Genomic DNA, 72,089 nt, shown 5'->3' on the forward strand with positions numbered 1-72,089 from the left:
GTTTCCTGTTCATGACTCCCTAGTTACTTCTTTTATTTAACACCAGTTAATCTTTAAGTAACTGCCTGCCTGTTTCTTTATTGTCTTTTTGTGTGTTGAATCGTGTAAACAGCAGCCCAGTGCTACTGTTGACCTGGGGGCCTGTAAAGGTCAAGAGGGCCGCATGCGGAACCCCGGGCCGTACTTTGAGTATCAATGGGTTAGAGAAAGGTGAAAGCAGGATTGGGCGAACCTTGCACACAGGAAGGGACCCTAGAGCCGCCTTATGCATCACGTCTCCAGAAGTCATCGAAACAATTCTTCACAGTGGCACCAAGAGCCCTTCTGTTTTATGTAGAAAACAATTAAAACCTCTGCAACAAATGTCAACATTACCACAAAAAATCTACTCACAGCTTTCCATGGTGCACCACTCTGGCAGGTCAAATATCACCAAAGTAAAATGCATATGGGTGTATTAAGATTTAAGAGGACAGTGCAGCCAGGAGACACGAGTCAACACTCCTTCCCCATACAGAGGTTCTCAAGCTGCTGAAATCCACAGAGAGTGAGCACGAGCATCCCCAAGAGATGCTGAATTCCAGAACTGTCTGCAGTTAAAAACAAGTATTTGCAATGCAACGGGTCTCGCATTTGCTCAAGTTACAGCTATTAGCGTTCTAAACTCCTAACCGGACTTTTCTTGCCACAAGAATTACAAGAAAAAAAGACAGCGCGATCGCGCTATGTAAAATGCAGCGTAATCGCGGTGAAATTGAAAACGGAAAAAACAAACGCGATCGCGCTATGTAAACCCCAGCGCTATCTCACTGCGTGGAAAATAAAAAGATAAAGTAGTCCAGAAATCATGCTGAAAACATTGAGCCTCAAATGATTTCAGTAGTTTACCGGAGCTGTGTAGGATGGGCTAAACACCAGAAAAGGCATGACGTATGCATGCCTTTCACAAATGAAAGCAAGCGGATTTTAAAAGGCAAACCCACGAACCAATGAAAGTGACTGATGTGACATGGGCGTGGTTAGAAGCCCAAAGAGAGATTACAGCAAGGGACGGCGCGCTTTGCGCTCACCCATAAACAAGCATTTGCAATGCAATTGATCTCATTTTTCTTGAGTTAGAGCTATTGGCATTATAAATTCATACCTGGACTTTCTCTTGCCACATACATTGGTCAACCCTGCCCCATAATTTCATCTTTTCCTGACATATTATTCCAGTGGCCCAGCATTTAACTAAAACACTTCCATTTACTTTCCTCCTTACTAAAACCTATGCAATTATCATATAAACCTTTATCAGAAATGAACTTTTGGCATTAGAGTGTAATGCTTAAAACACCATAACAAAAATATAATTTGGGATGGGTTGGAGGGTGAAAGGAAAGAGGGAGTCAGGAGTAAAGATGGAGAGGACAAGTGGCTTAGTAACGGTGTCATGGGCCCTGGAGTAAGAAAGGAAAATGGTTTACTGGAATTTTGGTAGGAAAATACAGCAGTAATAAGAGTTGAGTGAGGTCCGTAGGTGTCTGGGCCCCAATGCCACTGCACCTGTTGCTACATTGATAACTAGGCCTCATGAGAGAAAGCGAATGGGGCAGGAAAAGAGAAGGGAAAGGAATACAACAGACAAAAGGAAGAAAGAGAAGTGGGTGAAAAGAAATAAAAGAGAAGGGAAAGAAAGATCGAGAAAATGAACACACAACTAAGAGAAGAAATGGAGCAACAATATGAGACAAAAGTAGGAAGGGAAGGAAGCTTACGAATGAAAGATAAAGATAAAGATAAAGATAAAGAAATAATTAAAGAAGTGTGAAAAGAAGAGAAAAATAAACATAAGAGAAAAAAGAGATGGTGAGAGACACAAGCAGCGAAAGAACTAGAGCATGTATGTACCGACACATTTACCACAGAATGGGAAAACCACTTTGACACTTCAGGTCCCGACAAGTAACATGTGGTTTTCACATACAGACGGGAAATAGAGGGATTTATAGTCAAATGTGAATTGACAGATAAAGATAAGAAAAATACCAGAGAAAGGAAGGAAGAACTATCTACAAAAAAAGTGAAAGGACGCATAGCGAGTCAAAGGAAAGAGCAAATAAAAAAGACAAAGAAAGAATGAAGGGAAGAGAAAAAAGAGTGAAAGAATGAACACCTGATGAAGAAAAAAGAGAGGAACGAAACAAGGAAAGAAATAACCAAGTTATTGCGAGTTTGAAAGAGGAGGTATAAAGAAGAAGAGGGAAATAAAAAAAGGAGAGAGGAGTAGAAATAAACAGTTGAAAGAAAGAGTGAAACTGTTAACATGTGGATTTTAAGAGCTGGAAAAGTGGTGGAGAAAGAAAACATTGAGAGAAAACAGAGTAAAGGAAAGAATGGAGTGAAATAGGTGAAACAGATGGCAGCTAAGAATAGATGTAATTGGCTGCCCCATGTCCGCAAACAGAAGTCAGAGTGTGAAACAGCAGGGGCCACTGCAGAATAGCAGTAGGTGCATTAGTAGAGTTGTATCTGAACCCCAATACAGCAATATTGGGGGGCTTCAGATCAGGATTGGAGGTATAGACAGGATGGTGTCCTGGCCCAGTGCTGGAATAACAGAAAGGCAGCGGGTGAGAAATGAGAAACGGAGCACTGTGTAATTACTGGTGTTGAAATAATGGGGTGCTGCAGGGTAGGGCTGAGCTGCACTGACAGTGTTGTATGTTGGCTGCAGTACAGGAATAGTAACTAGCACACAAGGTCAGAAGTGAGGTATGTTAATGGAGCTATGTATGGAACCTAGGCCCATATTTATACTTTTTGACGCTAAACTGCGCTAACGCAGTTTAGCGTCAAAAAGTTTTGCGCCGTCTAACGCCATTCTGAAGCGCCATGCGGGCGCCGTATTTATGGAATGGCGTTAGACGGCGCAATCAGACCGGCGCTGCCTGGTTTGCGTGGGAAAAAACCACGTAGACCAGACAGCGCCGGCGTAGGGGGAAAATGGCGCATGGGCGTCTTAAAATGGGGCAAGTCAGGTTACGTCGAAAAAATCGTCTTAACCCGACTTGCGCCATTTATTTTCGACGCCCATCCCCCATCAACATGACTCCTATCATTGTAAAGATAGGAGTCATGCCCCCTTGCCCAATGGCCATGCCCAGGGGACTTCTGTCCCCTGGGCATGGTCATTGGGCATAGTGGCATGTAGGGGGGCACAAATAAGGCCCCCCTATGCCACCCAAAAAAAATATAAAAAATAAAAAATTATACTTACCTGAACTTACCTGAATGTCCCTGGGGTGGGTCCCTCCATCCTTGGGGGTCCTCCTGGGGTGGGCAAGGGTGGCAGGGGGGGTCCCTGGGGGCATGGGAGGGCACCTGTGGGCTCATTTTGAGCCCACAGGCCCCTTAACGCCTGCCCTGAGCAGGCGTTAAAAAGTGGCGCAAATGCACCGTTTTTAGCCACGCCAACTCCCGGGCGTCTCTTTTGCCCGGGAGTATAAATACCACGTAAAGGCCTGGGAGTCATTTTTTAGACGGGAACGCCTCCCTTGCATATCATTAACGCAAGGAAGGGGTTCACGCTAAAAAATGACGCACATTCCGGGAACTTTGGCGCTATTCGCCTCTAACGCCATAGTATAAATATGGCGTTAGTTGGCGTTAGTTTTGCGTCGAAATTGCGTAAAAAAAAACGACGCAATTTCGGCGCAAACGGAGTATAAATATGGCCCCTAGTATTGGCGAGCCAGTGTTGCCGAGTGTTAGCCTGGAGGTGCCCAGGTGAAGCTGTGAGTGGGGCCTAGCATTGGCGTGGCTTTGTCTCTGAACCACAGAAGTGTGGGGCGTCTTTGTGAGCCTTAATACTGAGAAGAAACACGCACTGAATGTTAGAATTGATGGATTCTGACGGAACTGGGGTGCATCTCCTCAACAGTGGAGTTGGATGTCAGACTTGAGGTACACTGAGTGAGCTGTGTTTTGCTCTTTTGGGTCCAGTATTAGCTTGGCAGTGGGACTAAATATTAGAATTGAGCTGCTGTAATGAAAATGTATGTGAGCGGGGTCCCAGTATAGGAAAGGAAGTGACGTCGCCGGGGTAGAACTGAGGTGCACTGATGGACCTGCGCCCGAAGTCCCAGTACTGGAACAGCAGTGTGTACTGGCTGTAAGAACTGAGGTGCTCTGGCTGACAGCGTGTGTGGGGTTCTGGCACGGTCATAGCTGATCGGCTTGGAGTGTGTGAACTGAGGTGCACTGATGGAGCTACGCCTGAGGTCCCATTACTGGAACAGCAGTGTGTACTGACTGTAAGAACTGAGGTGCTCTGGCTGACAATGTGTGTGGGGTTTTGGCACAGCTGAGCGGCTTGGAGTGTGTGAACTGAGGTGCACTGATGGAGCTGCGCCCAAGATCCCAGTACTGGAGCAGCAGTGTGTACTGACTGCAAGAATTGAAGCCCTCTGGTAGAGAGTGTGTGGGGTTCTGGCATGGGCACAGCTGAGCAGCTTGGAGTGTGTGAACTGAGGTGCACTGACGGAGCTGCGCCTGAGGTCCCAGTACTGGAACAGCAGTGCGTACTGACTGTAAGAACTGAGGTGCTCTGGCAGTGGCACAGCTGAGGGCTTGGAGTGTGTTAACAGAGGTGCAATGATGGAGCTGTGAATGGGATCCCAGTATGGAGCAGAAATTGGCACTGTCTCTAAGGATTGCGGAGCCCTGGTAGAGCTAGCTGCCTAGGCTTTAAGCAATCATAAGGAACCCTTCGCCCTGGGGAACACATGCAGGCACACTTGGTAAAGAAAGCCCAAGCCAAGGAAGGACGGGAGACAGGCAGCTGAGAGATTGTGCAGAGAGCCCACAAAGATCAAATGTGACCAAGATAACAGCCTGGTATACAACCTTGTTTACAGCTAAGCTCAGAGCAAGAATGCTCTGCAAATGAAAAGGGAAGCTTCCCTGGACAGGAACAGGAAGCAAAGGAAAGAAAAGTCCCCTACAGACCAGATAAACAGAACAAAGCGTAATTATACAGTAGTTGGTTCATGCTCCCAAACAGAAGAAGGAGGGAGAAAAAGGCATGACTGACCACTAGCATGCAAGTACTTTTAAATGACACTGAAACTAACAAATGAAATAGCTGGAAGCCCACAGAAGACATATACTTGAAAGTATACAAGAGGTTGTATTCTTATGCTCGACCTAATTAGCGATGGGGAGGCAATGGGGCAGGAGGTACGGGCAGAGGAACAAACAACTGAGAGGGAAGAGTAAGGGACGAGGGCAACAAGTAAAGGGGCAACAATCAACAGAGAGTGTGGGAAGGAAGGCAGCAACAATCAACAATGCGGGAGTGACAGTGCAACAAGCAACATTAGGATAAACAAGGAGGCCACAGCGATGGGAAGCAAGCAATAAGTCCCTGAATTGGAGTACAAGTAGTGGAAGGACACCAATAAAAAACTAATCAGGAATTCGTCCATGTTCTATGGAGAAGACAGAAGCATGAAGAAGAAGAAAGTCAAAGTGACCCACTGACCAATCTGAAGCAAGAAACTGAGGCTGCCAACAGAACCAACCAAAGACAAGTAATGGGCGCGCTCAAACCACCAAGTGGGCAGGCTAAAAGCCACTTTGTAGAGTTTTTTTTTTAGTTACACTAGATCGTCACTATGGCAACAGAGCATGTGTGCTGACTGCAGGACCTAAAAATGAATTTTGAGAATGTAAAATTGGTACCTTTTATCAGCCGCTGCCAATATGTGTCTTTGACTGTGTGAATCGGCTATATGTGAGCACCACGGATCCTACTGTGTGGGTAATGACTCAATCTAGGATGATCCTGAAGTCCCAGTTTCTATCAGTAGGAAGTGCAGGGTATTTATAAATGTATACAGGATGGCCTCACACACCCCCTGGATATCATGCTTCATCATCGGGCACCCCGCGCTCGCCAGAGGATTCTCTAATGACGGACGCCCTTGCAGTACACTAACCTAAAGGCGTTTTCTACTTTATTGGTAGGGTGGTGAGGAGATGATTAAAATGAGCAGTAGGACAAATGAGGCTTTATCATGCAACTCTTGCCCTTAGGCGTCAACATATTTCAGCCCTAATAAGGCCCCACATGGGGTCTGGGACTTTCCTCAGGACCGGAATCCTATTTTTCCCCTATACTATGCCCCTGTCTATGTCATCACATACATACGGTGCACATGCAAACATACAATACCAGTTCCTATATCCTGGCATCTGCGAAAGTAATGCTTTTACTTGCTGATATGGTCCTGGAAAGAAATAGAAACACATCAATGAAACCAAATTAAAATACAATAAGTCAGACATCAAATACATATCAATAAAAGAAAATGGGACATGCGTCAAATCGAAAGCCAGACAGCAGTTCTAGGTCTTTAATTGCACATTGTAACACTTGTGTCCACTGCAAGTACATGTGAACACTGCAAACAGTTCACACTGTGCACACGGAATCTCAAACAAACACATGACGTGCGTTGAACATGCTGGAGAGCTCATGGAGGTCTTCTTCCTGCCTCAGGTTCAGAAACCGCATGCTCTCTGATGAGACACCACAACCTATCCCACCTACACTAGAGGTCGACCAGCTCTATGGACTCAGTGAGAAGTATGGTAATCAGATTCACTTAACACAGATCAATAACATAGGAAACATAAACAAATTTAAACACCATGACCAATGTGACCACAAAATCAAACTCCAAACTGGCTGACTAAAATGTCCAAAGGGATTTAGCCTACTAAACATCAGTGCTGTTATACACTTCAAGAGAATAACACAAATTAACTAAACAATAATATGCACAACACAATCAGATTTCAAAGCAGATGATGGTGACTGGTAAATCTTCAAACTTCAATTAATAACAGCAAACAGGAAAAATGTATTGAACAAGAGCATTCACAGCTTCTCAGCATCAGTAGACAGTACCATCAGGAGTATTGCAGAATACGAGCTGCACATAGGGCAAGTCAGCAGTTCAGAATTTACTGGGCATATTAGTACAGAACAGCATGAGTAATGGGGCATATAAACTAAAGGAACACTCATAACATAAAGGCTAAATGTGACAGAAGACTTGGAGAGGAGCAGGAGGTGACAGCATGAACTCCCAATGGGAACTCCTAGGAATTAATCCAGGTCAAAGGAAGCAGAATTAATTAGTACTTTTCTTCTACTGTTGCAAAAATGAAACTTCAGACCTAGTCCAGGTAAGAAAGCCTAAATACATATTAATGCAATTAATACACATAAATCCTATTGTGCACCTTGCCATTTGAATCACACATCCAAAGCAAATGATTGAATTGCAATCATTATCGATGACATTAGAAACAGTTCAAATGTGCATTTATTTTCAGCACACATGGAAACTCATGTTAATAAGTTCAATCAAATCAATATAAGTACGATTTATTCATATTCATTTAATACTTATAATAATATACTTCATTTTTATCATTGTCTTAAAATAATACTTTTAATATTAATTCATGTCAGTAGTTCACTCAAACATGAATGCACAACATCTTTCATGGCAAAACACAATGTCAAATACAAATGGAAGTCACAATGTCTGCCATGTTTCAAACGTACACGTGTTTACATTTTGTGTAAATTTCTCTGTTAGGCTTTTAAATGAAGGTTTATAAGTCACCATATGCTACCTTCTATGCCACTAATGTATTAGTAAAATTTGATCTCCATGAGTCCCTCCTCTGTCGGCAATTTGTGCCATCACAAAAGGACATTCTCATTTACAATGAGGCAATTCAAATCCTTGTAGTCTGATAACACATAGGTCTAGGTCTGCGGTAATTTTCAATTCTCTTCATGGTCTTGGAATATCTGTTTCTCACATTCTCCATTTCAATCTCTTCCCTCCTCTGTTTATTCTTTGCTGTTTTGTATCTTCCACAAATTGTAAGTCTTGTAAAATCCAAGTGCATAAATTATGAACATTATTATTATCAATAAAGGTGTAAGGTCATTCTCACAAATCCATTTCCCAAATCTCCAGCCCAAGATCCTACTTTAGAGAATCCTTCACCTACTGTTTCCTACAGATTTGTTGGTTTCAGGTAATTCAAGTCATTTTTCAAACTCGTCAAATTAGGAAGGTATCTCCTTATCTCTTTACTGTTGTAAGGTATGTAAGTACAGCAGTGTTGCGTCTTTAAAACTCAACAGACTCCACCTTCTTTTGGTAAAAGGTTGTCTAATGCAAGACAATTCTGCAAAACTATTGATCCTACAGCAACCATTTTTGTGTCCATTAGGAGTATTGCACCTGCAAAATCATTTGACATCTTATCTACAATTGTTGATAACGTCTTTATCTTAACTTAATTTAGGATCACACCTAATGATGGAATAAAAGTTTCAAAAATATCTCTGGTAATTTCTGAGCTAATTGCTCCTCTTTTAATCCTTATTTTAAATCTATCATTCTCTGCGGAGTTGTCAATATTGTCTACTTGGTAGATTTTTGCAACAAGCACTCCTAAATACCATGTGCTACACCAACCTTTTGGTAATCTGTAATAAGCATTCTTCCCACAAATATAATATACACCAGGCACAGTGGGGTCTTATCCATTAAACATAAAATCCCATACATTCTTAAACAAAAACATATGTCTGCATTCACTCATTACTACAAACTTATTGTCAGTTTTTGATTGTGGCCTATATATACAAAGCTTCCCTATGTGTTGTCAATCTAAAGCTAAGCTAAGCGTCCTTGTGCATCAGGCATATTATGAGCTGATTTCTTTTTGTAATCGTGTCAAACTATGCCCTTACCTATCTTTGATTTAGTTGCTTTCCTCCTATCATAAACTTGATTAATAAATTATTTTTCTACTTGTGCGAGAATAAGTTAGATTATTTCTATGTGTGTATGTTGTTCCAAACGTTAATATAGGTTCTAAGAACCCACTTACTATATCTATATTCTTAGCCTTTGCAATACCGTTCAAATGCTGATTAAGGGGAACAAAGGGGAAAACAAGGTTGAAGTTTGAATAAACATACTGAATGTACTCTTGAGTGTATAAACATGTTAACAGTAAGCTGCAACTAATGTCAAAATTCCGTGGTCAGCTGTGATATGTGATCCCTTCTTGTACTGACGAAGGAATCTGTGTCCACCATAACAGTCACGCACATTCATTGTATCCACATACTCATAAAGCAAACTATAATAAACCTGAGAAAATAAATCTCCCTTTGCGTCCTCTAAATGAAGCAATCCCTTATCCTTCTGAAACTTATTGTGCTTAGACGGTGTTATTCCCTGCATTGGAGTTGCTGTGCTTTGCATATTTTCTTTCACTGAAACACTCATTCCTGCAATAAAAAAAATGCACACAATCAGACATACTATAGGTAAACCAATGGACACATATTTACATTTACTACATTTACCCTGTTCTGGGTTCATGGCGTCTCTAGAATCAGAGAGGGAAGAGAAAAAGAAAAATTCAAAAGCAAAAGCGGGCATAAATCAAATCCAAAGGGGCTATTCAAAAAGTTTCTCTGCACTTATTTACAACAGTCCTCGATCTTCTAGAAGGTTCATCAAATATCAACTGAAAAAGTAAAGTTCTCAAAATAGTTAAAAACTGTTTGCCTTTAATAAATCACAGTCTGATGATCACTTTCAGTGTGTAATGTCTCTGTTGGTCAATTGGCAAGGTTATTTCAAAACTCAGTTCAAATGCGATTTCAAGTTCTAGAATGTTTAACCAAATTCTCACGATCAAAACAAACAGCCATAAACTCCTTATCCCATTTATTTACAGCAAGATGGATCCATTCAGGTGAAGAGTATTTGAAGCTTGGCACTCTTTTCCTTTTTGTTCTCCTCACAGCACAAATTTCGTCTTCACTTTGATTAGGCTCTTCAACTGCTTCTGTTATAGTTGGATGTTTATCAGCAACCAGGTCAGGTGTGGGTGAAGGTCATTGATCTCCTTTTACAATACTCTTTTCGGTTACAACTGGACTCACAATGTTTTCTGTGTTCGCAGGATTCAGTTGGCTTTGACTTTGCTCTCCTGCCTATTTATCTGCATTTGGAATGCTTGCATTTTCACCCTCTTGCACAGGTTCTGTTTCAGTCATGTGTCTTCACAAGTTGGTTAATCTGAACATCTCCTTCTGCTCCATTCAGTCTTAGGGGATAATACCCTGCATTATCTTCAAGAGGACATAGAACTTTGCATGTGTGGCTTGCATGAATCCAGTTTGGAAGACCAGCATACTTCACAGCTGTTGTCGTCACCAAGATGACTTCATACGGTCCTTTCCATCTTGGTTCTAGGCAAGTCTTCCACACATATTTTTGGATAAGTACCCGTTCACCACCCTTCAAGCTGTGACACTGTTCTTGAGCCATTTGAACTGTTGCTGCTTCAACTTGATGAGATAAAGAGTGAACCACGTCAACCAGACCTTTGCAATAATTCAGCAGAGAGTCATCTGTTATGCTCACAAGTGCATTGGCAGGTACTGCTGGTAACCTCATTGCACGTCTGTAAGGATTTCATGCAGAGACAATCTTGTCTTCCTCTTAGGGGTGCTGTGCATGCTCATCTGGACAGGTGGTAATGCATCAGGCCATTTTAATGTTGTAGAGGCACAAACGTTTGCCAATCGAGCTTTCAGTGTTACATTCATTTGTTCCACCAATCAAGATGCTTCTGGTCTGTAACTGCAGTGCAATTTTTGCTCAATGTTCAGTGCTTCACACAACAATTTTATGATCTCATTATTAAGATGAGTTCCTCTCTCTGATTCCAAAGAAGCGGGAAGACAACCTAGGTATCTGTTCAGTGAGAAGCAGCTTGGCTACAGTAAGACTGTCATTCCTATATGTTGGATAGGCTTCTATCCACTGTGAAAACATGCACACAATTACCAGAATGTGCTTCAATCCATTAAAAGCAGGCACTTCAACAAAATCAAGTTGCATTCTGTTAAATGGACCTCCCAATCTGCCTATATGGCTCAAATTGACTACAGTGCATTTTCCCACATTCACTTGTTGACATGTAACACATCTGTGACATACTGATTCTGATATTAACCTAAATCTGGGGTTGTACCATGTCTGTTTAAATGTGTGAATTATTGCATCTCTACAGAGATGAACTTGACCATGGTAATATCTTACTATAGAGGTCAATAGACAATCTGACAACACTACTTTCCTTTAATTTCAAATCCAGACATCATCTTATTCTCTTTGTACACACCCTGCTGTACTCCAAATTCTGCATTCTTCCTCTGTTGCCTCTCTTAATTTCATCCCAGGTATCAACCACTGACAATAGGAAGCTTTGATTTGTCTCACCAGTGTCACTTCACCCACCTCACTATTCATGGAAGATGACACAATGTAGTGCACAATATCTGGCAATTTGGTCAGCATATGGTTTGCCCAACAAGACATAATCATTGGATCTCTGATGTGCAGTACACTTTACAACCTCATTTTCACATGTAATTGTAATGCATTTAATAAACTGTGTATTTTCACACCATTTCAAATGGGTGATCCTGAAAAGGTCAGAAAACCTCCCTGGTGCTATAACTGCTCAAAGTTGTGTACAACCCCAAAACTTTATTGGCCATCTGTGAATATTGTCACTTTGAGCTGTTCAGATACACAGCATGCTCTTGTAAGGGCAACTAATTCAGCTAATTGGGCATAAATGACTCTTTGAAGCCATGAAGCTTTGACTACTACTGAGATGGTGCAGACTTCATAGCCAGCTCTCAGAGTTCCCTCATTGCCTCTTAAACAGGAGACATTAACAAATACAACTTAATAATTTTCCTCTAAAGTAGTATCCTGAATATCAGGTCTGGCTTTGGTACATAGTTCTGTGACATTGAGGCAGTCATGTTCCATTTTAATAACATTGTTTGAAACATTAACAGTTAACAATGCAGCAGAATTTAAAGCTGATCATCTTCTGATAGTCACATTGCAAGATCCAAGAATTAATAACTCATGACGGGTAAGGTGGGCATTGGTCATATATTAGGTGTTGGTTCGGGTCAAAAGGAGCTCAACCGTACGTTTGACATGAACAGTTAAAGGATTTTCCATCACAATTCCTTCGCATTGACAAAGACTTACACCAGTGGCAGCCACATTCTTTAAGAAGCCGGGCAAAGCCTCAGCGACAGAATCCAATGTGCCAGAAAAATATGTCACAGGTCTGTTCATTCCTCCATGCAACTGATTCAAAACAGAAAGAACACAACCATCATGTTCATGACAAAACAGTGAAAAACGTTTCATGTAATCAGGGAATCCCAAAGCCGGAACTCTGCACAAGCTCTCTTTCAACTCAGTGAAAGCTTTCATGCATTCTTCCTCAAACTGAACTGGGTCAGTAATTCAGTAATTTCTTTGTGTGTTAATTTCTGCAGTGGTCTGGAAATTACTGAAAAATTTGGGATTCATTGGTGACAGTAGCTCACCATGCCCAAAAACATTCTGACATCTCTCTGTGTAACTAGGGGATTCATCTGCATAATAGTCACAACTCTCTCTCGGGACACTTTCCTTGCACCGTTCTCATTTTGGTGACCCAAATATTTTACTTCCTTCTGGCAATACTGTAATTTGGCAGGTGAAACCTTATGTCCGTTCTCGCCCAAATGATTCAACAATGCTATGGTGTCCTGTCTGCAAGCTTCATGTATATTGGATACAACCTTCAAATCATCAATGTATTGTACTAAAGCAGACTGAAATGTCATATTTAATGACTTTAAGTTATTTTTTTAGGATCTGATTAAAGATGGACAGTGATTATGAGAATCCCTGTGGAGTACGGCACCACAAATAGACATGGATGCAAATTTAAATGAGAAAAGAAACTGACTATCTTCTCGTAAGAGCACTGACAAAAAGGCTTGGGACAAATCAATAACGGAAAACCACTCTGCTTTGCATGGGATCTAGAATAAAATTACTGCTGGATTTGGCACCACTGGACAACAGGATACCACAGTTTCATTCACCTTTCTCAAATCCTGGACTATGCAGTATTTCCCACTTGGCTTTTGCAATCCCATAATTGGAGAATTACAAGGGCTACCCATCACTTCTTTTAGAACTCCCTGCTCAACAAAGTATGTAATTATTGGAGTAATTCCCTCAATTACTTCTGGAGTCATGTTATGCTGTGGCATTCTGGGAAAAACTGCATTTGGTTTCATGGTTACTTTGATTGGCTCAACACTCGTATGAGTCCAATATCATTTCTGGAGAGATCCCAAACTCTCAACTTTACTGTGTCTTGCAATTCATCAGGCAAGTCTCTGACTGTCATAGCAGGAAACAATGAAATGAGAGGATACATCTCATCAATCTGATTGGAAGTTTCATCATCAATATTCGTTTGAATGGCTATCTCTTCATGAGTACAAGGGATGGAGCATTTTAATTTACATAGCAAATCCCTTCCTAACAGACTTACAGGACTTGAATTGCAGACTACAAATTGGTACAAATCTGCAAAGGGTCCTATTTTAACTGGGATGTACTCCATAATGGGGTTTACCAAATGCTGGTTTGCTACTCCCACTACCTGAACTGCCCTTCCAGAAAGGGGCATACTAGGGACATCTGCAGATCTAACTGTGGAACTTGTTGCTCCAGTGTCAATCAGAAAGGAAACATTATGACCCATACCATTTGAATTCACATAAGGACCACACTGATTTACCTCCAGTGAGGCAACCAACACACATTCTTCCTCTTCTGAACTCTCACTCAGATATTCTTCACTCACTTCATCATCACTGAAATCCATTAATGGGTATTGTGTTATTAACTGATTTACATTTGAATTTGCTCTTTGGTTTGTGTTCTGCAGAGGAACCATTACCTGTTGCTGTGCCATCAGAGCTTGTCGAATCTGCATTTGCTGTGGAGCCTGAATTTGCTGTTGGAGAAATTGTGCTTGTTGTTGGGGAACTTGCATTTGTATTGCTCCAGTAGGAACATTCATATTTTGATTTTTAGGGCTTTTGAACTCTTTGATTTTGAAATCGACTGCTGTCGACCATCTACGCAACCCTACCACCTTGCACTAAATTAGTTACTCCATTATATGGACACTCCTGTTTCCAGTGTCAGACGTCGCCCCGTGCATGACACGAAAGCATTCTCTTCATGTTTTGAACATCTGCCACATTAATTAATCTACTCAAATTCCACGACCTCTACCTTTAAAATGAGAGACCATATTGCACTGCTACTGTACTCCCTGCATTTCCCCTGTGTTCACCATTCCTTGCGATCCCTGCATACCTGCTGCTTGGGCAGATTTAATTTGCATCACCATCACCTTTTCCTTTAATCTCTTTTTCTTCAATTCAATTTCATCAATACAGTATTCTGCATATTGCAGATTCCGAACCATATTGCTCATTTCAGGCTTCAATCCTTGAATAAATCTGAACACAAAATGAATCATATTTCTTGGTTCAATAATCTCTATATCACTGTATTGTTAAAATGCTTGCAACAATCTCTCACAATAGGTGTGAACAGATTCCTTTTACTCCTGAACTGTCCTGTCAATTCTCTGCCAATCAACATCTTTGAGGGAAACTCTAGTTTTCAAAAATTCAATCACCTTATAATAACTTTTCATCACCTCTTCAGATGGCATACCTGTTACTGTATCCCTTGGTAAGTTGGCCAATCAATATTCCACTTACATTTGACCCACAAATCTTCTGGAACTACAACTTTAAACAAAGGGGAATATTTAAGACACACTAGTGCCATTCCAACGGCACATTAGCGTAATTTGTTTAATCTACGGTGGCGTTAGAAGGCCAAAAGTACTGTGCCATATTTACAAAGTGGTGCAATGCATGCATTGCACCACTTTGTAACCCTTTGCACTACATTATGCCTGCGCCAGGCACAATGTATGCAAAGGGAGAGGTCCCCTGTAAGGGGGGCCAAAATAATGGCGCAAGGAAATCCAAGAGATTTCCTGCACCATTTGTTTCAGCACTTTTAATGCCTGCTCAGAGCAGGCGTAAAAAGGAGGCTTTCATTGCTTACAATGGGCCTCTGGGTGCTTTGCAGGATTAGCATCAGAATTTTCAACGCTAATTCTGCAAAGCGGCAGACTAGTGTCAAAAATTCAGACACTAGTCCCCTAGCTACCACCATGGTGCATCATATTTGAAATACAGAGCACACATGGTGGCAATAAGGGGGCGTTAAGAGGCGCAAGAAAAGAGGAGCTGCACTGTGTGCGCCACCACTTTTCTTAAATATGCCCGAAAGTGTTTAAATCTTCCCACAAACACTTTGCAAGCTTAACAAATCTTTCTGTTTGTTGGTACCATTCCACTGGTTTCTCCATCAACTTTCGGTAATCATTAGTAAATGACAATATGTAATTTCTGCTCAGTGGGACATGAATAAAATTCCCTCCTGGAATTTCTCTCATTGGCATAATTTTTACAGCTCCCTCAGCCTGCTGTACACCATGTGAAGGTGCAGCCAGCTTTTTCTTCTGATTTCTTTTCTTTGCTCATCTGCCTTCCCATTTATCCAATGCTGGATGCCCTGAATCAATTCCTTAATGTGAATTTCCACATCAGGTGATCTCATGTTTGCAATGACTCTAGAACTGAATTCTAATCTGTAACTTCTTTTCAACTGTTTGGTTTTATTCATTTCAAGTAAAGTTCAATTTCATATTTCATATTTCTCTGCCAAATCAACTAATTTCCCATAGATCTGTAATGTGTAACATCCTTGCACATAAAGCACAATTTGTTATCATTGTAAGAATCCAATCTATCCAATTCATGTGTTCCCTCAATCATTTCATTCAATTCAAATTTTAGTCTAGCCATATTCAATGTCTTTTCTCCTTCTGGTGTATTTCCCGAAGCTGATATTCCACTTAGACTATCTAACCAATCAGTTAATTGTTGTGCCGATAATCCTTGTAAACTTATATTGTTACAACTATCTCGAGGTGTAAGCTCTGGAATATTACATGGAGCTCTCATAGCTTGCTCCTGAACCAGCATAGATGAACCTATTGAGCATGAGGGACATGTCATATCAATCAGCGGACCTACTGTATCAAATGTCTGATTAGAACTAGAAGAATTCATTTGGATCATGGTCGGCACAGCAGTGCTCAGTCTTTTCATCTCTGCATTAGTTCCAAAAGGAGAATGTACTGCAGATGCCTAATTTGGAATCTGTGGACCACCCTCATTATTACCCTGGGCTTACAATGGAACAACTGGACTTATTGTCACAGGAACTATCAATGCATCTGGTCCTGACAAATTAGTTTGACTTGATGGGAACATTAGTCCTGTACCTTGGCCAGTTAATACTGTACCAAAGGTCTGACTTGATTGATTTGCGACAACATTTTGTGGTGTCATTACTGGGGAATACATTGGCATTGTCTGTCTCTGATTCCCAACTTTTACAGGTGTATCTACATTGGGAATAGACTCAAATTGAGTCATTCCTAGATTCTGAATTTCTGTGGCATAACTGGAACTGTGACATGCTGGGCTATATTAACAATTGGAACCGTCAGATAAACCTTTGACACCTGTGCTACAGTAGCAGTAGGTACATTTGGAATTTTTTGACCCTGGCTTTGCACAGTTGGAGCTGTGGCAATACTCGGGGCTACATTCTGATTTACTGATTCAGCCGCATTATACAAAGGGGGATGATTCTGCAAAAGCTGAGTTATGAATTCTTCATCTGAATCACTTTCAGTGGTTGTGTTCATCTAGCTTCTGCTCTCGATCTTCTGAAGGTTTCTTTTTGACTTTAGAGCTAACACTTACATCACCTTCCTGTGTTATTGCTGGAATAATTTCACTCCATGTAATGTATCTGCTCTCAACATTCTCTGCTCCTCCTCCCATCTAGCTTCTGCCAACGTCTTTTCTGCTTTCCTCATTCTCCTCTCGGATTTCTGAGCCTCTTTCTGCCTCACAACTAATTCCCATGTGGCAACTGCTTCAAATTGTGCTGGTCTAGGAAGGGGTTTGAATTTATTCAGCACCCTCCTCAGATTCTCTAATACCCTTACGTTGAAAGTTCTGCAACAGTGAAAAGCAAAGTTACCTTCATTGTCAGTTATTATTCATCTCTGGTTTTCCCAGAGACATGCTGAAACTCCTCTGTCCTCCATTACTTCAAATGCTGGTGTATCCTCAGGTGGATTAAGCTCACCCTCTGTAACTAGAATAAAAACATCTCCCCTGAACGCACTCCTTAAAGCTTTGAAAAACTTAATTTCTGCACATATTTAATCCACAAACACAAATTCTATGAAACCAGGAAGTACTTTTCAATCCCACAATCCTGTTCATGAGCTATCCTCAACCTATAACAGCACAGTCTTGTCCACCAATCCATGTGTGGCTTTTCTCACTAAACAACCAATCCCAGCGCTGCCCAAATGACATCACACTCACTTCACTCTGCAGCTGCGGCTCACTTCAGATCTGTCTCACCCTAAATGCAAATATTGTGAGCACAAAACTAAACCTGTCTTCTCACTACAGGTAGGACTCAAATGCTTTGAAAGTTGTACAGTTACACTTCCGACTGTGACTTTCACACATATGCAAATAAGACTTGACCCACAAATCTCACTCCGGTTGATACAGATTCTCCCTGTGCCCTCATGATTCACCTAATATCAACCAACAACAAATACACTCAAGGAATCCACTGGTATTGTCGACAGCTCTCAATCACCAACACCTCACTGCATACAATAAATTAACCAAGTGTCTCCAATCACTTGTGCAGTACTCCGGAGCCTTAGGCCACGCAGAACCCATAAACAACACCAACCACATGGACAATTATTAGCACAAAGTGCAACATTCACTTAGAGTACGCAAAGTCCCTGCTGTCTTACTTGGAGTACACAAATTCCCTTGTCAATTCACACATTACACTTCACTGCAATTTAGCCAAAAGAATTGTAAGCGCAAACCCCAATCAAAACACATACTGTACACTTGTAACACAACACTGGAACTTCATCTACCCCTACAATTTCACCAAGAACAACTCACAATGTGGGCAAAATCCAATTACCCTCCTCATGAGGCAAAATCATAAATGCTACAAAAACTGCTGGAGCACTCGTGGAGGTGTTCTTGCCTTCCTGGGTTCAGAAACCACATGTGCTCTGGTGAAATGCCACAACTTATCCCACCTACAGTAGAGATCGACCAGATCTTTGGTCTCAGTGAGGAGTGTGATAATCAAATTTATTTGACAAAGATCAGTAACATGGGAAACATACATTTAAACACCATGACCAATTTGACCACAAAATCAAACCCCAAACTGCATAAAGTTTCAAAGCTTTATTACAACCACAAAATCCATGTAACTCAAATGGTGTGCAAAACTAAGTTATAAACATACATTAAAGTCATAGGCTGACCAAAATGTCTAAAGAGATTTAGCCTACTAAACATCAATGCTAATAAACACTCCAAAAGATTAACACAAATTAACAAAACAATAACATGCACATCACAATCAGATTTCAAAGCAGATGAAGGTAACATTGGTAAATCATCAGAATTCAATTAATAACTATCAGTTTCAGGGCTGAGGCATCCATATCCCTAATACAAATTTGGACTTTTATGTATGGGGATGGACAATCACATGTGGGCAAAACAAAATAAGAGACAAATTAATTTGGAAAAATCATCTAACTAGGGCAGCTCACTAAAAAAATACACTGGTGTAATTATCTAAGCTGAAAAGGAAATAAGAAACCACATTATATATTATACCTCTCCTCATGGGACAGCAAACAGGAAAGATTAAAAAAAACAGAGCGTTCACAGCTTCTCAGCATCAGTAGACACCAGGGGTAGTGCTGGACACAAGCTGCACATACGGCAAGTCAGTTCAGAGTTTATTGGGCATATTAGTACTGAACAGCATAAGTAATGGGACATATAAACTAAAGGAAAACTCATAACATAAAGACTAAATATGACAGAAAACTTGGAGAGGAACAGGAGGTGACAGCACGAACGTCCAAAGAGAACTCTTTCAGGCCAACTACTAGTTTCCGAAGTCTTTCCGTAACTAGAAATGCCCACATGTTTCTGATTGGTCCTCCATGTGGGCTCATCTTGTGCAAATTTATCAATATCTAATAAAAACTGCTGACACCATCAAGTTTGCAACTATTCCAGATGTCCCCAGGGAAGATGCAAAGTCATCTCAATGAATTCATACAGTTCTGCCAAATTATAACACTTGTTTGTCGATTGCAACTTACCAATTCTTTCCCACAGCTCACAGGATGATTATAACAGTTCAAATGTGAAATTAATTAAGCTTCCTGTCTTGTTCGATGGCTAGAACAAATACTGTTATAGTTGTTCTTAACCACAACATGTGCTCTGTCTTGCTCTGTCTTTAATACACGAGGACATTGACCAACACATAAGCGACCTAGGAATTAATCCAGGTCAAAGGAAACAGAATGAATTAGTACTTTTCATCTACTGCTGCAAAAATAAAACTTAAGGCCTAGTCTAGCTAAGAAAGCCTAAATACATATTAATGCAATTAATACACATAAATCCTATTGCGAACCTTACCATTTCAATCAAATATACAAAGCAAATTATTGAATTGCAGTCATTATATATGACATTAGAAACAGTTTAAGCATGCATTTATTTTCTGCACACATGTAACTCATGTTAATAAATTCATTCAAATCAATATAAGTAAGATTTATTCATATTCATTTAGGGCCAGATGTATCATGAGGGCCTTTTGCGATTCCGAAATAGCAATTTTTAAGAAATCGCTATTTCCGACTCGCAAAATGCCATGTATCACATTTGCGAATCGGTAATATCGATTTCTTAAAAATCGCAAATGCTATTACCGAATCGCAAATTGCGATACCGGCCCATTCGCACCTATGGGCCTGTTGGCCCATACCTGCAAATTTTTTGCATTTCCAAAATAGCGATTTCTTAACTAGAAATCGCAATTTTGGAAATGCAAAACCCCAGGGTTCTGGGGGCCTAAGGTCCCCTCTGCTGCACCCCAAAATAATTTTTTTCACATAGTTCAACTTGGTGGTAAATAGTGATTCCTATCTGCCCAAATCACATTTAGGAATTGCTTCATACTTGTGCTAAGGAATCGCAAATAAGGAATCCTTATTTGTGATTTCTTATTTAGAGAGTCGCAATTTGAGACTCTCTAAACAGGGTCGCAATTTTAAGGAATCGCTATTTTAGTGATTACATAAAATTGCGTTCAGAATGTCTTTCATACATTCTGAAATTGTATTTTGCATTCGCAAACGTGCATTTGCACCGTTTACGAATGCAAAATGCTTTCATACATCTGGCCCTTAATACTTATAATATACTTCATTTTTATTATTCTCTTAAAATAATACTTTTGCTATTAATTCATGTCAGTGGTTCACTCAAATATAAATGCACAACATCGTTTATGGCAAAACATGATGTCGAATACGAATGGAAGTCACAATGTCTGCCATGTTTCAAAAGTACACATTTTAACATTTCGTGTTAATTTCTCTGTTAGGCTGTTAAATGGATGTTTATAAGTCACCATATGCTAACTTTATATGCCACTAATGTATTAGTAAAATGTCATCTCTATCAAACAATTGTGTGATAGTGGTTCATGAACTAGCAGGCATCCTAAACTAATTAACTGTATCTTACCCTACCTGCGGGAAAACCACACCTGATGAAGGAGTAAACAGGGGTGACCTTGTAGTCACACTCTACGTACAATAAGTTGTATAAAGGGAAGAAAAAATACAGGGGCATATTTATACTCCGTTTGTGCCGGAATTGCGTTGTTTTTTTTTGACGCAATTTCGACGCAAAACTAACTCCATATTTATACTTTGGCGTTAGACGCGTCTAGCGCCAAAGTCCATGGAGTTTGCGTCATTTTTTAGCGTGGACACCTACTTTGTGTTAATTATATGCAAGGTAGGCGTTCCCGTCTAAAAAATCGACTCCGAGGCATGTGCGTCGGATTTATACTCCCGGGCGTGAGCGGGTCAAAAAAAATGACGTACGGCTGCTTTTGCGCCGTTTTTTAGCGCCTGCAAAAGGCAGGCGTTAAGGGACCTGTGGGCTCTGAAGGAGCCCAGAGGTGCCCTCCCATGCCCCCAGGGACACCCCCTGTCACCCTTGCCCACCCCAGGAGGACACCCAAGGCTGGAGGGACCCATCCCAGGGACATTAAGGTAAGTTCAGGTAAGTATTTTTTATTTTTTTTTGTGGCATAGGGGGGCCTGATTTGTGCCCCCCTACATGCCACTATGCCCAATGACCATGCCCAGGGGACAGAAGTCCCCTGGGCATGGCCATTGGGCAAGGGGGCATGACTCCTGTCTTTGCTAAGACAGGAGTCATTTCTATGAGGGTTGGGAGTCGTAAAAAATGGCACAAATCGGGTTGAGGCGAAAAAATTGCCTCAACCTGACTTGCCCCATTTCTTGACCCCAAAGCCCCATATCCCCCTACGCCGACGCTGCCTGGTGTACGTCGTGTTTTTTAACGCACACCAGACGGCGCCGGCGGCTAACGCCGGCTAACGTCATTCAATAAATACGGCGCCCGCATGGCGCTTCAGAATGGCGTTAGCCGGCGCTAATTTTTTTGACGCAAAACTGCGTTGGCGCAGTTTTGCGTCAAAAAGTATAAATATGGGCCACAATGTGGTTAGTATCAGTCTGGTGCACTGTATCCTGGTGCTGAGGGCAAGTGCAGAAAAATAAGTAACAACTTACTTCGTCAAAGGTCTTACCCCTCCGCAGTACCTACCCCTGCATTTGCTGTCTCCTTTCAATGATACCAATACTGGGATGGAGTTTGCCTTTCAGTATGTGGGCTAATAGCGTGGTAAGGTGGTGCCCTCAGTGACGTGTAAAAGGCGTCCATTGGCCCAGCTAGTGCTGGGAATTGTTGGCTTGGCTGGTATACCTTATGCAGGCATGAGAAACGCTCTGGGGAACTTACTGTTGGTTCCCTCAGAAAGATGCTCCCTAGTGCGTGAAGAGTGTATATGTACTCAAGGAGTGCTATTCCAAGGCATGCAAGTGTTTAGCATACTTGTGGGGCAATGTTGAAAGTTCTGTCTGCTACTCACTGAAAAGCGCACGCATGGTGCAGTGAGTACTGGGAATTGTAGTCAATGCCAAATATACTTGTGAGGCGTTCTTAGAGAGTAACTTGTTATGGGTGTAGTGCAGGCATGTGGGGCGCTTATAGAGGGCCATAAAAGTATTCGTATTAGCATACAATTTGAGAATAGCCACCATTGTCGTGTGGGCAATATAAAGAAATCATGGAGGGCCAGAAAGGTTCAATGAACTAATAGGTAGGCACTTTCCTAATCACTCATATATACATAAAGGAATGTGTTCCTGATTATTAGTAAATATAAAACCAACACGGAGGATCAAAAGTCAAAGTAGTCCATACTTTGCGAGGTCACTTACATATAGCCTTGATCACTGAGGTGCGGGTTGTTAGCAGAAATGCCCTACATCTTTGTGTACTTAGAGGGAAACCACACCCTCAAATTATTTCTGGAAATTGAGTAGTGTTGTGAGACACTTATTTCAAGCCATACTAATTATGGTGCGGATGTTGCAAAACACCTGCCTCGTTGTGGTCTTGAGAGATAAACATGGCTTATAACCACTTAAAAAAGTGTTGCAGTAACTAGTGTACTTCAGCATGTTCCAAAATGTGTGGAGAGATCAAGACATCGTGAGTGCTTGATATCGCTAGTCATCACATGTGTTAATGTCTACATATAGCCCTACTGAGTAATTAGAGTTCAGGGTGTTAGTGTTTCAATTGGAGCCGAGGTATGTCATCATTGAGCTCCAGCGTATGTGTTTTGAGGTGGCAGACCCACCATTGCTTCCTTTCCAGAAGCAGTCTGGACATATTCAGGGAGTGCTGCAGGGTGATCTTCTCAAGTATAAGCCACAGCATGTCTTTGTCGGTGTGTTGCTCTTCTACGAAATGGCTGGTCATTCTTGTTGTGCTTTGTTTGCACTAGATCATGCGCCGGTGTTCGTTGATCCTAAAATGGATCTTGCAGGTTGTCATCTCTATATAGGATAGCTGGCAGGGACAAGTGATCATATAAATAACAGTCTCAGAATTACATTTAGTGTGATATTTGAGGATTGAAGGGTGGTCAGTGCCCATATCAGTTTCTTTGTAGGGCTTTGTAGAGGGGCAAGCTGAACATGTACCACAAGTATAATGGACATTCATAGGGGGTATGCCACACAGTGTTCCAGGGGCTTTTGGAATGGTCTTTGTATTGTGAATAGTTTGTCTCTCAAACTTGAGCTTGGCACAGGCCAGTCATTGCCAGTTCCCTTCAGGATATTGCAGTGTTTAGTAATTATCTTTTTTACCACCTTTCATTCTGTTCTTTTTGTTGGTCTCCAAGAAGGTTTCTTTCTTATTATTTTGAGTACTTGATTTGCATGCTTAATAATCCTAGTGGAGTATCTATGTGCCTTAAGTCTGTCCTCGAGTCCATTGGCTTCTTCTTTAAATGTGTGGATGTTGGAACAGTTGTACGAATGCACAGAAACTGGCCAAATGGCAGGTGTTCTCTCAGTGATCTCTGGTGGTAGCTGTCGAATCGGAGAAGACTGATTTTGTCTGTGGGTTTTTCATGAACCCTTGTAACAAACTTGTTAGCAATTATCTGACTATTAAAATTTAAGAATGTAATTGATTCTTTGCTGATTGTGTGTGTAAATCTTAGGAAGGGGTATCTAGTGTTCACCCATGCCAAAAAGTAATTTGCTAATTTAAGGTCACCATGCAAAAGGATGAGTATATTATCAATGTAGCATCGCCACATGACTATATTAGCTTTGTATGGGCTAACATTACTGTAGAGCTTATTACTCGCAAAATGATGGACATAGAGGCATGCCGAGCTCGGGCGAGGATACTGCCCATTAAAGAGTGTTTTTGTACTCGAAAAGTTCTCAGTCAGGGACAGTCTGGCACAGTTAAGTGTGAATCGGATGGAGGTAATAGCATCTATCTCTGCATCCTTGAGTACATTCTCAATTACATAGAGGGTCTGTTCTTGGTGCACCATCAAAACTAGCTAGGTGCGCCGCACACAGTTTGGGAACCACTGGTGTAGTTTTATTTTGTCCAAACCGAAAATAGCTCAGTGGTTCCCAAACTGTGTGCGCCACCCCTGGCTACTTTTGTTGGCGCACCAGGGAGCCGCGGCGCACGGGAATTTGTCTACCGGGCAGGGATTTCTTTTGTGTGAATCTTAGGTAGAATATAGAACTACGCCATTCTACATTATTTTGCTACCAGAAAGCTAGATTATGATCAATTGTCTATCCCATCCCAAGAGCCTCTTCCACCATAATTCTTATTATGCTGTTGAGGCGGGGAGTGGGGTCCTCCCTAAGGATCCTGTAGCTGCTCTCTTCTGAAAGAAACCGCTTGCATTCTTTGTCATACATGTCAGAGGGTAAAACAATGGTTGCACCCCCTTTATCAGCTGGTTTAATCGCTGTCTGGTGGTTATTCTTAAGATTCTTGAAAGTGGGTAAGTTTGTTGTACCGATTGGGATGCTTGATGACGATGGCTTCTCTTTCTCTCGTGACCTCCATGCCAAAAGTTTGCATTGCCACTGGTGTTTCCTGGATAGGGAGTTGAAAGGTAGATTTGTTCCTAAGACCTGTGTTCTTAAAGACAGTATCAGTACTGGGGGACTTGGTAAAGTAAGCTTTGTGTCTGATTTTTCTGAAGAAGTCAGTCAATTCGCACCGGAGGTCGAACATGTCAATAAGGGTAGGGACAAAGCCAAGCTCTGTGTCTGTAAAAGGTACTATGCTGAGGTTAATCGCTAAGTTGTTGTCCTGCTTGGACCTGCCTATTTGTTGTCCTTGGCCATGCTCCTGCCAACCATCATCGGTGGTTCTGACCATTGTACTTTTGTCCCCTTTCTTTGCTTTTGTCTTCCTTTTTCTCTTGGATGTCCTCGGCATAAAAAAGGTGGTCTTCCATATTGGAAGGGGAACCCCTGTTGGAAGTGTTGGTACTGGTGGGGCCACATTTCCATTTGGAAACCTGAATTGTAGGGGCCCATAGGTGGTAAAGGGGGTTGGTACTGGCCCTCATCATTACTACTGTAACTACTATTGCTACCAAAGCTGAATAACCAATCATTTGGGGTAGGCCATTTTTTAAAATTCCTTTTGCTTTACTATGGTGGTGAGTTGTTGGATTCTCTGGTGTAATAACCATTGGTAACATAATGTGGACTCATGACTGAATTCTTTGGTGTCCTTTTGGAACGTAGTGATTGTGGACTGAGTTAGAAACTCCCTATGTTGGTTCATATCCTTACTGATTTCTTCTAGTCGCTTCTTGAATTTTGTTTTATTTATCTACCACAATATATAAATAGTATCATACCTATTTTATCTACAAGTGCTTCACTATTTCAATATTTAAGGAAATATAAAACTGTTTAAGAAATAAGAGAAATGAAAAGATTAATTAGAAAAATGCACAAATAAATTAGCTTGAGGTACAGCAACACTTGAAAGTCTGAGTTTATAAAATACTACCTCAAATTTCAATATATTTTCTTCCTTATACATGTATACCCTCTCTATATACATATGTATCTATATATGTATTTCTTTACTCCTTTTGTACAGGAAAAAAAACTCTCTCCAATGCCCAAACCTCATTGTACTACTATGATCTCCCAAACAACGCTTTCTAATTTCTTCCCTCATGTTTCCCTCCTTTGTCCTATCCCTCCTCTATTCCTCCTTGGATCACCCCAGACCTCATTTTTCTACTATGAGGCAAGGTGCTTCCTAGAAGGAGAAGGTGACCCCAGACACATCCATTCAAATGGTGCCTGTTGGGGTACTCTTCAGGTTCAGGTGCTTTCCAAACCAGGCATTGAATGAGTGATAAACCTGGCACTGAATATACTAATGGTTACTGTAATGTTTCTATATTAATTATCTTGTTATATTTTCAAGTAGGTGGATGTTTATAAACATTTTTTATAATATTTTGTTCATGGTGCATATGATTTGAATGAACTCCAATACTTTATGGCAATGGTTCCCAACCTTTTGATTTCTGTGGACCCCCGCTTTAACATTAATGGAACCCAGGGACCCCCACTGAATCTCCATGGGAATCCGGGGACCCCCACCTGAGTCATTACTGGAAGCTGGGGACCTAATTTGTCAATATTTGTTAATATTTTTTCATTTTCTAGGCTCTCGCGGACCCCCTGAGACGGCTTCGCGGACCCCCAGGGGTCCCCGGACCACAGGTTGGGAACCACTGCTTTATGGTATAGTATTTAATAAGGTGTAGTGGATATATAAAAAGATGCTCATATTTTTCACACTGTGCTTCCTTTTTTACTGTAAGAAGTATCTTTAAATGAAACTGTGTCTTTCAACAGGTTTACATCCACAAATTGCGCACAAAAATTCTCAACCTGTTGTAACCCTTAAACTCCTGCATAAAAAACTGACCTTCCAATCACAGATGTTTTTTAAATTGACCTCTACTTCTTTCTACCTAACTTATGTCTCGAGCATCTGTATACAAGTTACTCTAAAAAGCTCATGCATAGCTGCCTTAAAGCTGTTTTGAAACCATGACAATATTAATTCCAACTAGTAATTGTGCCTCATGTAGCCCCTATAATAATCACATCAAACGAAACAAGCCCTCACACAGCATGCAAACTAACCCCAATAACCAATTGACTGACCACTAACTAGGCTCTGAGCAGCGTGCTACTAACCGTAAAGAGCTTCAATGCCTCATAATGGGTAGTAAGCACTATACAAATACAAAAAAAAAAAAAATATATATATATATATATATATATACGTTTATATATATATATATGTATATATATATATATATATATATATATATATATAACTATGATCTCCCAAACAACCCTTTCTAAATTCTTCCCTCATGTATCCGTCCGTTGACCCATCCCAAACCACATTTTACTAGTAGGATCTCCCTACTCCATTTCTAGAGACTCTTCCCTCCTCCGTCTCTCACTTTTTCATCCCAAACCACATCTTACAACTATGATCTCCCAAGTAACTCTTTCTACACTCTCCTCTTCTATCCCTCCATTATACTATTCAATCCAACTAACAGACATGTCTGATATTAGTTTATATTTCCCTATACTAAACCATCACTAATCCTTTTTGGGTTCTGGAGTAGCATGCTACTTTCCAAAAAGCACTCCAACGCCTTGTCAGGGGTAGTAAGAGCTATATATATACAATTACAATTACAGTTTGGACTCAGGTTATAAAGTCACCCTCACTTGTCTGTATTTGTGTGAGCATCTGGTCTGAAATCCTCTTGGCCATATTAATAAGTAGTATTAGCCAATTCCTTCTACACTTCTAGATGATATAGGATCATTCTTTTCAGAAGGTTACATGCTCTAGGCAAGACTGCTGGTTCAAAGATGACAGTAATTATGTTTGTAGGTGACTATGCCCATCCTACAACAAGTCACAACTGTCATCCCAACCCTCCCGGCTCATTAGCAGCACCTCACCAGAAACCCAAACAGTAAAATGTGATTTGTGGCAGCCTTTACGCGTGGACTCAAGAGTGTGACATCTCAGGAAGTGTTGTGGTTAAACGGAGATTACCCCTTTCTCACATTAACATGTCTCAATCAAACACAGGCAATGAAGAAGATGCAGTAAGGTTTCAATAGGTTTTATTTAACAAAACTGCAATCTGCGATAAATTGCATGGGCTGCAATGTTTAGGATAATGAATAATGCAAGAAACAGAATGGTAAAGACAAGAGTCATTATTACAAAGACCCCCAACCATCTTGCAATGATATGAAATGACATAAAGTATGAGATATGTCCCTATGATGTACCTAATCTCTAACCTAAAAGAGAGCTAAGGGGGGTCATTCCGACCCTGGCGGTTGTCTACCGCCAGGGCCGGGGACCGCGGATGCACCGCCAACAGGCTGGCGGTGCATCCATGGGCATTCTGACCGCGGCGGTACAGCCGCGGTCAGAAACGGGAAACCGGCGGTGTCCTGCCGGTTTCCCGCTGCCCTAGGGAATCCTCCATGGCGGCGCTGCAGGCAGTGCCGCCATGGGGATTCCGACCCCCTTACCGCCAGCCTGGTTCTGGCGGTTTTGACTGCCAGAACCTGGCTGGCAGTAACGGGTGTCGTGGGACCCCTGGGGGCCCCTACAGTGCCCATGCCAAAGGCATGGGCACTGCAGGGGCCCCCTAACAGGGCCCCACCAAGATTTTCAGTGTCTGCCAAGCAGACACTGAAAATCGCGACGGGTGCAACTGCACCCGTCGCACCCCTTCCACTCTGCCGGCTCCATTCGGAGCCGGCATCCTCATGGAAGGGGCTTTCCCGCTGGGCTGGCGGGCAGCCTTCTGGCGGTCGCCCGCCAGCCCAGCGGGAAACTCAGAATTACTGCGGCGGTCTTCTGACCGCGCAGCGGTATTCTGACGGCCGCCAAAGTCAGAATGACCCCCTAAGTGTGTTAAACCTAATCTGCCAATGCCATGTCCATGAGAAGAGCTCCCAAACCTCGTTACCTTGGAATGAGGTCTCTAGCTCGGACTCCGTAGGGACACGAAGACTGGGTCAGCGTCAAGGCGACGTGCAGCATCGATAGCAGCGATGGAACTAGTCGGAACCCCTCTGACTATCTGTCTAAGTGTGGTGCATTTATACAGATCTGCTCGGACCCCTTACATAGGTCTGTTCCCAAACAATAGATAACAAGACATGCTTGGAACAGTAATTTATATAAACAATTCCCTCAAAGGCATTAAGAGGGAAAGTTTCTAATGTGAACACCTACAGTTTATCTTTGTCGCTTGATATTGATGCCTTAGTGCAGTGGCACTGATAACGTGAAACTAAAACATAGGCCTGACTAAAAACAAGGCAGCCATCTTAAAAGAGATAATTAAATAAATGCACTAAAACAGAGCAAGCTAAGTAGGGTCACTAGGTGATGGGGGCACGAGTCTGCAAGCCAAAGGCTAAGGTAACTCCTGTTTCCCATTAAAACAAGTAGGATTCACTACACCCTCCCCATTTCCGTAACAAGTATGATGCCCTATTAGTGACACCACCAAAGGCAAATGAACCCAGTGCTAAAAAGTGCTCTGGACTAAAAGCTAAAAGCATGAAAACTGCCTAAAAATCTAATTTAAAAAGATGTTAAAAGTAAGTACCTAAAAAACATACAAAGAGATATGGGGGGTTATTACAACTTTGGAGGAGGTGTTAATCCGTCCCAAAAGTGACGGTAAAGTAACGGATATACCACCAGCCGTATTACGAGTCCATTATATCCTATAGAACTCGTAATACGGCTGGTGGTATATCCGTCACTTTACCGTCACTTTTGGGACGGATTAACACCTCCTCCAAAGTTGTAATAACCCCCATAATGTCAGCCATGACAAGCACAGCAGGCCAAAGAAAGGACAATAAATGCAAACTTTGAATTTAGTATTATAAGCCAATCATCTGTCTAACAATAGTCATGATCTTGAAGAGCATCTTCGAAGCCATCGAATTGAAAGAACCTCCGAAAAGAGGCCACATCGTCAGATGTTAAATCAATCACAGGCTGGGCAGACGGATCCATGGATCAGTAGTGCATAGTAGTCTCTTATGCAGATCCACCTGCAAGAGTGGCACTCTCCACAGCGCAAAAAAGAGCCAGATCGTTCAGCAAGGGTTGCTCATAAGTGGTCTCGCGAATCAGCCTTAGTCTCGGGGCACGACCGTGAATGAACCCTTATCGGGGACATCAGCAGTACTTGGTCCACAGGAAGCACTGGTGTAACAGCAAGACACACTGTAGGCAAGTGTTTGAAGAGGCACCATATACAGCAAAAGACTGGTTGCACGCACCATAGGAGTGTTCGGAATGACAATGACCAATCACGCTCCAATTCCTCTAGCAACGGAGCATTAGAGACCTGAGCCATGCGTTCACGGCACAGCTGAGCTGGTGGCAGTGGCTCCATTGCTTCGTGTAGCTAGAAAGACAGAACCACTGCAAATCAGAAGTATCAGCAGTATTCTGCCAATCAATGCCAAAATGATAGGAAAGCCGCCAAACACACTTGAAAAGAGTGAATGGATGGCTGATGGAATGACTCCGAAGATGGTCTGGAAGATGGACACAAATCCAGACCCAACAGCCTTAAAGAAGTGGACAATCCCAGTAGTGCTCAAGACATTGAAAATTCTGGATACCAGCTCTCCAAAGTGCTTGGGGAAGTTGGTATTTAATAGGGATTGTATTTTAGCTGATGATCTCGCAGTCTGGAGAGCATACGTCTCTCAACACGACTTGTTTTTGAAACAGTAGAGCCTTTAGTCTGCTCATTTTGTCATAATTTACATTAGCAGTATCAATGTGAGACCACATTTCTTATACTTTTATCTCTTATGTGGGGGGGAATAAAACTTGTCCCCAACACGTAACGACTTTAGAGACTGAAATTGCGTAGGCAATTCCTGGTCGCATACCGCAACAGCTTTGGTCGCTCAGCACCACATAACTTCCATTCGAAAGTACATAAAATGCTGGTCGAATCAAAGGGACGGGAGTACCCTTGAGAAAACAGGCCAAGTTTGCAACCCCCACATTGCAAAGGCTGTGAAGGGACACCTGCTTGCAGATCATTGAATGACTAACAGTAGTCTTGCATTTGCTTCTGCTGAGAAAGACCTCTGTTTCACCATTCAGACATTTGTATTCAAAGGGCAACTCCCACTCTTCTTTAGTATAGCTATCGCCTAGTCACTCATGCCTTCCCACAGCAAGATGTTTCAGGAATTTCGAAAAATGAAAAGTGGAAATGGGCAGATAAATGATGCCATATAAGAGCCATACTGTTGAGGGACTCCCTGCGACTGTGAAAGGCAACTTTTCTAACTTCTCTATGTGAAGCATGGTGAAACTCGCTTCCCTTTTAGCCATTGTCTGTTGTTTCTTGGATAAATTAAAGGTGGTGAACAATTCACTATCGATAATGTACTTCCATGGATCTCGGCCATTTTTCAAAGTCTGTAACGTCCAACCTAACTGCATGATGGAACGCAGCTGACTTTGTCCATGATATAAAAGGGACAAGTCTGTCTGAATGATATCTATTTCAGATGACACTATGGCCCTCATTACAACCTTGGCGGGCGCCCGCCTATGCGGCCGCAATCCCACCGGCCGCATTACAACATCCCCGCTAGGCCGGCGGGGATGTCAGCCGTAATATTGGAGCCGGCTCCTAATGGAGCCGGCGGTGTTCCGGCCGTGCGACGGGTGCAGCTGTACCTGTTACGCTTTTCACTGCTGTGTCCCCCACAACTAACAACATGGGAGAAGCAAGTCTTGGCGATCATGCATCCCGTGGGCCTCTCAGGAGTAGCAGGAGGACTGGACTCTGGTAAGTCAAATCTTTACTACTATATCCCCCACCCTATCTGCATGCCATCACAAACTCCTACCCCTACCCTCACCCCATCACTCCACCATCTCATGTTTACCCCACCATCACAACCCACTCATCCCAATCACAAACCCTGCATGCAAAACAAATGCATGGACACCCATCATAGACCTGCATGGACACCCATCACCACAGCATGCACACTAGTGACAATCACTTAGCCAAACCAAGCACAACTCACACAAGCCTTGCTAATAACAACCATAGAGGGAAACATATCCATGCAGAAGATGGCACAAGCAGATACAATAACACTGCATTTACATCCCCACAGGACCCCCACTCAACGTCACCGAAGAGGAGGTGCCAGCCACATCCAGTCCCTCCACAGAAGAGGCCCACAGTGATGACAGCAGCTGTGCACGCCTGGATCACGATGGCCAACCTGGCCCATCAGGACCTCTGGACAGTCGGTGACCCTGCCACATCCCAAACCACCACAGAGCCTCCCCCCTCAGGAAACACCAGCACAGCACCCACCCAGCGGGCTCATACCTCTGTTCCCAGGACACGTCAATCAGCAGTGTGTCCACCACTACAGGGACCCCAGGCAAACACAGGACGATCAGGGACCTGGGGTCAGTGGCAGTGGGCACACAGTTCAGGGGACAGAGGCACAGGACAACAGGGATGCTGGGAGGACTGCTGAGCGACAGGGGGAGGACAGGCCCAGGGAACCCACTCTCCATGAATGGAGCATACCACCATTCCCAAGAGACCATGGGCCAGATACTGTACAAGTTGCGGCTGCAGGAGGGGCAGTACCTGGGGATCATAGAGGACCTGAAAACATCCACACCACCCTGGTCACCACTGCAGGGGTGCTGGCAGACATGGCCATCACCATGAGGGAGGCAGTGGCACACCAACAGGCCCCTATCACTAGCCACACCGAAGAACAGCCCTCCACCTCCGCCGGCGCTAGTGGACAGGAGGCTCCGCCACAGGACCAACAGGCCACCAGCACCCCACCCCCTGCAGAAGGGGAACCACTCTGCAAATGGACCCTGAGATCTAGGCAGAAGCCAGAGAAAATTGCCAAGACCCCCGCCAGGAAATAAGACTCTCCTGACTGTCACCCTTGTGTCCCACTCTGTCACCCTGTCCACCTTGAACTGCCATTGCTCCACTTCCTATGCCCCCTTGGACAATGCACCTGTGATACAAATAGACTGGACTCTACCCTGGACTTTCCTCCATCAGCAACCCAGTCCATTGCAATACCCCCTCCACTTATTAGCACCAAAATAAACACCCTTTGAACAAATTCAAGTATGGGGTCTGTGGATTATATGACACGTATTAGTTTCACAAACTGTAAACATTGCATTTCTAATCTACTGTAATATTAACATAAGTATACCCTGTAGTGGGCAGCAGTAACCACACCAGGAGCCAGAGTGGGGCACAGAGATCTGAAAATAGAGATGCCAAAGGGTACAGTAAGTGGCCATAGACATAGGGAAATCAGGCTGCCATGTTCAATGTCAATCACAAAACTGCAATGGAAGGTGAAGTTACAGTGTCTTGCCTGTGTGTCACTGGAAGTACTGTTGAATGAGTGTACTTCTGTTGTCCACATCTTCTTCCTCTGCCTCCTCTTCGTCACTATCCACAAGCTCCACTGCTGCCACACGACCATCTCCAAGCTCATCCTTCTGCAGAGAAGGCACCTGGCGTCTCACGGCCAGGTTGTGCAACATGCAACATGCAACGATGATCTGGCACACCTTCTTGGTTGAGTAGTACAGGGATCCACTTGTCAGATGGAGGCACCGGAATCTGGCCTTCAGGAGGCCAAAGGTTCTCTCAATTATCCTCCTTGTTCGCCCATGTGCCTCATTGTAATGTTCCTCTGCCCTTGTCCTGGCATTCCTCACTGGGGTCAGTAGCCATGAGAAGTTGGGGTAACCAGAGTCACCTGTAAATATCGAGGGATACCTGTTAGCCACACACTCACCCTTAGGGCCAAACTCACACCCATATACCTACATCATCTGGGTGGGGACCACAAGTTCACCTATTAGCCACACCCTGTGCCTCCGGAGTTGAGACATCACATATGGAATGCTGCTATTCCTCCAGATAAAGGCATCATGCACAGAGCCAGGATACTTGGCATTGACATGGGAGATGTACTGGTCCGCCAAACACACCATCTGCACATTCAGAGAGTGAAAGCTTTTTCTATTCCTGAACACTTGTTAATTTCTCCGGGGGGGGGGGGGCAAATGCTATATGTATACCATCAATGGCACCAGTGATGTTGGGGATATGTCCCAGGGCATAAAAGTCAGCCTTCACTGTGGCCAAATTTTCCACCTGGAGGAATACGATGTAGCTGCGCATGTGTTTCAGCAGGGCAGACAATACTCTGGTCAGCATGTTGGAGAACATTGGCTGAGACATCCCTAATGCCATGGCCACTGTCGCTTGGAAGGAACCACTTGCCAGGAAATGGAGCACTGACAGGACCTGCACTAGAGGGGAGATACCTGTGGGGTGGCGGATAGCTGAAATCAGGTCTGGCTGCAAATGGGCACACGGTTCTTGGATTGTGGCCCCTATCAAGTCTGTAGGTCAGGATAATGTGCCTGTCCTCCATAGTCGCCAGGTGCATCAGGGGTCTGTACACAAAGGGATGTCTCCATCTCCGATTCATCCTCAGCGGTTTAACTCTAGGGTGAAAAACGGTGAGCAGAGGGTCATATTCACACATATGTGAAAATAAAAATGCATTTCTTCCTTTACAGAAACAGTATGTGAATTCGAGAGTCAGTTGATGTGCCAATGTCTGCTGAGATGCAGTTAGGTACCATGGCCTGTGCCCCCCTGAAATGGCGGCTGCCTGATCTGTGAGGAGAGACAAGTGGAAATGAGGTAATTCCGCTGGCATTGTGCGCCCTTGCGGTCGACGACCGTCACGCAACTTCGCATTGGTTATCATTGGGCCCTATGGGTTCCAGGAGCCAATGGCGATGTACGCTGGTGGTGACGGTATGCCCTGCCGCGGACGTGACCGCCATTTTCTATCTGTTCACTCACTTGCTACCTGACCTTCAACAGGAGAGGACCTACACTGCAAGCGCTGCTGTGACCTGTGTCTGGTAGTGACAATGGCTCGAGTGTCTGGGGAAAGGGCCCACGCCTTCACTTCGGAGGAGTTGGAGAGACTGGTGGATGGGGTCCTACCCCAGTACATTTTACTCTATGGTCCTCCAGACAAACAGGTGAGTACACTGTGAGCATGATGCGTGGGCCATGAATGTATTTATTGCTGTGTGTGTAAGCCTTGTGTGGGGGGGCTGGGAGGTCCTGGGCAGAGTGCTGCTTGTCTGGTGGTCAACGTCTGTGCATAAGGGGATGGGAGGGATATTGTGGGCCATGAGTGTGACAGTCTGGACGGTATGACTAATTCCTTTTTCTATGCATATTTTCCTGCAGGTTAGCACCCATCAGAAAAATGGTATTTGGCGTGCCATCGCCAAGGAGGTGTGGACCCTGGGGGTCTTTGACAGGCAGAGCACCCATTGCTGCAACCGGTAGGTGGACCTGCGCCGCTGGGCAAGGAAGACGGCGGAGGCCCAGCTAGGGCTGGCCTCCCAACGAGGAAGGGGTGCCTGTCATACCCTGACCCCCCTGATGTTCCGCATCCTGGCAGCGGCCTATCCGGAGTTGGACGGGCGCTTGAAGGCAGCATAGCAGCCACAAGGGGGTGAGTACAGATTCAGAATCATGACTTTGCGCCCATTAAGGTTTTCCCTGGGTGGGGGATGTGGGCTGTGGGTGCCCCTAGGCCAGGGCGAACACAGCAGGGTAGGTCCTTTGTTGGGCAGGCTCTGAAGCACTCCAACCCCAATAGTGTTAGTGGGCATCTACTACTGGGCAGGGTCCTGTAGGTTTCAGGTGTGCAGCTAATGGAGTTAGGCAATGTACCCCATGGGCTGGTGACTAGCTTTGTAACTGGTAGTGCATGGCCTAGTGCATAGGGCTGATCCCTTTGTGTTGTGTACGCCAACGGTAGTGTTGTTGCTGGCATTGACCAAGTGTGTCCTTTGTCTCCCCCCCTTCTTGATTTGTCACCCTGTCCTTGTGTGCATTAGCATCATCTGGCAGAGGAGCAGAGGCACCGACGACGGAGGGAGCTGCATCCCACATGGGTCTGGAGGCCGAATCCACTGACAGTGAGGGCACCAGTGGGACGGAGGGCGAGGGGAGCACCATGATGGAGACAGGAGGGGACACTACTGACAGCAACTCCTCCTCTGATGGAAGCTCCCTGGTGGTGGTGGGCATCTGTGTGCCCACCCCAACAACAGGTACAGCCGCCACCCCCGTACCAGCACCGCCCTCCCAGCAGCCCCTCAGCGTGTTTCCTGTGCCTGCTCACCCAGGATGGGCATTTCCTTCGCCCCAGGCACCTCAGGCCCTGCCCCAGTCAGCCCTGCTGCCCTCAGTGAGGAGGCTATTGACCTTCTGAGATCCCACACTGTTGGGCAGTCAACCATACTGAATGCTATCCAGGATCTCGCAGGGCATTTGCAACAAACAGATGCTTACCTGGAGGGCATTCACTCTGACGTGGCAGCCCAATAGAGAACATTCCAGACTCTGGCCTCTACACTGATGGCAGCCATTGTCCCTGTCTCCAGCCTCCCCCTCCAACTTCCTCTACCCAGTCCCAATCCCCTCAACCCCAACCTATCCCAAGCACACCTTCAGACCAGCAGTCACCCAAATCAACACACAGAAGTGGCTCAGACAAACACAAGCACCACACTTCATCTCACAGGCACTCACACAAGCACCATCCCCATGCAGACACACCAACATCCACTGCCTCCACTGTGTCCCCTTCCTCCTCGTCCACCCCCCTCCCAGTAGCTTCTGCACTCACACCTGCATGCACTATATCCTCAGCCACTACCTCCATCGCCAGCACGCCTATCACTACATGCCCCTCACTGCCACCCCCACATCCATGCACACGTCCCCCGTGTCCTCTCCCACTGTGTCTTTGACCCCTCCTCCCAAAGTACACAAACGCAAGCACACACCCACCCAACAGCCAACCACCTCACAAAGCATCCAGCTCATGCACCTGCACCCAACCACAGCAGACTGACACCTCCTACAACCACTCCCTCTTCCTCCAATCCCAAACCTTCACCCTCTTCCCACTCCAGTGGGAAGAGGGTTACCAAACAGAAACATTCTATTCTTGGGTCACCTTTCCTGAGGAAGACCAAAGATCATTCACATTCCACACATACAGAATTGTGAACGCACCTCAACGGTACCAAGCGTACTAGTATCTTGAAATTCCGATTACTTATCAATAACATCAAAACTGGTCTAATGGTGCCCTACCACAGATAATACAACCCATGAGATTAGGTCCCTTAGGTAATGACGGACCAACGTGGCCTATGTTTGCCACCTACACACCTCACCCAGGAATACAAAACATGCAGGCAGCAGACCTGCGAAACGTATACATAGAGCTAGTAACACTCTCTAGATACTTGTTTAGTTTGTTATGCGAACTCTGAACTCTACTCCAGCGCGTCCAGCACCACCAGCACTTGCTGGATACCAATTGGCTACTGGGATTAATCCACAAACAGTGCCTACAATCATGGGTAAAGTACTCACAGAACGAGAGAAAATCCCGTTCTGGATAGCACAGAAAACAAATCAGCTGGAAGCTGTGTTCCTGCATACGGGGCCTCAGGAAAAACATAGAATTCTCATGATGTGCTTGCCCTTTGAGATGGTTCTCTCGTTGGATGACTGCAACACATTGGGTACAGTCTTCACTACAATTTATAAAACCACACATGGTACCCTGACACTTGCCAATTTACTGGAAGTGTTAAAACAAATACAGAATGAGCCTGCCTTCGACGCAGTCCCCTCATTCATACTCAGTAGTATTAAAGGGGAAGCGGTAGCACTGGCTATATGCCAGCGCCTCCGAGAGATTCCACATTTGGACTGGGAGAAAGAGCTACCGAAAATTATTTCTGAAACCTATACCAGTATCGGACAGAATAGTTTAGAAGCCAAGCCCAAGAAGCTTAAATTACAGAGTACCACCCCTAAGGAAGGTACTAGACAAGCACAGGAGGGTTCTAAGAACCGCTGGGATAAACAAAACCAATTTAAAGATAGACTAAATCAGAGAGCAGATTCTCCACATCTGCAGAACTCCAATAGGAGAAACACTATCAGAAATAGAGACAATATAAAAGCTTCTGATAGATATACTGATTCAAGTCCCTCTCGTTCCTTTCAGGATGCATCGGATGGATGGAGCAGGAGAGGGGGCAGTCCTGATCGACGTCCTGAATATGTGAAACAGAAGAAAGACTCACCACAGTCTTCAGACAAAAAAGAAGATAAGTCTCCACAATGAAAGCCACAGTTTAAAAAGAAAAAGGTGGCAGCACTGTCAATTAAAAATGCCAGTACATTTGAGAACATTGCTGAAGAACAAGACGTGGGAAATGACACTGTTAGACAGCGCAGCAGAGGTCAGGATATGTCGCCAGAATCTGAAAGGTCATCTGGATGCGACAGCAACTAGCGATTTAATTGCAGTTGAGACTGTGGATGGGAGTGTTCTCCCACCCGACAGGATTTATGATTTAAATATCCAAATTGAGGGAGACGTAGAGCACACCATTGGTGTTATGTTCTGGGATGAACTTAGTTGTGATATCCTGCTGGCCGAAAGGGACTGGCCACTCGAGCACCTCCGTAAGCTCCCACATGGGGAAGATGTCATTTTGCCTTCTTTCTCTGATCTTGTTCCAGAAGCGGTAAAACAAGCCTAAGCTGTCAATTGGGCTTTAGGGTAGGCCCTTGCGTTGTACCTCAATCATGTAGGTTGGGACAAGGACTCTCCTTGTCATGTAATACCTATCAGGTCTACACCCCAGCCTCAGCCACAATATCCTGTTAAACATGAAGCAAAAGCTCCGGTGAGGGAAATCCTCACTCAGCTCGAGTACCAGGGAGTAATTGAGACCCGTGTCTCTGCAATGAATAACCCGTTATTCCCCACTGCAAAACCAGACCATTCCTACAGAATATTCTTAGATTATAGACACTTAAACAGTCATACACATACATACGCTATACAAAATTCACATAGCACAGCACTGATCAATAACATAGGCCCTCATTACAACCCTGGCGGTCGGTGTTAAAGCGGCGGTAACACCGCCAACAGGACAGCGGTAAAAAAAATTGAATCATGACCACACCGGAAACTTCCAACACATACAGCCACTTTAACACTCCGACCGCCAGGATGATAGCAACAAACACTGCGGCGGTAACCACCAACAGCCAGGCGGAAGACAATGTACCGCCCACTCCATTACATCCTGCCCATCCACCCGCTTTTCCGGGGTGGAACCAACGCCATCAAAAGCATGGCGGAAACAGTACTCTGAAGGGAAACAACTCACCTCTCAACACTGAAGGAAGAACCAGGACACCATGGAGCCCGAGTTGCAGGTGTTCCCCATGCTGGTGTATCTTCTCATACACCAGCAACATGAACGCCGGCAACGGTGACCACGGTGAGTACTGCACCTAGCACACAAGGGAGGGGGGAGGAAAAAGAGAGTGACACACACATGCAAAATGCAACACCCCCACCCTCACTCACATCACTATACTCGCAAACACATGCAACAACATTACATATACACCCCGTAACCCTCAGGAATAACGCAAGGACAAAAGGAATGGAGTCAAATGAGTGTAATATTAGTAATACTTAGGAATACATTCATAAAGAAAAAACAGTATGTACAATATGTACAATATATACAAGAGGCGGGACAATGCCCACTCAAAAATTGTCCGTGGCCCACTGGGCCAAAACACATAGGCCAAGGCCACACTTGACTCCTGCCTCAATACGGAGAGAACACTGCAGGGGCATCAGGTCGAAAACACACAGGCACCTCAGGGAGGCGGGGAATGGGGGGGCCCCTCAGCCAGAAGATGGAATAACGCCACTGGCCTGGAGGGGGATCCATGTCCACTGCTTGGTCCCGGGGAGTGCAAGGCCACAGTCTCTCAAGTGGGTGGTTTGCCAACTGATTGGTCCTGGGGAGCGCAAAGGCCCAGTCTCTCAAGTGGGTGGTTTGCCCACTGCTTGGTCCTGGGGAGTGCAAGGCCACTGTCTCTCTAGTGGATGCCTCCTTCCACTGGATCTGGAGGGGGCCTTGTGCCCAGTGTGCTTCATCCTGGCAAGGAGGGGCTGAGAGTATGCCTCCTTCCACTAGTTCCGGAGGGGGCCTTGTGCCCAGTGTGCTTCATCCTGGCAAGGAGGGGCCGAGTGGATGCCTTCTTCCACTGGTTCTGGAGGGGGCATTGCACCCTGTGATGCAGATGTTTTGGAGTGTAAGGTCACAGTCTCTGACCTGGGTGTCAAAACGACAGCTTTTGCAGGGGCCAGGACACACTGCAGCCCATGTAGTCACCACTACACACTGCTCCCCGGCAGTGACGGCTGCTCAGTGAATCGCAGTTGCGCTGCAGGTGGCAGTGCTGGCAGTGGTGGTGGTAGCCTCCAGGCCTTCACCTGCAGCCTCGGACGGCTGCCCACTGGGGCTGCTGCTGCTGGCAGTTGTGCTGCTTGCGGCGGGGCATGTGGCGGTGCTGGCTGCGGTGCAGGTGGTGATACTGGCGGTTGTGGTGGTAGCCTCAAGGACTTCACCTGCAGGCTCGGATGGCTGAAGTGCCATGGCTGGTGTTCTGTCCCCTTGGCAGATGGTGGTGCCTCCTTGCTTCTGCCAGCTGGAGTCTTTGATGTGGCCTTGCTGGCTGGATGTGCCTCCTTCCTCTAGCTGGATGCTGTCCCCTTCTTGCCCTTGCCAGGTGGTGGACACTTCTTGGCCTTGGCAGGTGTTGGTGGCACACTGGTTGGGCTGACGGGTGCCTCCTTGGAGCCTCTCACAGCTGCAGAAACCACAGCGGGCGTGGACTGGGTGGCTGAGGTGCTTGGCGGGGTTCTGGCCACCCTGGCCAGAGGTGAAGGATGGGGGGTAGGGAAGAGGTCAATGTTGGCGAGTTAAAGCTTCTGGTAAGCCCTCATCTGTTAAACCATGCGCTACTAGGTGTAATGTTAATGCTTGTCTAGCATTCACAGTAATGACTATGGCCTTAGCCATACTGTGAAATGGGTAAAGAGATGGAATGCAAAATGGGGAGCAAAGTCCTTTTAAGAGTTCGGGCTCGAACAACCTACACCCTAATTAGATAGTCCCTGTTCAGCTGAGGAGGATCTTCCCCAAGACCATGGACGTCTCCGTATAATGGTACTTAGAGTACCTGTATTATGTGAGATAGTGATAGTCAGGGGGGCATATTTATACTCTGTTTGCGCCGGAATTGCGTCGTTTTTTTTAACGCAATTCCGACGCAAAACTAACTCCATATTTATACTTTGGCGTTAGACGCGTCTAGCGCCAAAGTCCATGGAGTTTGCGTCATTTTTTAGCGTGGACACCTACTTTGCGTTAATGAGATGCAAGGTAGGCGTTCCCGTCTAAAAAATTGACTCCGAGGCATGTGCGCCGTATTTACACTCCCGGGCAAAATTCACGCCCGGGAGAAGGCGGGTCAAAACAAATGACGTACGGCCGCTTTTGCACCGTTTTGTAGCGCCTGGACAAGGCAGGCGTTAAGGGACCTATGGGCTCGGAAGGAGCCCAGAGGTGCCCTCCCATGCCCCCAGGGACACCCCCTGTCACCCTTGCCCACCCCAGGAGGACACCCAAGGCTGGAGGGACCCATCCCAGGGACATTCAGGTAAGTTCCGGTAAGTACTTTAAAAAAAAAAAAAATTGTGGCATAGGGAGGCCTGATTTGTGCCCCCCTACATGCCACTATGCCCAATGACCATGCCCAGGGGACAGAAGTCCCCTGGGCATGGCCATTGGGCAAGGGGGCATGACTCCTGTCTTTGCTGATACAGGAGTCATTTCTATGGGGGTTGGGAGTCAGAAAAAATGGCGCAAATCGGGTTGAGGCGAAAAATTTGCCTCAGCCTGACTTGCCCCATTTTTTAGCGCCCAAGCTCCATATCCCCCTACGCCGGCGCTGCCTGGTGTACGTCGTTTTTTTTCACGCACACCAGGCAGCGCCGGCGGCTAACGCCGGCTAACGTCATTGATTGAATACGGCGCCCGCATGGTGCTTCAGAATGGCGTTAGCCGGCGCTAATTTTTTTGATGCAAAACTGCGTTAGCGCAGTTTTGCGTCAAAAAGTATAAATATGGCCCAGGGTATCTGTAAATTAGTGCTAAACACCATCGTTGGTGGCACCATGTCGTAGTTTGACTCTTGCTCTAGGCAAGACTGCTAGTTCAAGGATGACAGTACTTATGTTTGTAGGTGACTATGCCCCCTCCTACAATAAGTCGCAACTGTTGTCCCAACCCTCCTAGCTCACTAGTAGCACCTCACCAAAAACCCAAACAGTAAAAGGTGATTTGTGGCAGCCTTTACACATGGACTCAAGATTGTGACATCTCAGGGAGTGTCATGGTTAAATGGAGATTATCCCTTTCTCACATTAACAACATATCTCAATCAAACACAGGCAATGAAGAAGATACAGTAAGGTTTCAATCAGTTTTATTTAACAAAACTGCAATCTGCGATAAATTGCATGGGCTGCAATGATTAGGATAATGAATAATGAAAGAAACAGAAACAGAATGGTAAAGATAAGAGTCATTAATACTCCCACTATCTTGCAATGATATGAAATGACATAAAGTATAAGATATGTCATAATACCCTAATATGATGTTCCTAATCTCTAACCTAAAATTGAGCTAGGTGTGTTAAACCTAATCTGCAATGCCATGTCCATGAGAAGAGCCCCCCTACCCTTGTTACCTTGGAATGAGGTCTTTAGCTCAGACTCCGTAGGGACACGAAGACTGAGTCTGTGTCAAGGCGACGTGCAGCATTGATAGCAGCGATGGAACTAGTCGGAACCCCTCTGACTATCTGTCTAAGTGATGTGCATTTATACAGATCTGCTCGGACCCCTGACGTAGGTCTGTTCCCAAACAATAGATAACAAGACATGCTTTGAACTGTAATTTATATAAACTATTCCCTTGAAGGCGTGAAGAGGGAAGATACCTAATGTGAACACCTACAGTTTGTTTATCTTTGTCACTTGATATTGACGCCTTAGCGCTGTGGCAGCGATGACGTGAAACTAAAACCTAGGCCTAACTAAAAACAAGGCAGCCATCTTAAAAGATATAATTAAGTAAATGCACTAAAACAGAGCAAGCTAAGTAGGGTAAAAGTCAGTAGGTGACAGGGGCAAGTCTGAAAGCTAAAGGCTGAGCTAACTCCTGTTTCCTGTTTCCCATTAAAACAAACTAGGATTCACTACAATACAGGGTTTGTTGATTACTATGAGGCCACTTGGTGCTGCCTTCGCTTGAAAGTATTCTGTTATCTGTATGGTGTTGTTTTGATTTGGTTTCTTTTTAAATAGTTTTTGTGTTTCATGAATTGGTAAGGGAGAGCGCAAACGTGTACCCCTATAGTTGTTTTATCCACACCCCAGCCCTTCATTGGATAGGGCATCATGTGTTGCTGGTACTCCTGAACCATCAAACTCACAGCTACCCCACTGTATTTAGAGTTAGTGGAAACACTCGGGCCCATATTTATACTTTTTGACACAAAACTGCGCCGGCGCAGTTTTGCGTCAAACATATTACTGCTGGCTATGAGCCGTGCGGGCGTCATATTTATACTTTGACGCACGGTGGCACAAACAACAGGTGGGAGTCATTATTTTTGACGCACACAGCGGCGTCAAGTCGTAATGGAAAACGACGTTAACGCGGCGGAAATTACTGTGTGTCGATTTACGACACCGCAAACCGGATATGCACCTTTTGTTTTGACGGAATAACTTTTAAAAAAACAGCGAACACAGCCATTTCACCAGAGGAGAGCCAAAATGGATCCCAGATGCCACTAGAGACCCTAGGAAGATGACAGCAGACCAGGAACCAGCCAGGAAGACCCACACAAGAACCAGGACACTTTTAAGAAGAAAAGAAAGTGTTGCTTTAGTACAGAGGAGCAGGAAATTCTGGTTAAAGAGGTGACGGAATACCAGTACCAACTGTTTGTCACATCAAAGTTGCCAATTAGTAGGAGAGAGGCAATATGGCAACAAATTGTCGACAAGATTAACAGTGTGGCTGAAGTACGCAGAACAGTCATCGAGTGCAAAAAACGCTGGCATGACTGCAAGCGCAGGACCAAGGAAAAGATGGCCAGGAACAGGAAGGCAGCACTGCATACTGGAGGGGGGAGTCCAGCACACCAGGAGGCCCTGGACCACATGGAGGAGATGGTCGCAGCCATCATCCCTGAGGAGATCGTCACAGGGATTCAAGGACAGGACAGCACAGACTACCAGGAGACAACGCACATGCAGGGTAAGTCGCATGGGGAATTATAATGCAATAATGTCATCTACAACCGGGGGGGATACCGACCACTAAATGCATGGAAGTCATCTAATACATGGAGTGGCATGGGTAAAGGGGCACGGCAGGGGGGCATGGCCCGTTCTGAGAAGACCTGGGGCACACCATTACACAACACCAACAACAGTCCCATGGGGGCATGCTGTCATGCCAAAGATGGAGCAAAGGGAAAGCCACGCAAGGAGGGAAGGCCACTACGTCAAACTGACATCCTGGCACACGTCAGCCAACATACCCCCGACATTAACTAGGGCCCTATTAGCAATCCTCTAGCCATACCGACAACTGGAATGTAACTGCGACAACAGTTGCCACTACCACCTCTGCTCTGTGTGCAGCTCAAGTAGCCATTGGCAGTAACCTCCTCGTGGATCAGACATACCTAAATTATGGGTTGAGGATGACAACTGCAACAATCCCCAGAAACAAGACAAAGGCCCCAGTACTCTCAAATGTCAATGCCCATGGTTGTCGCAAACATCAGCCAATGTAAACAACAATAGGAGCTACACAGCACTAAGGACACACCCATGCTGCATATGTCAGGGTCCATCCTGTGCCTGGGTAACAAGGCAACATCCCAAATGTCATACTGCTCAGACAACAGCATTGAGGAGGGGACAGATGTAACTGGTCACTGAAATACACCTGCAGAGTCAGAGGATGAAATAGGACACTGATACGACTATCAGGGCAATCCAATGTAACACACATTCCCCAACATCAGCAGGACACATTAACAATGTCAACATCCATATCGGATCATAACATTGCCATGCATAGGATATGCCACATGTCAATTACATTTAAGTGGATGTGAACGATCAGAGATTGGGGCAGGTCCAGATTGTTAAGTGTGCTGCCAGGGCCATCAGTACACCCACAGCCAGTGAAAGATCTCACCATGAGAATGGATGTACACGGAGGGTCGAGTAGGAAAAGAAGGTGGCAATTCTCTATTTGGCATAAATCAACACCTAGAGGCGATGAGGCTGACAAGTCTGATAACTCAATAACATACATGTGACACACAGGTGGGCCATGGGCCTGGAAGAATGCCCATCTGAAGGACTGGAGAAATTAACACAAAACAAGATCACAAAGTGAATTCATCATAAGGCAGGCACGTCACATCAAAATTGCCACAACACAGACACACTAATTGTACCCTGTTCCATTGCAGAGGAAGATGGATCTCCTGCGGATATGCCTGTCCCAGATTTCCCTGATGACATGGATGACGAGCCTATAAACATTCCCCAGGAGACTATCCAAAAGGTCCTTGAAACCCTCCAGACCCCACCTTAAGTCACAGGGAGGAGCACAGAACAAGCAGCCATCGCAGAGGATCCACCCACCACCCCAATTGTAAGACCTGCCAGCTCCAATACAGCTGAGGACTCTGACGACACTGGCACCAGCTTTGAGAGAACTGTAGTTGGAGTACAGCGGGAGCTGGCCAAGGAGGTGCGGGTGGGGATGCAAACTATGGCAGCCAGCCTTGAGGGGGTGCATTTGTGCATGATGTCATCTGCAGATCAGGCAGCAGCTATGCAAGCCCTAACATCCATACTGCAAGGACTACAAGAAACTGTCAAGGAATTCACCACTGCAGTAATGGAGTTGCCACAACACCTCGCACCCCAAACCTTCCACTGCATGCACGAATGCAATCATGACTCCCTCAGGGCCGACCTGGCTGCCTACCATCTTGATGTGGCTGCTATTCTCAAGAACCAGAAGACCCTCCTTGCTGCAGTACTGCCCTTAAGATCTTCACATGGAGCAGCGACCGGGATGTCTGACTCCACGTCTTCTAACACTGAGGTGTGTGTTGCCCCTTCACAACCAACAACAACAAGGACAAAGCAGGCAACACACACATCAGAAGAAGAAGACATGGAACAGATCACATTCACAAGGAAAATGACCCGGAAGCACTAGTCCCTACCACATGGCCCACATTTACCAAGGTCCTGCGCATTGTAACTTGCCAGTCTTGCAACAACTTTACTCGAGCACTGTTCTGCAAACCACTGTATATCTTGTCACCCAGCCCAGTGATTGTCTCTCTCCTACTCATTGCCAAATCCTGTCCCTCTGCACTGTCTGAAACATCAACCCCAGCATGTCAAAAGCATTTCCGTAACCCCTTGTGTTGGATCACAATTTAAAATGTCACTATAATGGACTCACAATCATGGACAATGTACAGATAGCACTACAGCACGTTTCAATAAATAGCACTTACACAACAAATCTGTCTCTGGGTAATGTGACATATCAACTGTGAAGTAGATAACTGAAATGTGCCTACTGTCAAATTACGTAGCTTGTCAATACAACTGTCCTGATAATATGTAGTCAGAGAATTCTGCACAGTGCCCATGATTGCATCATACTCTGCCCTTCCTGAGGGACAAATCGGATGAAGTGAGAAACCATATACCACCATGCTGTGTTGGACAGAAGAATGCTTCCTCAGGGGATAACTAAGTCATCAAATAGTGGTCGTAAAATGTTGTAAACATGCAAAAATAACACAATAAACATGCCACACTAATCTAAGTAAACACTACAAAAACCGCACAAATGAAGGTGTCTGAGTTAACATACAAATAAGTAATCATGCCGAACTGTGTCACAAATGATGTATGAGGGTCATGAAGGCAAGAATACAAGATTGCCAATGAGAACTCATCTTAAAAGGGTGTGCATGATCATCACACTGCAGTCAGACCTAAAACTGTTTCCCCAATATCAAGTCTGGAAGCACTGTTAGTGACTTTGAAAGCACACTTATCAACCGTAACACATTGGGACCCATATTAACTGTGATTGGTGGTTGCAACAAAGGGTCGACACTTTGCAAGGTAGCTCTGGGCTAGGTGCCAATCGTACAGCTCAGTTGGGATTTGTTAATAGCATAGGACACAGATTTTATAGTACCAAATTGATGTACACTGAATCCAAACCCATGATCAAGTACCATTCAACACATACTATTAAGGGTTAACCAAATATTTATTAAATGCTAACCACAGATGAGGAAACTGAAGGAAAAATCTTACCTACCCTAATCTACCCTGACTACTCATTACCCACAACTGTCCCTAACTAACCTAAGCTACACTTACTTATCACATGTAACAAAGCTTTCTAAACACCTACCCCACACCCTCCTTATAAGTCGGGACACATGGAGGACAACACATACTAACCTAAACACATACTATGCTATCCTAAACAAATATATTTTCTTTTGGTATTTTTCTTTTTTTCTTTTTTTTTTTTTAACACACAAGAACCCCAACATAGCCCCCCACCCACCTACCCACACACTTAATAAGTAAAAATATAAAGAATGAGGACCCCCCACACACCAACACTAACTAAACTAACAGCCTATACTAACCTAACACTAAGCCCCATAAGCCCACTAACTATAAGAACAAGGAAAGAGGAGGGAGGGGGAGGGAATCATGTCCATCAAAAAAAGTGTCTAGAGGTTGGCCCTCCGGAGGGTCCTCTTAATGTCCTTGACCCACCGGTTAATGTGCCACACGTCCCAGCTCAGGTGGCTCAACTTGCGCAGCACTTTGTCCATCTTATGTTCCATTCTGTTGAAGGCTGCAGGGTCAACAGATGGAGCAATGGCAGTCTGGGTACCGGTGGAGGAGGTCTGTGTGGGTGTGGTGCCAGGCCTAGTGGGCTGTCCTACACCGGTGGCAATGTTGGGGCCAGGAAGTCCAGCAGATGTTGGACCAACAGTGGCAGCTGTGGGTGGAACCACCTGGCTCTGATTGGTGGTTGTGCTGGTGGTGGCTGTGGTGGGCAAAGTAGGCCCACCCTGTGGAAAGGCTCGCCATGCCCCGGAGGCCCGTTCATGGTGATATCGCCGGGCCATCCTCCGGAACCCCGACTCCACCAGCAGGATGTGCTGATATCGCATGGCCCGGCACTGAAATTCACGGACCTGGTCTGGAGTCATGTTAGCAGCTGTGAAGACAAATGCAGATATTCTACATTAATAACTGCTTTGTGTGAAATGGCACAGCAAATTAATCAGACATTACATCTACTGTACTTGTAACAGCTCATATCACAATACAGACCATTGAATGTCCCTGAGAAAGTATATGGCAGGCCAGACTACAAAGGTCACATCACACAAAGCACATCCATAACCTACAAGATGGGTAATAACTGGCCTTGACTTGCAATCTGAGTTCTGACAGTTATCATCTAAGAATCATGCTGCATATCCTCCGCCAAGAGCTGGGCGACAAATGTCAGTGTACGGAAAGCAAAACTAAAGCCACATGGTCTGCAAGTTGTAACTGGACTTGCCAGTATAGTACCAAGTGCCAAACCTGAGTGTGTATACTAGTATGCAACCAAACCGTCACTTATTCACATGTATGTGTAACATACTGGTAGCATCAGTACTAGGTACCCCATTCACAAACCCATGGCTGTGTTTGAGGGGGGCGGTGGATACACAACTATAATTTACCAACAACATGTACACAGAGGAGTGTATAGGAAACTCCACACATGTTTGTCTCTACAGACACACCACAGGTAAGGTCTATCTACAATTAGGAGTCAGCAAACCCTAGAGCACTCATAGGGTCAGACATGTCAGGAAATGCAGAACTTAGTACACAACATATACTTCCAGTGAGGCCTGACTTACATCAGACACAGAGTTGCTAGAACACCCATGATCATGAATTGCATGTACACCTAGGCCATTGCACTCAGGTTCCACAGACTTGTTGCACTACATGTGGAAGTACATGCTGCTAGGAGGTTCTACCTACTGTTTCAAAATAACGTAGGTAAATAGGGAAGCAGATGTCTATTGGAAAGCTATTAGCTCTACCAATCTTAGAGAATGTAAGTCTGACAGGCTGACTAAATTGGGGCTGACTTCCATTGCGACTCTTGGTGATACAAGTGTCATACACATGACTATCCCCTGAACTCACAGTGGGGCTTACAGGGATGTTCTACAATCCCTACATGATACCATTGGATACGCATTGGCAAACTCAAAACATGTGAGAACTGCATTCCCACTCATGGAGCAAGAGAAAAGCTTGCCCAACGCATCACACCTTGCTATGCGTCCAACTCACACAAGTCCATAACCAGCAAACACAACACATAACAGACATATCAACACTTACTGGAGTGGTCGGGGTCCTCAAATGTCGCCACCTCTCCCACAGTGTAGGGTGCCGGTCCACCTGTAAGGTATGGAAGAAAGAAATGTGCTCAAAATCTGTGCACAGTGCAACAATTTCATAAACATTTACAATGTGTAGGCTTAATAATGAAATGGCAGCCATTCAGACATGATGGTACTGGATCTGATATATCACGGTCAACTTGTACATAGCATGGGTCTCCTGTGACAGTTACACACATATCTGCACACATACATTGGCCCTAACTATCATGTGGTTGCAAACATGCCCCATAATTGGTGAGCACTAAAAAATTTGGAGTGTAATCGTCTCATCATGTGCATCCAAGAGAGACATCCAAAGCCTGGTCACTTGAGGACTGCATTACCAGTCAAACATGCCTTGTGGCCATGACACATTTATTGCACATAGGCCCAATGTACAGAGGGAGGGGCAGGGACTTTTGTAAGCCATCCTGTTGTTACAGTATAGTCAATTGATGTGGCCCAGCTATGGTGATTTGCACCAACCATGGAGATGTGAGGCCATGTGCATACACTTGGACTGCCATCCATATTTGGATTGTGGCTCAACTAATTCCAACAAACATCTTAAGATGTTAGCTTAGGGCACCTTACACCTTTTCACGATGTTTTCAAATCAAGAACTGACATGTATCCAAAAAGATCAAGGAACACAATAATCCCACACATTCATAGTACTTATGTGAATGCTTTCCTTCCACACTCACCAGACTCACATGAGACATATGTCTGAGCCACTTTGCTATTATCAATTGACGTGAAGGCAGCACTCATTTTCAGCATCATGTAGTGATTCTAAAGTCAGTCTAGCAATTGCGTCAACATATTTGGCCTAAATGTTGGTACATCTGTACTTCTCTGTCAATAGTACCCTATATAGACACAATTGGCTCATATTTTCTTAGCTGTTCTGACAAAAAGGCTGCACCAATTTCCTTCATGGAAAAGTAACCTGTAAGTTTGCTGAGCACGTGCTACCTGACAGCTAGCAATTGTGATCCTTGCCATAGTGCATCAATGATCCCCTTATATTTCCCCAGCATTACACACAGTCAGCAGGTTAGCTGGCAGACATTGCACTAATCCCCTGATGTCACTACAGAGCATTTAATCGTGCACATTAACATAATTCGTACTCACCAACAGTGCCACCAATCATGATTCCCAGGTGGTCCAAGAGATCCTGCTCCCTGGTGATGAGGTCAGCCCACCAGTGCTTCAGCTGGTGGTCACTCCTCTGGCTGGCATACACACGCTGCAGGTGATGCATCACCTTTCCCCACCGGATTCTGCGCGCCTCTATCAGATACCCCTATATCACCCTGCCACCTGCCTGGATCATGAGCGGCAAGAAATGCGTCACCAGCCAGATGAAGCCCCCCAACTCCTCTTCCCCCATCCTGCCAAGACGTGGCCTACCAGACATACTTATAAGTGATGATATGGATTAGGGGTAAAAGAAATAGAAAAGGGAAAAGGGGGAAAGTAGGGATACAAAGACAGAAACAAAGTAAACCTAAACACTAAAAGAGCCCAACTATCCCCAAACTAACACTACCCACAACAGACTCCCACAAATAAGAAAAACACAAGATAAATGGACAAATGTAGACAAAACACAGTAGTACAGTATACACAAACAATATTTATTTCACAAATGGACTTTACAGATAGCACACAGGACAAAAAAGCACAAAATCTCAGGACAACACTCTCTACACAGCCACACAGTCTAGAAGGATCATAGACTGCAAAGTGAAAGTGAAAGTACACCCACTGTACATGATCTGTAAACAGGATATCCTATTACATCACTTCCTGTATGAAAAGTCCCGCCTTTTTCGCGTTATGCATCATTTTCTGTTTACCAAAACTGTATTTGCATCATTTTTTTTGACGCACAGACGTGAATATTAACCCGCATCCACAGAATGATACATGGACTGTACAAATATCTGGATGAGGGCTAAATTTCACTCCTGTGCGTCAAAACAAATGACGCAAATACAGTTTTGGTTGTCAAAAAATGACGCACACCGCTAGGGACGTCAAAATTACAGTGCATTAACTGGTTTGGGGCATTTTTACTTGCTTTTTGGTTATTTTACATTTGGAACACATCAGAGATTGGCTAATTGAAGACAGTGTGGTAGTGTATGTTCACATGTGTGACATCATACTGCAGCGGAACATGATCCACTACACCCTTCACATTATTTTTACAGTTGGCTGAAGCAATAGATGGTCCTAAGTGTGGCCTACATATATGTGTTGCACAAATTGTGCATGTTTGGCATTAGGAGAGGATAGCAATGTGACGCACATATGTACAATACCTAAATGCCTTTGGCTCAAAGTGTGTGCTTTGACAACTAATGTGTTGGTTGACCAAGTGTGTGTGTATCACATGAAGCATAATTGTACATATGGTTGTATGAATGTGACGTCCATGTGTCCAATCCTTAGATGCAAGTCAAATTGAAAATGAGCGAGGGCATGTGTTAGTCATACATGTAACAACCCCCGTAAAGTGTACTTCCAAGTTTTAGGGTCATGTAGACACCACATGTGACATAGCATGCACCAGATGGATGGCAGACGCTTGTTCATGTCAATGGTCCACATTTTCTACATCCTATGTCCTAGAGTATTGGTAAGAGCTTCCTAGGCACTACTTGGAGAATCCCACGGTGAGTCATACACATGCATTGAGGAAGTGGGTACCATGTTGTTTGCACAGACAGACTATGTTGTGCGCACTGTGATGCTGTGTGTGAACTGTCATGGTCCTGACATTTGTGTATTTTTCATGGACATTATCAGAGGTTGCTGGTTGTGCTGAAAGCCCCGTACCCGATCCCTGCCTACGGCCCTGGGACACTATCATACTTTGTCATTCATCCATAAATGCAACCCAGACAAGGGATGGGCCATGAATTTTGCTTTTCCAAGAGGATGTAACTCAAATGGTACAGTTAAAAGGCAGATGATGCTATACAATATATTTGTGTATGCATGGAAGAAGCCCATGCCCAATGCCCCCTGATGAATGAGAGGTTTGCTAATGCAAGTGTGGTACATATGTAGACACAGGGATACTTTAGTGTGACGCACAGACAGTTGCCAGTCAGGCTGACAGAATGCAAGGTGATTCAGGATCCAGTTACTTGACAAGTTACGTAATCAGTGGTATGACTGAGTCTGTTTTGAGGACAAACTAGAGAGCTGACATGTCAAACTGTGTACGTCCTGTGTTTTTGAAGGTGACAAATGAACCCAGTGGCTGTGTAACACGGCTTAATTAGTATCAATGCTTGACGGTGTATTTGACATAATGGCAACTCCTATGCTGTTCCAGGCATCATCAGGGGCAGTGCTTTTTGAAATGGGTGTTGTGCATGGAGGTGATCACAGGTGTGGGCTGCATCTGTTTCTCACCAGTCCTGTAGGTGAGACTTGCATTCTAAGGGCCAACAGACATTTTCACAAGGGGAAGCAATCTACATGTGCTAACATGGCTTTGAAACTAGAAGACAGTGTATAAATTGACCTGACGTCCTTGCAGTCAGATGTTCTATGACAATGGCATACCATAGGAAAGGGTGTAGCACACTGGTTTGCTAATGTTGGTCTGTGTGTGTAGAGGAGGTAATATTAGGGTACACATCTTAGTATTCCAGGGACCTCTTCCAACAGGTGGGTTGTGACCAGGTGCATGGGTGTGTCAGGAGTTAGGAAATGGGCTGACATGTACATGGGATGTCATGTGCGCAATGCATGTCATATGTGTGGCACTTGTGCTATCTATGTTCTGCTTCTAGGGAACTCTAGTCACAGATAGTCCTTGCAAATAATGGATGCAGTTGGACTTACTGCTGTCAAGGGTCTGGTCAGGCATTCCTGTTACTAATGCCAAAGCACATTGACTGCCTCATGTATGAGGATTGTTTTCCCCTTATTGAGTGATGGTGTCTTAGTTGTGTTCCATATGCTGCGTTGGACCTTGCTTTCAACATGTATGTGTGAAATAGTTGTGGTCCTCTGCTATTGGTCTTCAAAGGAAATATGTACATGATATATGTCATTAAGAGTGTGTGTGTATGTGACCATTGTATGTTAGGCATCACATTAGCTCTGGGATGTTCCGTGTCCTACTCATTATCTCAGCAATGCTGCATGAGGCAACACTCTTATTCTGATAAGTAGAGATGAAGGTGTACAAAAAGGAATAGCCAGACCATGATATGGTGATTAGAATAGGTGTTTATTTCAATTCGTTAACTAAAGTGGTGAAGGTGATCATATTCAGAAGAAATTATTTACAATCTGTTGCCGCCTGCGTATACCAGCGGCTGTGTTCTGTAGTTCCCCCTCCTGTTGCAGGCCAGCATCCTCCTCTTCCTCCTCTTCAGGCATGTGTGGCTCCGGTTCCAGGAGGGGAATGTTTCTTTTGATACAAATGTTGTGCAATATTGCACATGTGAGGATGATCCTACAGACCATCTCAGGGGAATATGGGAGGCTACCACCAGTGATGTCGAGGCAGCGGAACCTTGACTTGAGGATGCCGAAGGTCCGCTCGACAATGCTGCGTGTCTTCCTATGGGTGTTGTTGTATGCACGCTCTGCAGCAGCACTTGGGTTGCCAAATGGTGTCATAATCCATGGCTGGATGCCATACCCCTGATCAGCTGCAAGAGAAAATGAATGGGATCATGTTGATGTAGCTGGCACTATTGAAAAGACCTTTTATGGCAGTAGTTGTCTTGTGTTGTCTGTGACTATTTTGTGTACTAATGTGGCATCCTATGCTTGTAGACTGTACCATCTGCATTGTGTTGTTTCCTTGGCTCAACGAGTGTTTGTCTGCTAACCGTTTGTCAGCAGTATGTTTTGGGATTTGCAGTACAGTGTGCCCTCCGTAGCATTGTGACTTGTGATACAGGTGTCCGTGTGTCTTCACTGGGGGTGAGATGATAGTTCAATGCACAGTTAAAATTGACAGTGTTGTTAACACGTTCATATCAATGTACCCTGGACATCCCATACCTTGAAACTTATGCAATGGATTAATGTAAAGGTCATTGGGACACTTACAATTTGCAAGGTGACATTTAGGCAACCCACTCCACACTTTGTGATCTTTGACGTCTTAACATTAGGCTGTACAGTAATTTCCGATGTGTGACAGGTTCAATGGTGACTTAAGAAACATGGCTAGCGATGTCACGACCTCAGTGTGTTCCTGTTCACATGTTGCTGTTGTGGTGTATGAGTTATGTGTCCTAGAGGGTTGCTGTGCAGTGTGTATATTAGTAGGTTTTTGTACTTACCAACAAGTAGTCCATTGCCATACCGTCCATCCTGGAAGTGTTCATTGATGGTGCAGTGACGGAAGATGAATGAGTCATGTACACTCCCAGGATATTTAGCCACGATGTTGGTGATCAAATCCTGGTGATTGACTATGGCCTGCACCTTGATGGAATGTGTGTGCTTCCTGTTGCGGTAGAGGTGTTCAGTTGCAGCAGGTGGCACAAGGCGTACATTTGTCCAGTCGATTGCACCAAGGACGTGTGGGAAGCCACTGATGAGGTAGAACCCCTGTTTTGTTTCCTGCTGCTTCTGCAGTGTGTTAGGGAAGCAGATGTGGCGGGGTGTCAGTCGAATGATGGCATCCAGTACTTTGGGCAAAAAGGCGGAGAATGATGGTTGTGATATTCCGCCAACCAGGGCACCAGTTGTTTGGAAAGAGCCACTTGCCAGCATATGAAGTACGGCAAGCAGCTTTGTTTCTGTTGGGATGGTGCGGGGTGTCACCAAAGTGGGGGCCAACTGCTGTTCAATGTTTCGCAGCAGCTTCTGAATGGCCTGCCAGTTCAACCGCTACCTCTGGATGATGTCGTGTTCCCTGAGGCCCTGAAGGGTGGTTCTGGGGCGGAATATCCTCTCCTGCCTTCTGCGCTGCCTTTGGGGTCCCTGCTGGTGTTGTTGTAGCTGCTGTTGTTGCTGCTGGGCTCTGCGTCTGCGTGCACGCTGGATTAGTATCACCTCCATGGCTCCCTGTTGCTGCTCTGCTGCTCTGCTGTTTGTTCTGTGTGTTCTGATTAAATACAGGTGTGTTTGCCCCATTTTAACGCCTGCCCTAACCCAGGCGTGAATTTTTTACGCAAATCGGGCTGTGCGTCATTTTCTGGCTCCGCCTCCCGGCCGTGCGTCATTTTTGCCCGAAACCATAAATACGACACACGGCCCTTTAAGCCATTTTTTGGACGGGAACGTCTACCTTGCATATAATTAACGCAAAGCGGGTTGCCGCATCCAAAAAATGACGCACACGACGGAATTTTGTCGTCCGCGGGCTCGGGCGTCAAAGTTTAAATACGGGGCAACGTTTGTGCTGATTGTGCGTCAAAATTTTTGACGCACAATCGGCGCAGATGGAGTATAAATATGCCCCTCGATTTACAATGATGGATCCTCAGCTGGCTCTGCTGGTGTAACCTTTGACCAGGCAGACTGTACTGACATGTTCACCTGGTGGCCTATGCTGCCAATCTGCAGTGGCTGTCACATTATCCTAATTAAGTGGGCACTCCTTCTCCCCACGGGAGACCAAAATGGAAATGTTTGTGTGGAGGTCAATAGTACAGAAAATGCATGGTGAGAGAGCACCATGCATGTCTGCATCATAGATTTGTTTAAAAAAACACACATTTGTGCTGGATAAGTGCATCAAACATGTTACCTGCTTGAAAAAGGTTCAGTGCCTTCAGAGGAGCCATAGCAGCAGCAACTCTGCCAAGGGCACAGAGATCCCTGCATGCCTGGTGATATTGTTTAAATAATTAAATAAGACAGGCAGTTCTCTGGAGAGCGGATGAAAGACACTGACCGAGCAGGTTGCCTTAAAATAAGCCCTTTAGCGTCCTGATTTAGACTAAAAACTGAGTGGGACTGCCAATACCTTGATTTCATCCCAGGTCCTGTGGTGTCTCTTGCATACTGCATTGCTTGCATTGCTGTTTGAAGCTGCATGCGCTTACACAGTGAGTGCCGCACCTTTTGCCTGTGGAGTTCAGGAGGGCAATCAAAGGAAGATCCTTAAAACTTAGAGCTAAGAGGACAAAGCCCTGTCACCAGATGACAGTGGAGAAGTTAGATTTTTGGTGTATCTTTCAAATCTGAAGGTAACTATATCCATGAAATCCTATCCCGAATGTTAGTATGCACCAGTTTACTCACAGACAACATGTCCCCTTTTTATTGAGCCCACAGTCCTTAGACTTTCAAGATTTCTGGCATTTTCCGGATTCTCTAAGACTTATATTAGACCCTAATAACTTTCATTATTACATTTAGTCCCAAGTGTAAACAGGAGATTACTGCTAACTAATGCATACTATTATAAATATTCCTTAGCTCCGATAATGTTCTTTGAGTAATAATTTATTGGCAAGATGAATTAACAACAGCCTCCAGCCACAACCGGTAGCGAGCATTTCTCCTCACAGCTGTCAACTGTCACAGCAATGGTTATAGAATGCTGGTAGGAACCAACTGGGAAGACAAGGGGAAAATGGGGATGAATGGAATGATACACTTGGATCCCTACGGGCAGGTGGGTACACAATGAAAGGAAGGGGGAAATAGAGAAATTTTATACAAAACATTACTTATGATAAATTACAACACTTCTCCTTCCCATAAAAGATTTTCATAGAATGTATGAAAGTAATACCCTGTTGGGAAATCAAGTGAGCATAATCTTTGTGTCAGACAGGAACTGAACGAGCCCTAGCTCTGCGATTATTCCCATCATATTTCAATACATCCTTTGGCTTTCCATCCATACCTGAATACTTCTGAGATGGACAATGGGGTGTTAATCTGTCCATGCTCCATGTTCTGCCATCCTCTAATGTTACTACATTTTTCTTCACCTCTGTTATTTTTATAGGTTTGGAGAATTTAGATTCACACCCGTGGCGATTGTCTGGTAGTTTAACCATTACCCGATCGCCAACATTCCATCTTCCTGACTTGGAACCATGCTTTTGGTCATATCTTTTCTTGTACCCTTCCTGATGTGTTTTGACTTGATTCTTCATTTTATCTCTATGAACCCATTTAGGCTCTCCTCTACCCAGCCAGTTGGGGGTCAGTTTGGTCCTGGTAACCTGCCTTTGGGCGCTAAGAAGGGTGACACCTTGGTAACTGAATTAGGGGTTGTGTGATAGGACCAAATCATTTTTTGAAGTGCTTTATCAGGAGGACTCCTTGATATGTGTGCGGTTTGGATACACTCTTTGATCATACGGTTGACTTGTTCCACTAACCTGTTTGCTCTAGGGCAATACAATGCTGTTTTGTGATGTATGATAGACAACCTTTGTAAGAACTCACGCATTTCCTCAGAAGTGAATTGGACACCGTTGTCTGTTACTATAGTGCTAGGCACACCTTCTGTCATGAATGTATCGGTTAAGAAATTCACCAGAGATTGGGTTGTGATGCTGCTAACTACTCTGATGGTGATCCAATGAGAGTGATAGTCTACCACTACTAACATACATTTACCAGCCCACATGGAAAGTTTTAATGGACCAATAATGTCGAGACCCAGTTTATCCCCAGGTTTGGATGGCACACTCACTGGGGATAGTGGTGCGCACCTGGTATTCTTGCTTTTGCCACTCATGGCACAAGTCAAACAATGCCTGACTTTATTTTCCACAATGCGGTCCATGCTCGGGAACCAGTACGTGGCCCTGACTTTAGCCTTGGTTAAGCTTCTACCTAAGTGACCTTCATGGGCCAAATCCGTAATCCTATCCCACAAGCCGTTAGGTGGTACTATCCTTTCACCTCTCATGACTTTGTCATCAACAATACTTAATTCTTGTCTCACAGCCCAAAAATGTTTTAGATCCTGGTCTAGGTCATTAGACTTTGGGGGCCATCCTTGGACTATCCTTACCTTCACATTTAATAGAGTAGGGTCGTTTTCCATGCAAGTGTTCCATTCCTCCCTTGTAATACTAGGGAAATCAATCATTAATACAGGCTCTTCAGATTTATTCGCATTTTCCTCCTCCTGTACACATGGTAGCCTGGATAGACAATCCGCTACAGAGTTTTTTATACCAGGAACATATTCAGTTTTGAAATTGTAACCTTCCATACCTATGAGCCATTTAGCTATTCGAGGAGTAGTGGTCTCCCTCCCCTTCATTGAAAATATATAGACCAGACGCTTATGGTCAGTGCATACAGTAAATGGTAATCCCCAAAGGAAGTATTTAAAGTGTGAAATAGCCCAAGTACATGCAAGTGCTTCACGCACTACTGTGGAGTAATTACATTCCGTATCTTTTAATGCTCTGGAAGCAAACGCTATGATTTTTTCCTCGCCTTCCACCATTTGAGTTATGGATGCTCCAATTCCTTTCCCACTGGCATCAGTAGTTAGGATGGCTTTACATCTGGTGTCAAAATTTCCCAAAGAAGGGGCACTAACAATGGCTTTTTTGATGGACTCAAAGGCTTCATGGCATTCCCCATCCCATTTGAAATGAGTACCTTCTTTTAAGAGGGCTCTTAATGGTGCAGCAATATCTGCAAAATTCTTGATGAATTTAGTCATGTATTCAACTAACCCTAAAAAGGATTTTAATTCCTCCTTATTTGTTGGAGGAGGAGCATCTTTTACAGCATTGACTAAATCAATTTTAGGTTTAATTCCATGTTTGGAAATCGTATGTCCTAGATAATCTACTGATTGGACTCCCAACTGGCATTTGTCTTTTTTCTTATGGTTAGACCTGCTTTTTTTAGTGCTGACAGAACTTCCCTTAATGAGTTGTCATGATTAGTTGTAGAATTGCCATATATAAGTATGTCATCTTGGAAGCATAAAACATTCTTTATCCGCTTGAAATTTTTTGCATGACTCTCTGGAACATTTCAGCCGCTAAAGCAAGACTGAATGGCATTCTGCAGTACCTGTATGCTTCAAATGGAGTTATACATGAGGTTAAGGATTTAGAATCTTCATGTAATTCTATTTGGTGGTATGCTGAGGAGAGATCAATTACGCTAAAACGGTTTGCCTCTCCAATTACGCTGATCATTTCATTTATTCTGGGCAGAGGAAATCTATCCACCCAAATATTTGCATTGAGATCTTTTAATTCGACACAGAGACGAAGACCCCTCCCTCCAGACTTTTGGGTGACTACAATTGGAGCGAGTCATAAAGAACTTTCTATAGGTTTATTATTTTCTGCTTGACCAGTTTAGCGAGTCATAAAGAACTTTCTATAGGTTTATTATTTTCTGCTTCACCAGTTTATCCAATTCCTCTTGTAAAGGGTCACGCATTAAATGGGGAATTGGTCTTACCTTATGTATTACTGGTACTGTGTTGTTTTTTAGTTTGATTTTATGTTGGAAATTTTTGAGATGGCCTAAATCATCATTAAATACTTCAGAGAACTCTTCACATAGTTTCTCATTCCGTCCTGAGTTCTCTCTTCCTTCCAAAATTGATGACACAGGTTCTTGGCTGTTAGGACCAAGTTTGATTCCTAAAGCTTTTTGGTGAGCCCAACCTAATAAATTAGATCTTTTTTTTGTTAGATAGATCTTTCCCGCAGTGGAACAGTCCTTGAAGGTTTAATTCATATTCACCATTCCTACTAATGGTATGGGATCCTTGTTGTACCCCCCAGGTTCTACATCAGGTTGTAGGATAACATACGTTTTGTCCTTAAATTTTTCTTGAAAATTGTTGTAATCGATCAATGTGTAGGAAGAGCATGAGTCAGCATACATTTTGAACAATACTCCATCCAACACTACGTCACAAATGGGATAACTACTCCCAGTAGTATATACTTCACTTACCATTTGGAAAACATATTTGTTAGTACATTCCCCCACATCTCCCACAACATGTACACTTTTTCTTTAATCTTTTAGGTTTTTACATAGTCTAGCATAATGCCCTTTCTTATTGCATTTCCTACAGACTACGGAACGTGCAGGACAATTGATATTGTTGGCTAAATGATTAAAATTTGCACATCAAAAACATTTTAATTTGGCTTTTCTCTCTTCTTCAAATTTCTTTTTATTGAGAGAGTCTGAAATTTTCTTCCTTTCACCTGTGTCTTGTACTTCTTTGCCTGGGTGATCTTTCACTAAGTAGATAGTGTCTGAATGGTTGTTTTGTTTCATTTCTCTAATGCACTCTTCTATGTGTTCTATACTTTTAGCTATTTCTATTGCTTCCTTTAAGTCTGGATTTCCTGCTAATAGTTTTTCTTGAATCTTGTGGTTGTTCGTGCAAAGAACTAGCTGGTCTCTAATTAAGGAGTCACACAATGGGCCAAAGTCACACATACTAGCCAAACCTCTTAACACAGCAATGTAACTAGAAATTTTCTCTGTTTTTCCTTGTATTCTACAAAAGAACTTGTGCCTTTCTAATACAATGTTTATTCTTTGACCAAAATGTTTCTCTAATTTGTTGATCGTTTTATAGTAAACATCTGCTTCGCTGTCTGCATCTTCATCCTCACTTTCAGGATCTGACAGATTCTCATAAGCTTTTCTCCCTTTAATACCTAAGTTGTGAAGTAATATGTGTTGTTTCCTTAAGAATTTTTCTCCTCCTATTGCAATCAGATATGAGATGAATATTTTCTCCCATTCCTTCCAGGGTATGGTTGGTTCGCCTGCTTCATCCAAAAAGGGTGGGGATTGAGACATATTTGTCGCCGCCATGTATAAAGTAAACAGATAACAATATACTCAATATACTCACAGAAAATAATTAGTATCACTGGCATATATTTGTATATGTTTAAAGTTCACTGTTTACCTCAGCAATAGAAAGACATATAAAATCATCTATAATATGTTACTATAACAATGGGGAGGTTGTGCTATGCATGCGTGGGTTCGGATCCCATCCTCATCGGCAGTATTATAAATATTCCTTAGCTCCGATAATGTTCTTTAAGTAATAATTTATTGGAAAGATGAATTAACAACAGCCTCCAGCCACAACCGGTAGCGAGCATTTCTCCTCACAGCTGCCAACTGTCACAGCAACGGTTATAGAATGGTGGTAGGAACCAACTGGGAAGACAAGGGGAAAATTGGGAGGAATGGAATGGTACACTTGGATCCCTACGGGCAGGTGGGTACACAATGAAAGGAAGGGGGAAATAGAGAATGTACATTTTATACAAAACATTACTTATGATAAATTACAACACATACATTTTAGATTTATCTACAACCTTAGCTGGGAACTCACTTTATTGTAGTTTCTACAGTACACTGCTATTTAAATTGTTGATGTCTGCTTCACTAAGCACCTTCTGCAGAATAATTCTTACACTATGCCAAGACTAACAGGTGACCCAAGGATACTTCAAGGAGATCTTTGACCTGTCTTATTGTGTTTTATTGGACAAGTGTAGTGGAGGAGCTGTGATAATCAAGCATAATCATATAGAGCCACTGTGGCACCCCGGCTTTAACAGGTAAATTCTCACTGAAGGAGTGCAAGGTCCCTTCAGTAAAAGCAGGAACAGCTGTGATTGCTTGGTTGACAGTCTGCTCGATGGATCAATGTGGTGGGTTAGGTGACTGAGGGGGAGGCCCTGTTATGTTCTTGATTTTGCTTAGATGTTGCAGAGGAGAGATGCTGATCAGCTACAGACCCATGGTCTACTGTCTCAGTGGGATACTATAGACCTCAGGAAGTGGAGCACAAGACACCTGCTGGACATCTTAAATATTTGTTAATTTGTTGAACAATATACTATTTTCTCAAAATATCTAATGATGTACCAGTATGAAGAAATGCCACTGTTGGATATAAAAGCACTAATGGTTTTGCTTACTTTACGTGCTACTTGTGAAACTTCTGCTACCATTTAAGTAATTAAAATTCAGCCCATCTTTGAGTTCTTTATCTGTTATTGTTTCCATAGCTATTGTTTAGGAGAGCTGAGCAGATTGCACACTCCTGATTTGATGCCTTCGTGAAAAGCCTGCAGCCCCAGGGAGTGTAGTCCAAGATGCAACCCTCCTAACAGGGCCACCCAATCCCACCTTTATTTCCTGCCAGATCTGAACATAAATAGCTCTAAGTCTCACCAGTCCCTAGGAAAGGATGCCATTTCTCTAAAACACAAACATTCTCAAAATAGAACAGAGATTTCCTATACACATTTTCATCTGCTAGTTAGGGATAAATATGGGTTAGAATCCCCAGTCAGTGTTTCAGGGTTTTCTCATTGACCGGTGTCCAGGCAACCCACTTCTGTTTGGTGCAGAACGCCCCTGAGTTTGAGACTGGTGTCTTTGGCAGCCAGGAACAGTCAATTATTCCTGCTATTATCCTGCTGGAAGTATTGCTTGGGGGAGGCCTGAGGAGAGAAGCTATGACTAGAGGAACAGCAGCAATCAAGCTATCCCTATAGTGGGGAACTGCCTGGACTAGTGACCCAGAAGTCAACTCTATAGGGAAATACATTTTGCAGGAAGGACTGCAACATGTGTGTGAGGTACTGAGGAAGATGTGGGAGGGCAGAGCAGTTTGTTAAGAGCTCCCGCGAGTTGACTCTGTTCCTTTACACACAAGTGTGCTACACTGTTCTTCCAGGTGGCATGCAACTTACTTTTGGGTACACTGAATCCACAGGTAAAAACCTCAAGGAAGACAGATGGAAGCACACTACTCCACTCCCCCTGTTGCTGCATTCTAAAGGCACTTGGGGCTGGTGGGACCATTTCAGCTAAAATGACACTGCAGAACTATTACCTAGACTGAAAACCATGGTCTGGTTCAGTCTCCCATTCCTACCTGAACTCAATCACTACACAGAGATCTGGGTTCATAGTCCCCCATCTGACTCACAGAGCACTTCCTGAACATCCTGACTTCAAGACCTAACTTGAAAAAAGAACTTTTGATGTGATCTCTTTGCTTCCTTTGGTGGTTGACTATTGTTCGGCCCGATCCACCTTCTCCTTCACCGAGGACCTCATCCATTTGTGGCCCAAAAAGGATGTGGTGTGCGGCAACCAGCATTTCCCCAACATCGCCAGAGCTGTGCTTGTCATCCACTCCCAGCACACACTGCGACATTTTACCCCAAGCTGCCTTTATGCAGTTGAGAAGTGAGTGAGCTAAGAACACATGGGCACACCACCATGTTAAGAGCAGCCCCTTATCAACGAAAGGGTGAGATCTGACTTTAAAAACCTAAAGAGCTTGGGCAAGTAGAAGCCCTAGAAGGGAAGCTGGGCAATCCTGAGCAGACAGGGATTAATGCCAATGAAGTTGGAGACCTGGGTCTTAGGGCACTGCTGATTGACTACAAGTATCAGAGTGCACTGGAGCAGCTTAAGCTCCAGCAGGAAGTTTCTAATTGAGTGGGGCATGGTCGCATAGAGACAGCGAGGAAGGCAATATTATTTAGGATCATCCCACTGCTATTAGGTAGATACAGACTTCTTTTGAATGCCCTAAATAAAATGTCGTTTTTTCTGGCCTGTATTGCTGAACATGTAGTATTTTGCTGTGCACAAAATAAAATACCTTCCTCTTTAAAAGACACAGCATTGGTTGGACATTGATTTATTATGTGCTATTTATATTGTATTGAATTTTTAAGTCTCTGTCCCACACAACCTCCCAGTTAACCCTGGGCTGCTCTCCTTCACTACCATGAGGATCAAGTCCTAAAAAAGATGCATTTAGTGATACGTTACTGGTCCATGAGTTTATAAGGTCTCACAACAACAAAGGCAAACAACTCCATTTATCACAGTTGGAGTCCAGTAGCCTTTGTCTGCCCCCATATTAAAATGGTCTTGATTAAAGTATAAAAGTTATGGCCAACGGAGCGAGCACATTATCTCTGAATGCCCTCCCCCTCCTCTTTAAGTGTTAATATTAGAGGGAATAATTAGCACTTGGTTTTCCAGGGAGTTACAAACTGGACACATTAGACTGTAAGTTTGTAGCATCATCAGTAAGGATACGAGATGGATGACCAAAAGCAAATGAGAATCGGAGATTACAAACCCTGAGGAACTGAAGCTCTGTTATTATTAGTTTTTGGATGGCCCAACAGGTTAAGAGAAAAGGGCTACCTGTGTTGGTTCTCATGATATTTCATCCATCATATACAATATTTCTTAGTTGTTTGTGATTTCTTTTAGTACCAGATGTGTAGGCCTGTAGTCACAATATGATAAAATATGGAGCTAATTTAGAGCTTGGTGGATGGCTACTCCATCACAAACAGGATGCATTTCCCATCAACCTAATTACAAGTACATTAATTCTAATGCACCTGTACTAAGTCAGACAGAATATCCATCACATGTGTGGCAGAGTACCCATCCGCCTAACTCTAAAGGAAACTGTATGTATTTTAAATGATGAAAGAATGGAGGTTTACATATCTCAATCTATTAATGGTGGAAAAAGTAGAAAGGCTAAAGATAGTGGGGTATAACAAATGTCCAATAGAATTTTGGGGGAATGTACAATGAAAAAGGGATAAAACCCTGATGACACGGGAGCCATTTAGAATTAGGTAGGAATTGCTATTGACCTTATCCAGAAACTTTGTCACTCTGTTTGGTGAATTGTTGGTTTACTTAAACCATCCTCTCCCTTAGATTTGTCATTATTACACTTTGCCTCCTTATGAGGGAATTGCCCCTTTTTGCCCGAAGCTGAGTTCTGACAGATGGCGATTTGACTGATGTCCTGAAGACGAAGACTGAACCTGTGTGCTGACCTAACCCTTGGAGGGTAATAATGACAATGCAATTGTGATTTGCCTGTTTGCTTTTCCTTTCTCGGTACCAACTGCTTACTTTGACAGAGACCATAGCTAGATGTTTTCCAAATTAGTGTTCTAAATCGTTTTGCATGAAGCCCAACATGCTAATGCTAATCAGTGGTTAGGACAGGTGTTCACTAAACTGACGCAAATAGACAAACAACTGAAATTATGCTTTGTTGAACTGACGCGGTATTGACACTCTGCTAAATTGATCTATGTTCACGACGTGTTATATTCTGGTGTTTGTGATTTTCGCTTTAATTAAATCTTATCAAAGTTGCCATATTGTGACTATGCTATTATGTTTCTTGGTGTTAAGATTAATGCATCTGCTCTTAGACTTGTAATCAATAGGGAATACAATTTATAAAATTCTGAAATGCATTGTTATGATAAATATTGATGACATTATTGATGTACTGATTGACATGTTGATTAGCTATCTCGTCCTAAGGTGTCTCTCAACTGGGTCAAAAGATTCATTGGCCTAAAACGAGTCCTGATGTGTAATAAATTATCATAAAGTGACGTGTTAACAGTTCCGGTAGCAGAGCGACGGTTTGACCCTTTGGGGCCCTAGGACGAAGAATTATTGTTTAAATTGTTTTTCTGAGATAATGCAAATTGAAGGTATGATGTGTTTCTAAATTCACCATGACTTTCCTGGGATCTCGGAGCCTGCCTAAGTGAGTAGCGGATGTTCTTGGCGTCATAGTATGCGTGGTGTAGGATGTGCGCTTGCTCAGCTTATGCATTTTGCGGGTGATTTGTGAACTTTGTTTGTATTTAGGTCAGGTAAATGTGTTTTAGTAGGAGTGGGCGTACTCTGCAGTATGAGAGTAGGGAAGTCGGCGTACTTCATATGAGTGTGGCGCTTTGTGCTCAAAATTATCCATGTGGTTGGCTGTTCATGTACGGAACTGTCGTGGTCTAAGACTCTGGAGTATATTGACAAGTGTAGGAGACACTTGGGTTTATGTTGTAATTTGTGCGGTTTAATTAGGTCAATCGGGCGTGGTTGACAAGTCGAGTTTGAGTCGAATTGTATGTGTGAAACCTTCAATGGAGATTTGGCAAGTTCTAAAGTGCACTAGAACAAACCATTGACAAGTCGAGAGTAGGATTTGCGAGTCGAATTCTGCTTGCGGGTGCGGGAACTGAGAAGGAGAGAGTAGCGGCCGAGGCTTCAAGTGAAATCTTTGTAAAGTTCTGAAGCGAATGTGTACCCTTCCTGTAGTAAACCGACAAATTTGTGTTATTGTTGTTGTTAAGGTGCTCGCAGTAATTTTTTGCATTAGTCTGGTGTGAATCCAGTAAGGGGCGGATGAGCTGCAAGACTTTGTCAGCCGCAGTGTGTAAGTGTGACGTCAGTGGTACCGCGCTGAGATAGGTCAGTTGTCGAGAGGGTTCGCGCACGGATTGGCTGCCATCCGTGAGAGGCAATAGGTTGAGAAAGGTGGGTGAAGAGTGTCCTGGGAATTAAAGTCACTTTCTGATTAAATACAAACAAAAAGAAAAGACGCAAAGATGAACTTTATCAAAGCTTTTAAGAGCGCTCTGAAAGGAGACGCATACATTATAGCGAGTGAAGGGTAGCCTACACCGCCTGAATGTACTCCAGCTTATATAGTTATGGAGGAAAAAGGTGTTGCGCCTTGTTCATGGATGAAACAGGGGCACAAATTGACAGAAAAAGAGGGATATTTAGCGTTTCCGGAACACGGGACGTTCAATACGAGAGTTATAGAGAATTTAAGGTGGATGTTAAACGTACAGAAGCCACCTCCGAGGCCAGCTCAGTATGAGGCTTTAGCAATTTGGGATTTAATGGCTATTAAACAGAGACAAGAGAAGTTCCAAAGAAGAATAAAAAGGGCAGAAAAGACTTTAGCAGAAGCTAGGTGGGATAATGAGAGTGAAATGTGGGGACGGGGAATAGTTGATGGACTCAAATTGTTCCCAGCAATAACACAGGGAGATGAGACGCAGGGGAAGAAAACCACGTGTAAAACAGACAAGGACTCTAGTAAGCCTAAAGAGACTAAGAGATCTTGGGAAGAAGAGGATGATTCAGATAACGAACAATTCCTAAATCAGTTATTACATGACCGCCCGCCACCTTATGCGGTAAGCGACAATGTCCCGAGCACTAGTGCAGGTCCTGGGAACCAGTCGCAGGAGAAGGGAGTTACTGATACAGCACAGACTGGTGATTCGGGTTCGATACAGAATGGTGTCAGTGTACCCACTGCGCCAGACATGCAGATACAGTTGCAACCTCCACCACAGATACAGAGAATCTATCCAGACGTCCCAGTACTAGAGACTACTACAAATCTGATAGTGCCAGCAGACCCGATATACAGTATACAAAATCGAGGTTAGTGCAGATTGAGCCAACTCCACAATTGCTGCCCCAGCCGCAGCCACAACTGATACCGGGGTATAATCCAGCAGCAGGACCTCCATTAATACCTGCCCCGGCTTCAGAGAATCAGACCTTTGGAGTCGCTGCTCCACGGAGTTTGGGACCAGGTCAGACACCAGCTGCCATATCATTGCCAATTACTGTTGGTCCGCCAGTGCCATTGTATGCACAAGGTAAGCCTGGTATATGTGATCAGGGGGTAATGACACAAGAGATAATAAGAGAAGGGTCCATAGGAACTCCCCAGTTAATTGCTCCAGGAGAGCAATCGTTTGAAAAACCGAGGTCTTTGTTAGACCTTAGCCCGGTTGAAGCACCGTTGGAGGCAACGAGACAGGCAGGGCAAGGAGTGCTAACCCCACAGACAATAAGTACGAATGCTTCACAGTCGCCAATGATGCATGCAGGGAACATTTCACTGCAAGGTTTTATGGTATAACAGTTAAATGAGTGGTTAGAGAAGACCTATGCTTCACAAAAGACTACAGTAACTGCAGTAGAACTGGAAAGGTTGTGGAGAGATGAGTACCTGAACTTTGTGAGACTGGGTGTGGAAGCTGCTGAATTAGTGGAAGGAACAATGGGGGTAAACAGATTAAAGTCATACACCGAAGCAGAATTGAGATATCTGTGCCCTAAAATCACAAAAGAAGTAGGTAAGGTACATCAGAGATTAGCGAATCTGGCAGACAAATACAATATTGATATTGAGAATACTAAACATTTGAAAATAAGCTACAGGTTAGACTTTGACTCAAAGGACTTCGAGCACATGAGGTCTGCCGGAATGAAAGCGCATCTAAAGGAAATACTGCAAAGTGCTCAGATCTGGGGAGCTTTAGAAAAGTGGGAAGGAAGATGGGCCAACAAAAGAGACAAGGAGAAAAGTGATAGTCCGGGATCAAGTAAAGCTAAAGCTTCACCAGATACGGAATCAGTAAAGATGTTACCCATGAGAGAAACAGCTGGTGGGGTTCTAATTCATGTACCGTGGTCCAGGGGAGACATCCTATCTTTTACAAATGATTATCCCAGGTTGAGAGAGAAGCCGATAGAGTGGTATCAGCAAACAGATAGGTTTGTGAAGCTTGCGAAGTGTCTCTGGGAAGATTTGAATACCTTGTTCGAGATTATTGTTCCGCCCGACTTATGGCTTGAGTGCAAGAGAGGGGTAGACTGGCTGACACAGGAGCTGGCAAGGGATAAGGTGACTGGAGCACCATCTGAGGAGGTGATTAAGGACTATCATAAAGTGATTGAGTTTTTGAAACAGAAAGTATCGTCAAAAGTGACTGATTGGCAGAAAAGCGACCGGACCTCACAGGAGGTTAAGGAATCGATACACGCTTACTATGAAAGGCTGTTGAAGCCATTCAAACATTACAGTGGTACTGAGACTATTGAGCCGAAAGACATGAACCACCTCGTGTTCAGATTTGTTGAAGGGCTGAGACCAGAGGTTAGCCAGATGATTAAGAATCATTTGATCTGTTGGCAAGCGAAGTCGATTGATGAGGTGTTGCAGTATGCGAAGTACTGTAGTGACGAAATTGAGCTAAAGCAGAGAAAGCTGAAGGAGAAAGTGATGGTGATGCAGATAAGGGAAGCACAGGCAGGTATGCAGGGAAATGGAATTCAGCAGATGATACAGCAGCAACCGCAAGGGAATGGTGTGTTTCATGCACAACCGAGAGGTCGAGGTTTTGTGAATCGCGGTCCAGATTTGAATACTGTGGTGATTCAAAATGATACGCAAGGAATTAAAAAGATGTCTCCATGTCACGCGAGCGGGGGCGTGAGGCACTGGAAGCGGGAATGCCCAAATGTGGTGCAGGATGGTGTCATTCAACAAAGCACTAATGTCTGTACATTACTAAATGTGAGAGGCCCAAAATTGAGAAGTCAAAATCCAAACTTCCAAAATAACATGGTTCAGCTGCAAGGGCTACAGCCCATGCAGCAAATGCAAAAGCCGTGTGTTCAACCAGCGCAAATGCAGCAAGTACAACAGCAGGTTCCCATGGTACCTAGACAGCAAATGCAATGACCATTGGCTCCAATGGGACAGCAACAGGTGATGCTTCCTCAGCAGGTCACAGGTCAAGTGATGAGCCAAAATAATACAGCCAATTCCCAATCCGTGGTGAAGATGGAATGAATGAGGAATGGTCGGATGACAGTTCAGACAGTGAAGAGTGCAGACTTGCAGCGTCCCTAGAAGTACATCAGAGGGGACCCTATGTAGAGGGAAAGGTAATGGGTCACAAGGTTTCATTCTTGGTTGATACCGGAGCTACACGCCCTACAGTCAGAAGTGCAGAAGTTCCAAAATTACCACTTTCAAGGCATACCATAAGAGTGGTCGGAGTAGCAAATCAGTACCTGACAAATCCAATTACAGATCCAGTGCAAGTTGAGATTGGCAACTTCCAGGGACTGCATAAGTTTGTAGTCTGCGATTCAAGTCCTGTGTCCCAATTGGGAAAAGACTTAGGGGCATATTTATACTCTGTTTGCGCCGGCATTGTGTCGTTTTTTTTTACGCAAATCTGACGCAAAGCTAACTCCATATTTATACTTTGGCGTTAGACCCGTCTAGCGCCAAAGATCTTGGAGTTAGCGTCATTTTTTTGCGTGGACACCTACCTTGCGTTAATGATATGTAAGGTAGGCGTTCACGTCTAAAAAATGACTCCAAGGCATGTGCGCCTTATTTAAACTCCCGTGCAAAAATGGCACACAGGAGTGGGCGGGTCAAAAAAAATGACGTCCAGCCGCTTTTGCGTCATTTTTTAGCGCCTGGTCAGGGCAGGCGTTAAGGGACCTGTGGGCTCGGAAGGAGCCCAGAGGTGCCCTCCCATGCCCCCAGGGACACCCCCTACCACCCTTGCCCACCCCAGGAGGACGCCCAAGGATGGAGGGACCCATCCCAGGGAACTTAAGGTAAGTTCAGGTAAGTAATTTTTTTTTACAAAAATTGTGGCATAGGGTGGCCTGATTTGTGCCCCCTTACATGCCACTATGCCCAATGACCATGCCCAGGGGACATAGGTCCCCTGGGCATGGCCATTGGGCAAGGGGGCATGACTCCTGTCTATGCTAAGACAGGAGTCATTTCAATGGGGGTTGGGAGTAAAAAAAAATGGCGCAAATCGGGTTGAGGCCAATATTTTGCCTCAGGCGTGACTTGCCCCATTTTTTGACGCCCAACCTCCATTTTCCCCTAAGCCGGCGCTGCCTGGTGTGGGTCATTTTTTTTTACGCACACCAGTCAGCTGCGCCGGCTAACGTCATTCCATAAATAAGGCGCCCGCATGGCGCTTTGGAATGGCGTTAGCCGGCGTTAACTTTTTTGACGCACAACTGCGTTGGCGCAGTTGTGCATCAAAAAGTATAACTATGGCCCTTACTGTGCAAAACGAAATGCTCGATTACCTGTTCCAATGATGGAATTGAGGTGCAGACAAACAGTGATGATGAAGGAGATGATGGTCAGTTCTCAGAGTTAGAAGCAGAAACCGCGAATGAAGATTACCCTTTGATAACCTTATTCCTGATGCTTACAGTAACTGACTTACCAGCCGAGTTACAGGGAACAGTGACGGAGAAAGTGTGAGATTTGACAGGAAAGGAAGTGGGACTGATAAAAGGAGAGGAACCAGTTAAAGTACAAGTAAAGCCAAATGCAGTGTTTCCCCAGGTGCCGCAGTACCACATGGCACAAGATGTCCTTATCCAGGTGTCGCAAATAATTGCAGACTTTGTAAAACAAGGAGTCCTGAAGGAGGTATTGAGCAGCCCATGTAATTCACCAATAATGGGTCTGAAAAAGCCTTGTGGGAAGGTTCGAATTGTGCAGGACTTGAGGAAAATAAACGAGATTGTGATAAAATGCTGCCCCATAGTGCCAAACCCAGCAGTGATCATGTTTCAGGTTCCGTGTGATGCTGAATGGTTCACTGTTGTAGACTTGTCACAAGCTTTCTTTTCGGTGCCTTTTCATGAGGACAGACAGTTTTTATTCAGTTTCAAATTCCTGGACAAGGTGTACAGTTGGTGCAGAATTCCTCAAGGGTTTTCTGAGTCACCGTCCATCTTCAATCAGATATTGAAAAAGGACCTGGAATCCTTAGTTCTGCCTTTCAGTTGGACTCTAGTACAGTACATTGATGACTTACTGATTGCGTCCAGGACAAAAGATGACTGTAAGTATGACACAATTGCCTTGCTGAA

Source organism: Pleurodeles waltl, chromosome 4_2 (genome assembly GCF_031143425.1).
Source record: "Pleurodeles waltl isolate 20211129_DDA chromosome 4_2, aPleWal1.hap1.20221129, whole genome shotgun sequence".
Lineage (NCBI taxonomy): Eukaryota > Metazoa > Chordata > Amphibia > Caudata > Salamandridae > Pleurodeles > Pleurodeles waltl.